At 38.9% G+C, this 72,089-nt stretch overlaps 4 protein-coding genes across 6 annotated transcripts in view; 3 read left to right on the top strand and 1 right to left on the bottom strand.

Moving 5' to 3' along the window:
• The first annotated feature begins 4,926 nt into the window (after positions 1-4,926).
• Positions 4,927-9,351, top strand: LOC121728198. The gene is made up of 3 exons (XM_042116336.1): positions 4,927-5,078; positions 5,771-5,896; positions 8,273-9,351. Exons 1-3 carry the CDS (start codon positions 5,037-5,039, stop codon positions 8,435-8,437), a joined length of 333 nt encoding a protein of 110 aa, XP_041972270.1. The 5' UTR covers positions 4,927-5,036; the 3' UTR covers positions 8,438-9,351.
• A 665-nt stretch (positions 9,352-10,016) lies between these two features.
• LOC121728176 (protein strawberry notch) lies at positions 10,017-31,094 on the bottom strand. Of its 3 annotated transcripts, XR_006035762.1 has the most exons (11): positions 30,925-31,094; positions 29,711-29,813; positions 26,414-26,563; positions 26,164-26,274; positions 25,815-25,931; positions 22,266-23,745; positions 21,873-22,183; positions 20,522-21,498; positions 15,785-16,544; positions 14,976-15,524; positions 10,017-10,028 (listed from the first exon to the last, which is right to left on the bottom strand). XR_006035762.1 is itself a non-coding variant. In XM_042116304.1 (10 exons), exons 1-10 carry the CDS (start codon positions 30,925-30,927, stop codon positions 15,421-15,423), a joined length of 4,116 nt encoding a protein of 1,371 aa, XP_041972238.1. In that variant the 5' UTR covers positions 30,928-31,094; the 3' UTR covers positions 14,942-15,420. The 3 variants fall into 3 exon arrangements, 2 of the variants coding, with proteins under 2 accessions (XP_041972238.1, XP_041972239.1); XM_042116304.1 differs by lacking the exon at positions 10,017-10,028 and having other exon boundaries at positions 14,942-15,524; XM_042116305.1 differs by lacking the exons at positions 10,017-10,028; positions 25,815-25,931; positions 26,164-26,274; ... (1 more) ...; positions 29,711-29,813; positions 30,925-31,094 and adding an exon at positions 25,504-25,526 and having other exon boundaries at positions 14,942-15,524.
• Positions 31,095-46,605: 15,511 nt separating this feature from the next.
• LOC121728186 (arginine/serine-rich coiled-coil protein 2) lies at positions 46,606-60,193 on the top strand. Its single transcript, XM_042116322.1, has 10 exons — positions 46,606-46,854; positions 49,472-49,543; positions 50,924-51,002; positions 51,258-51,414; positions 51,644-51,737; positions 52,409-52,458; positions 53,335-53,493; positions 58,895-59,046; positions 59,219-59,488; positions 59,658-60,193. The coding sequence occupies exons 1-10, from the start codon at positions 46,789-46,791 to the stop codon at positions 59,837-59,839; spliced, it is 1,281 nt and encodes a 426-aa protein (XP_041972256.1). The 5' UTR covers positions 46,606-46,788; the 3' UTR covers positions 59,840-60,193.
• Positions 60,194-66,595: 6,402 nt separating this feature from the next.
• The window catches only part of LOC121728187 (zinc finger protein 668-like), a 19,662-nt gene continuing 14,168 nt past the window's right edge, over positions 66,596-72,089 (top strand). The window contains exons 1-3 of the mRNA XM_042116323.1: positions 66,596-66,879; positions 67,034-67,378; positions 67,649-67,816. Of these exons, the coding sequence (XP_041972257.1) occupies positions 66,724-66,879; positions 67,034-67,378; positions 67,649-67,816 (669 nt within the window). The 5' untranslated portion in view covers positions 66,596-66,723. The remainder of the gene's footprint in view (positions 66,880-67,033; positions 67,379-67,648; positions 67,817-72,089) is intronic.

A 72,089-nucleotide genomic window follows, 5' to 3' on the forward strand; every position in this document is an offset into this window, starting at 1 on the left:
ATTATATTAATTATAGTTGTAATATATTAATAACATAAAATGTCATTTGTTAATTTACGAAAATGTTTTGCGGGTACCGCCGACACGGAGGGCGGGGCGCCGCGAGTACGCAAGTCGGCGACGCCCCGCCCCTGTATTTGATACGCCGCGGCCCGCGCCACACCGCAACGGTGCGAATTTTTTATTATCTGTGATACATTTCGTTTGTTTGTTGCAATAACAAAGTATTATTTAGGTTTATCGTCCTGACTCCTGTAACGCATTGTGTGACAACGACGTCTCCGTCTCACGCATTCCAAATGCCATATTGTTTTATTTACTTATAAGTACAAAAATAAATAAATTTATTAAATATTTTTTTTATTGTAATATTTCTTTCTTATTCTGTTATTATAAATGTACTTATGTCTATTTATATTAGCATACGTGGGAGAGCTATGCTTCGGCACGAACGGGCCGGCTCGACCGGAGAAATACCACGTTCTCACAAAACCAGCGTGAAACAGCGCTTGCGCTGTGTTTCACCGAGTGAGTGTGTTTACCGGAGACCCAATCCCCTACCCTATTCCCTTCCCTACCCTCCCCTATTACCCTATTCCCTCTTAAAAGGCCGGCAACGCACCTGCAGCTCTTCTGATGCTGCGAGTGTCCATGGGCGAGGCAAGTTGCTTTCCATCAGATGACCCGTTTGCTCGTTTGCCCCCTTATTTCATAAAAAAAAAGTATTTTATAGGAAAAAAATAAATTTGTGGTGGCTCACATATTTTATTAAAGGTCTTGGTCTTAGTCCGTAGATGGATGTATAATGAATAATATATTTTACGTACAGGAAAATAAGCTGTTCTTACTACGACAAGAAAGCTTTTTTCTGCAACTAGTTAACTCATAAAGGCGCGTACTACCTGGCACTAGCTAGAGCAACCCATAATTTAATTCTTATAGTTCAGTAAGTAATAGTCCAATTAGTATAATAAGTTCACCTCGGAATTCGAGATACCCAGCTGTAAGTCTGTAACAGGGTTGTTGCGAATATCCGCATCCTCATAGATTTGGACATCCGCATCCGTATTAAATCAATGCGGATTTTTATGCGGATGCGAATGTCATACGAGTTGCGACAAGAAAAAAAAGCGGCGGAGTCTGTGAATGGCGCGTGCCGTTTGCGCGTGACAAATGACCAATGGGAGCGAAAAAGCCGACCAAGTACGTATCGGCCACGCACAATAGAGGGTTCCATAGTACCGCCAGTTTTTGATGAGTTTTGTATCGTCAATGAATGTACAATTATAATATATTTTATACTACTAACAACATGATCACAGTTACATTCAAAGGAATTTACACGAAAAATTCCTTTGTACTTCTCAATAACTTATGAAGTCTTCTTAGCCGTGATAATTTTCTTTTAAAATTTAGCATATTTCCTACTCCCGTGAATTTTTCCACTTTTTCCACTGACGATTTATTCCTCTTTAAAACTTTGCATATTTCATAAATGGATAGGTATCTAAATCGGAAAACGATCTTGGAATACTCGTAATATTTGTAAAAACCCTATTCAGCGACACCACACTCGGTGGAGTGGACGCGAAATAAAAAGAAACAGACAGACAGATAGACCGAAAATATAAGGGTCCCTTGTTGATTACGGAACCCTGAAAACGGTGACAGGATCCGACGCGTTTATTGTGGTGTATCTATTGAGGTACTTACTCCAAAGTGACCTCAATAGATTTGAAGACTTATTGCTATGGTAATAAACTTCAGTTAAACGTATCAAAATGTTTTTACGTTAGTTATACACGTCAGAAATACACAATCGATTCTAAATATACTGTAGGTAATCAATTTTTAACTAAAGTTAACAGCATTAGGGACCTAGGAGTTATCTTTGATAGTAATCTTCTATTTGACCAGCATATCGACCATATCGTAAAAAGTGCTAATAAAGCACTTGGTTTCATTGATGAAACATGAGACAGTCCGCTAGTTTCCGATCGATTAAGACTATAAAAATCCTATATTGTTCTTTCATTCGTAGCCACCTGGAGTATGCGTCTCAAGTCTGGAACCCCGAATATGAAATTTATCGATCACGTATTGAGGATGTGCAAAGAATTTTTTTGAGATATCTTGATTATAAGATAAATATTGTATTGCAAACAAATGGCAAAAATTCGTTCTTAATTTTTAATTTTTATAGATAAAACTACTACATAATATACTTAGTAGGAACGTCAACATGATCCAGGGGGGGCAGCGGCCCCCCCTCGGTACGCCCATGCCTGGTCCTCTTTTTACCACGAGCTTAAACCTAGTAGTAACGAGCCACTCTTTTTCTCTAATATTAAAATAAATAAGTAATAACTCTTATACTTGTGGCCTAGAGGAAACGGCTAAGGCATACCTTAACATTCTCATTCCAGACGACGAGCCCGCCTTGGATGATAAACACCACCGGTCACCGCGACGTAGGAGTAAAATGTCAGTAGTAGAACACCCCATCCATTCACCGGTCTCTGATTTACCTACTTGTGAGAAGTTTATAAAAATCGTGAATCTTTTACCGATTAAAAAATCAGCGGGTGAGGATAAAATATCAAATATCATGATAAAACAAGCGTGTCTAGCGGCTAATTCCTCGATACTAGATACACGTTTATAATAGATGTATCGCAGAAGGCGTTTTTCCGAAAATTTGGCGTATCGGTTGTTTAAAATTAATTCCTAAAGCGGGTAACAAACCTCCTGACGACCCAAAATCATATCGTCCCATAACGCTACTGCCATGCAGTTTTGAGTAAACTACTAAAACGCCTTATCGTACCTCGCCTGCTACCCGGTGGTCCTAAATGGCAATCGCTTTCTTTACCCCCTCCACCCACTTCGCACGCTCCGAATACCGTACTGTGACCTCGATAAGTGTTCGAGTCAAAAGCTGTTGATTGCTTAGCACAGATTTGCTTAGGCCTTTGGTGGATAGTAATTTAAACTTTGAGTAGATTTTTATTCTTGAAGGTTTTCAAAAAAACTAAAATTCTAGGAAAATTTCATTTTCCTGCAGCTCTAGCCCTGGTGTTTTTTTTTTTAATCGGCCAAGTGCGAGTCGGACTCGCGCACGAAGGGTTCCGTACCGTTATTGAGCGAAAGTTGGCACAAAAATGTGTTTCTTGTATGGGAGCCCCCCTTAAATTAACTATAATGTAATTACATAAGTAATTACATTAGGTATAGTTAATTAAAGTGACGGACAGTACAAACACAGTGACGGATTAACCCCTAAAGGCCTAAACAAATTAAGCAATTGCCTAGGGCATCATGTCTGAGGGGGCACCAGAGGAAGCACAAAAAAATCTGCCCTTAGGGTATCACTCTCTTACGTCACCAAAAAGTTTCTAGGAAAAAAAACTATTTTTTTAGGCGTTCGGCAAAAATCTGTCAAAAATAGGGATCAAAATTAAAAAAAAATGGCGCCGGCCCCACCCCTTTTTTAACCCCCGACAAAAAAGAGGGGTGTTATAAGTTTGACGTGTCTGTCTGTCGGTCTGTCTGTCTGTCTGTCTGTCTGTGGCATCGTAGCATCCAAACGGGTGGACCGATTTTGATCTAGTTTTTTTTTTGAAAGCTGACTTAATTGAGAGTGTTTTTAGCTATAGTTCATCGTTATCAGCCTGCTCCGAGCTGAAAAATCGCGGTTCATCTGGTTCGTGAAGGGCCGATTAGCAACTTGCAGTCGTTTGGTGGGCTTTATTGCATTCTAGTTCATAAATGTCACGCATTTTGAATATTTACACATTAATGGAAAGTTGACCTGGTGCTGCAGCATCACCTGGTAATCAATAGGATACCCAGCTCCTCACCAACTAAGAGCAATGGTTTCGTGTTTGGGCTCATTTTAATTGCGACAACTAGTAAGACGTAGATAACCAATAAATTTTTGCGTGCGGCTGCTGCAGCATCACCTGGATTATATAGGAGCCGAGCTCCATATGAACCCAAAGTGGAGGTTTCATGTTTGGACTCATATTGACGGCCTCATCCAAAAGGACATTCCTAGATGGTATTCATTGGGATATAATATTATGATCCTGCTCTATCAACAGAAACGAATTATTCTGCACTATAATTATCCACTGACCTCTATTATAGAGGTCAGTGTAATTATCGCATATTTCATTGAGATACTATAGACTGGAGAGAGCCTTATATTATCGGTGTTTAGCGTCAAAAGCGTGTAATGTTATGTCCTACCTACTAGGACATAACAAAGGAGTCGGTCTGCATATTTCATATAATAAAAGTGTTATAATAAAGATTTTTAGCGAACATTTAATGCTAGATATTGTTGAGTTTTGTGGTTCCGCTAAATAAAAAACCATAAGAATAGCCAATGAATGCCTCAAACACGTGGATTTAACATTAAATAAGTAAGTTTTGAACAACGTTTTTTGGGCTTTTCAATCGGTATTTTTGTAAGATAATTTATAAGTTTATTAATCCCTTATTCGTGCTATATAAGGCATTAGTGCTAAAAATGTCACATCAATTAATAATGGCTATAAAAATTGCATAGCTTTTTACGTGTGTTTACGGATTCTCATCACTTGGACTATAGTTAATCGATATCATGAACTGATTGACTTTCTTTCCTGTATCATAATGTGCTTCGAAGTAATCGACAAATAGAAATATTCAATAAAATAAACGCATTACGCACACTACTTGTATGAAAATAAGCACAAAATGGCCACGCGATGACTACATGTTCTATACTATAATACTTTATCTATGGTATATTTAGTCTGATTTTAAATAAATAATATTTTATCTTATCTATTAACATGTCATCTTTGATCTATGGTTGACACCAAAGTTGACAGTTGACACTTGACAGCTCACACAGCGTTTATTTGATAATGTCATTTGTCAATTTCTATTTTCTAGTAAAAAATTTAAAATGGATTTTGCAGGTCTCTGTACCTTTTTATAGGTTTTTATTGCTTTAACGTTTTATACTTGTGTTTAAACACGATATCATGACTGAACAAGAACTTGCAATGGAGAAACTGGAGGAGACGGTAAGGTTGTTTCTGTATTGATGGTGTTTATTCGGTAGCTCCAAAATTAGGTCAAGCGGCCGCTTCTAGATCTGTTAATAATGGATTTGTTTTGTGCTCTAAAAAGCCCTTTTACAGTATTAATAGACGCTTTCATACGCGAGTGGAGCCTAAAACTAGAGCTTGTCATACTGCGTTAACATTCTATTTCTAAATTATTTTCTTACCAATTACAGCTGAATGGCGCTTGAGCCCTACGACCTACGACCTTTAAGAGCTGAAGATCTCATACACATTCTTTGCTATAGCCGATAGCGTATTGACGTAGCATATAAAGGATATTCAGGATTTTTATTCCATATAAACAAGAGCTTTGACAACCTCTGTTGCTCAGTTGGTGGGCTGTTGCTAGCTCAAGCCGAGGATCGCGGGTTCGAATCCCGCCGACGGAACAAAAAGTTTTCATAGTTCCTGGGTCATGGATGTGTATTAAATATGTGTATCATATAATAAAAATCTTAAATATATGTATTGTATAACTAAAAGTATTAAATATATTTCCGTTGTCTGGTACTTGTAACACAAGTCCTTCTGGTACTTAGCACAGGGCCAGACTGACGTGGTGTGAAGCGTCCATAGATATTATTATTAAGAGACAAGAGAGTTTCTATAATGCCAGTCAAACAAAAACGGAAACTGAGTATCATGTACAGGTGAAGCACGCGGACCAACAACTGGACCTCATGGAGTGGAAGATGGACAATGTGGAGCGAGAGATGGCATGCCCCGTCGACAACCAGGACGTCTGCATTATAAACCTGTTGAAGTCCGTGTCCGAGGTAACAAGCGACTCACACATGAAACACTATGATTCCTGATACCATTCACATGTGGTTCCAACTAATATTATGAGTCATGACTAATTTTACATGTAGTCTGATAAGCATACCCCAACAATATTATTATACAGTGTGTTAGTGTAGACACCATTATCCTTGAAACAAATTGTCCAGATCGGCAATTTGTATAAGTATGAAGATGGAATTTTTTGAGTTCCCAGCATTGTTCTCATAGAAAAAGTTGTTCATTTTGATGGGCTCATTTGGTGGTTTCAAGGATAATGGTGTTTACACTAACACACTGTATTATATGTATATTAGAGATGTTCCGATCATGACTTTGGCCGACTAGCTGATTAGTCGGTTGCAAAGAAGCCGACTAATCGGCCAACCGATCATGGTTTCAGATGTTTTCGTAACGCTTTGTTTACTGCTGATTCGCGGGTAAGTCGCATACGCCGCCTGCGAACGTGTCGGATCGTGTTTTGGTTATGTTAACGTCATGATACGTCCTCGAGTGCCACACGTATTTTTTATTATAAACTAGACGTTCCGCACCGCTTCTAAATTAGTTATTTCACAGACAAATTATTATAAGGCCACAAAAAATAGCCTATGATCCTTCACGTGGTCGACTTGTTATCTGTGCCAAATAACAGAAAAATTGCTCCAGTTCGTGAGATAAGCCTTTTCAAAAAATTCCCCCGTTTTTTTTCACATTTTCCTCTATTTCTTCGCTCCTATTACCTAGTCTTAGCATGATAAATTATAGCCTATAGCCTTCCTCGATAAATGGGCTATCTAAAGCATGATAAATTATAGCCTATAGCCTTCCTCGATAAATGGGCTATCTAACACTGAAATAATTTTTCAAATCGGATCAGATTCCTGAGAGCGCGTTCAAACAAACAAACTCTTCCGCTTTATAATATTATTATTAGTATAGATGTTTATAATGAAGAAGATATTATGTTGTATAGATATTTATTTACAAGCAAGTAATTTCAGAAATAATTCACTTAATTTCAAAATAATTAAAGGTTTCCTTAAATGTAATATCAATAATAGTAAAATAATAAGAAGCCGGATAGTCGACGCGTTTTGCCGACTATTCGCCGACTACAAAAGTGGCCGGATAGTCGGATACGGATAGGCTTTACCGACTAGTCGGCACATCTCTAATGTATGTATATATTTTATCAATTGATCATTGTAAGAATTTTAAGTAGAGAATTCAGGGCCTCCTAAAATAGATTTAATATATTATACTGAGTCTACTCGTTTATTATTGATCAGAATCACTTGCCAACAAACATGACTCTGTAGCTGTCTCTAGTCTCTACTAACTCAAGTTACTAAGTATATAACATAATATTTATTTTTCAGCCTGTTGCATATTAATATTGGGAAAGGTCAGAAAGTACTTAGTGTAACATTGTCTTTTGCTGAGAGCCTGCCTTTTCTTCAATATCTAATTGCTAAAACATATTATAAAATTACTGTTTAGTGATCAAACTCGGCAATAAGTAAAAAAAATTAATGATACCACACATTTAAAGTGTTTATATGAGTACAAGAAATTTTAAGCTAATGCTCTGTTTCGAAGCTCAAGAGTTGAGAAATGGCAGGTCGGGGCTATCATGCTTGTGTTTAGTGCGGGGGCTCGGCTGTGGTACGAGGCCGGAGCCCTAAACCCTACTGGACAGGTCTCGCCGCTTCGGTAACGCCAGCGTACACGGTGCAGACTCGCTAGGGTTGGATCTATACGACTTACACTATGTCACACTACTGAAGTCCAAAATGCTAAATAATCAAAGCTGTAACCTAACATTATCTATTTGAACTGGTCATAAAGAAATCATAACATGAAAAATAAAATATGCAAAACTAAAACATTGTCAATTTGTCGCTTATTCGATACTCGATAGTGTGACCTGCAGTGTATGTCTGTAGTCTGTATAATGCATTCTGGAATGCGGATGTTTTACAGTACTTTGTATTTTATTAAATCCCCCCCCCCCCCCTGACTGTTTGACTTAGCAGTGAATGAATGCAAAATCTTTAGTTTTCCGCACTCCAGAATCATTCTTAGATTCTGAAGTTGTTAATACATAAGCTTCATCGTTATTCAATGTTTCGACCGTCGCCGGGGGCGTGGCCGCGGTCGCCCGCACGCAGCGCCGCTCCCGCGCCCCTCGCCCTCATACTCACGAGCTACTTCCAATGGGAGACCATTGCCATGTTCTATGTTACGAGATTCTCCAGTATCGTCGTTTTTTCTATGTTTTATTGGAAGTAGAGGGCCGCGGCCGCCCCCGCACACTCGGCGGGCGGAGTGCGCGAGGGCGGGGCGTGACGCGAGCGGGGCGTGTGCAGGTGCGGTCGGAGTACGCATCGCTGCGGCGCGAGCTCGGCGAGGTGCAGGCGCTGCAGCGCGAGCTGTCGGCGCGCCTGCGCTCGCAGCTGCGCCAGGTTCACGGCCGCTTCGCCCGCCTGCGCGACCGCCTCGCCGCCGCCGCCGCCCGCCCCGCGCCGCCTTAGGCGCCCTAGGCGCCCGCCCCGCCCGATCGCTCTCGTCTGGAACGCATCGATCGAATATTTGAAGCAGTGATTACTAATCTAAATTGTATAATTTTAAGTAGAAGTGAGTACGTTACGTTTCGTGTTATGTGTAATGGACACGGTACTTCCATTTTAATAACGAATTAAAAGCACCTAGCTAGGATTACGTACCTATACCCGGTGCCAAACGTATTACGTAGGTTTACTGATAGCACGTAGTCGGTAGTGAGACGATGCTCAATTATATAGTACAAGCTCGCTAGCCTGCGGGCAGCGGGCGCACGTGTCTCTCCCTGGCACATTTATTGCATTTACCTGCATTTACGAAGATCTCTAATGTAGTTGTGAGAATATTGAACGTAATGTATAAGATACGGCGTAACCGCGTTAGACGATTCGTGCGCACCGAGCGCACCGAGTCGCAAGTCGCAACTAGTCCCCTAGACCGCCTAGACGCTAGGTATTGTGCGTTCGCGATAGATATACGATATCTTTGGTGCTACACGCGCGGGGCTCCGGTCCCGGGCTGTATTCAATAATCTCATGTCGATGTTTTAAATGTTTTTAGAAAAGTTAATCGTCGCAGTTCACTTAATTTTAACGGTAGGTAAATCACAAATTTAATAATTTCTATGATTGCAAGTGTTAAATCATTATATTATGTGCATTTAATATTTATACTTTTTTTAAACAGTCGTATCACAACGTTCGGTCGGTACTCGGTAGTTAAGATGTTTCGTGAATACAAGGCGTGCACAATTATACTCCTCGCTCGAATTAGTGTACTGTAGGTTGTGTAACAACATATTACATAGTCGTTAATGTTAATATATCACGTAGCTGTAGGAGGACGGCGACCTGTTGCGGGGGCGGGGCGGGGGAGGAGCCGCCACCCCGACCCCGATGGGGGTGAGGGGTGGAGCAGCTCGTGCCTCGCGCCGCGTCGTGACCGCGCCGTCGCAACACACGTCTGAACTGTGTCTAGTGCCTAAGTTTGTCTACATACACGTTATACTCGTACCTGACCTTATACTAGCTAGTAGACTAGTAGATGTATAGTACGGTCGCGGGCCACGTCGAGATTCTAACATTGACCTAGCGCAACTCGTCTCTTTCGCTCGCTTAACATTCGACTGTTAGAGGGAGACACGTCGGCATAGGTCGATGTACTAATCTACGTGCCCCTCGACCGGGCCAGTGTCCCCGGCCTCCCCGCTCACCGGAGTGGAATATTGCATTTATTGTGTACTAAAGTAAGCGTTTCATTCTGTACTGATTTAAATAATATAGAAAAAAAACTTGTGACTGCGCACAAAATACATAATATTATTATGTTATGAATTATGATACATTCAAATCAAATTTTAAGTAAACTTAAAAACAACAACAACAATACGCAATGCATATTAATATCTTTTTGCAAAGATTTATAAGTAAATAGTAATTATTAGCTGCAAGTTTATTTTGTATTATTTCTGGTTTGTACTACTAGTGTATTATATTATTATTTACCGGCTAGTGTAGTGTGCTCCCGGATATGTTCGATCTGAATTCTGAGGTCTGTCATCACCTCGGTCATCAACTCATCACTCATCACATTGAAGTAATATCCTGCAAAATTTGTAGAGGCTCCTTTTTAATGTTTAGGTTATAATATGTATTTTAAAATTATCAAAATCAAACTCCTTTTGGTACTTTGATTTGCGATACTGATCTAATGTTCTTTTTTCGAAAGAAGTTTAAACGTCGATATCGAATAACTAGATTGAGTATTGCCGGCGACGCGTTCATCGAAGGCACAGTATAGCAATATGACATCCCTACAGTAGTGAAACGAATGTAATTGCGCAGAGCAACGGAGGGGTACCCGCGGGGAAGCGGGCGGCGCGGGCCCGCGTACACAAACTCGCGGAGTTTATGTACCTGAGCCCACAGGGGTGACGTTGCCGCGTTGTCTACGAATTTTGTGTTGTAAAACGATAACTTATCTTATAAACAATGGGATAAGTATTATAATAAATATTCAGTGTACGGATGTAAATTTGATTCAAAAAACAAAAAGGATTTAAATTTTCATAAATATCGGCTCACAGTTTACACTAATATTGTGTTGGCCTTGGCGGCATGTATTTGCATCTCTGTTTTATTGTTTACGTTGTAAGAAGTGTAACAAGGAGAGAAACAATATAGAATAAATTAAAAATCAGTCAAATACCCTGTTACATACTAATTAGTACCTACCTACCCAGGTACACAAATCAAGTGTAACAAACCGCGCCCTTACCGCGCACGTAATAAGAGTTTTGAAGTGCTTCTGTTACACCTGATGTGTGATTAATTATTGGATATTTTATATATTCGAAATTTCGAATGCGTCTTCATTATTTTTGTTATTCTATTGTGTCTCGCTCACCGGTGAGCTTATGGGGCTTGATGGGTTAATTAATTTTTTAAATAGAGAACTAAAATCATCTAAAAATAAAGTTTCATGTAAATATCTGGCAGTACGACATATTATGTACGATTCATCTACCGGCTCAAAAATTTCCTTTCCATTCCGGTCAAGAGTCAAGACCTTGCTGGTCCAGTCCCTTATCTTTCCTATAATTAACTGTGTGCTGTTTAGATCTTAATGCCGACAAACTCGATAAACTCGACCGATTGTTTAATAATTGCCTCCGATTCTTAATCAACCTTCGAAAATACGACCATCTTTCTTCGTATCGCTCCAAGCTACACTGGTTACCAGTACGTCAGCGCCGCTCTGTGCAGGCACTGTGTGTGCTATATTCACTGCTGCATCATCCCCATACTCCCGAATATCTCGCCCCTCACTTTCAATACCGTTGCAGCAGGCACGATAAAAACCTCCGATCCACTTCAAATCAGCTTTTAAGTTGCCCTTCTTACAAGTCAAGTTCCGTCCACTCTTCTTTTAATATCCAGGCTGTTCTCCTCTGGAACGCTCTTCCTCCGGAAATCAGGATGTCAAAAACCAGAGATACTTTTAAGCGCAGGGTACGTGAGTTTTACCTATAACAGTTGGCAGACTCTTAGTTTTCATAATTTATGGCATAAATTAATATTTATAATATTTTAGCATCCATCATTGATCAACTATATATTATTATAATATAGTTATTATATAATAATATATTACGTATGGTTATTGGTTTTATTTATATATAATTTTATGTGTGATAATATGTATATTATAAGTATAGTATAATATTATACAATATATATTTTATAAGTATAATATATATTTATTATTTTTTTCTGTCTTTGCCTCTTTCAACTCGACTGGCACCTATACAACTTTGTCCTTGTATCGCCCAAAGGTTGACTGGTAGATAATGCCATACGGCATTAAGTCCACCTTTGTACCTATATGTGCATAAAGTTTTTAAAATAAATAAATATGTAAATATAACACGCTGATTAAACAGATTAAATGATAACATTTGCATTACAGGCACAATATTTTATTTTATTTCCCGTTTCGTGGCATCCCTGGCATATCTGCTCGGTACCTGTCATCGGTGGCGGCATCGTGCGACATCAAAGGCGTTTCGTTACTGTAGGGACCAGGGTTGTTGCGAATATTCGCATCCGCATCCGCAAATGCGGAGCATCCGCGCCAATCTGGACATCTGCATCTGCATCCGCATTAAATCAATGCGGATTTTCATGCGGATGCGGATGTCATACGAGTTGCGACAAGAAAGAAAAGGGGCAGGTTTGATTTACGAACCGCCTTGACTCGGAAAAAACGGCAATTTTACTATTTATTAAATATAATGCTCCTATTTTTACCTTGGAGTATTAATAAAAAAATTCGTGAAGTAAAAAATAGGGGAATTCATTTCATTTAATATTCATATTATACAAATAATTATTTCTGTATCACAAAAGTATGATAAAACAAATTAGTAACACACATAAATAAAAATAGTATTCATACTTTTTCATTGTATTAATTCTTTATTTATCTTCTTATATATAAAATTCTCGTGTCACAACGTTAGTTACCATACTCCTCTGAAACGGCTTTACTGATTTTTACCAAATTTTATATGCATATTCAGTAGGCCTGAGTATCGGCTACTGGCTACTTTTTATATTGCTAAGTGCATTTGTTGAATAAATAATAGTGAATTATTACAACTTGAAACTGACATCGACCATTGTTGCGACGGGATAGCGATGGACGTTGCCATGGTGACATACTTATTTAGTCACTTCAATAAAATAATATGGCGAAATACTTTATATGCCGAAACAACGTTTGCCGGGACAGCTAGTAATATATTATATAAAAAGCTAGTAATATATTATATAAAAATCTGTGCGTGTGTTTGTAATTGAACTCTTCCTAAACGGCTGGACCGATTCTGATGATTTTTTTTGTGTTTTATTTAATAGGTTCGAGAATGTTTTAGATTCCCAATACGGTTAAAAAAAACCGTGGATAATTAGGAAAATTAAGAATTCCTTACCACCGTATAGAATTACGTCATTACGCTATTGACAATTTAAACTTCATAGATATGAGTTATGATTATGACGGGACGTCGTCCATCGGGCCCGCTAGTATAGTACATTTATATAGCATACGAAACATCTGCATCCGCATCCGCGGATGTGAGCCCCTTAAAATCCGCATCCGCATTCACATCTGCGGATGTGAAAAAATCGGGATCCGCAACAACCCTGGTAGGGACTAATATTGCTATACTGTGTCGAAGGAATCGTCGTTCGTATAGCGACTTGGCGAGTGGCGGTGAATCAGACACGAGGTCGCCGCTGTAGATCAGGCGATCCGTTTGCCCCTTGTTTAATAAAAATGTGTGTTTCTCTCGACGCTAATAAACTTCTCTCGAAAATAAGCATTAGCGTGTTTACACACGTGCCGCAGCGGCAGGCGGCAGCGGCACCCCACTGCATACTCAATACTCATCCTTGTATTTCTATGGGCCCTTGTCACACGGCACGGACTCTTTGGGTTGATTCAGACCGCAACGCGACGCGTAGATGTATTTTTAAATTTATATGGATTTGACAGATTCGCAAGACGTCTCACGCAATTGAAATCTGTCAAATCCATACAAATGTATGCCGCGCCGCGCCGCGCCTCGCCTCGTCGCGTTGCGGTCTGAATTGACCCTTTGCCGCAGCGGTGCCGCAATTTCACCAAACAGACGAGACTAGGCGCCGTGTGTGAACACGCTTAGGAGTCGTGCTCGTCCGACGTGAGCCCGTGTCGACCGTCGGGCGAGCACAGTCCACTCCGCCGGTTGACAATATTCTTATATTCCTATTGACTGTGTACTTGTGACTTGTGTAGTCGGGTTCATTCCCGCGGAGTCCGTCTCCACTCTCCTCAGAGTCGGCATCCTCGAAGTCGGCGAGATACTTCACGTTTAAACTTTTGACGACTTACTGTTGTACTATTTATTTTGATGTACTTTATCGATTGAAATAAATATATTTTCTCGAGAATGGTCTTTTACTATTAGACACACCCGCACAAAGTCGGGTCTCCTTTTTAACGTTGTCGTATTTAGTAGTAAAACAAACTCATGATTAGATATATATACAATTTATTGTTTTTTTATTTTTATACAGCGACGAGCGTCCCTCGCTCGTCCCGCTAAGTCCGATACATACTCAAACATTATAAACATGTACAATCTGTAATATCTGAACACTATACAATCTGTCGCATGATATTTTCATTTGTGTCGACGACATCACAACTATACGACTAGTCCGCCGAACGAAAACGATTTCATTCTCGTTGCAAATATACATTTTTCAATCGCCGCTAACATTTTAAAATATAACAATATGCACAGTAGTACACGAATCGCGCTTGAACGTATCTGAGTAGCTTTGGAAATTAATTACAATATTTTTAAAACTTACGATTTAACATTGAAGTCTCTTTCTCCAAACATACACAGGACAAAAAAAAGAACATTTATGGGGCGATTTGGTCTCAGGGTCTAAAGATGTCTCGACCTAGAAGAACAATGAAGGCCCCTAGCGCCTCAATGTTACAATATTTACAGAGAACACACGAGTTAGTCACAGTCAGCTGAGACGGCGATCTGCCGCCACGACACGACTTCAGCTCGACGTCTAGGTGACGATAGTAATGTTAAAATAGAAGGAGTCACCTCAGTCGTAGTCATGTCATTAGGCTCCCTTGCGCTGACGTGCGTTAGGTTAGTGCGCCCCTCGGTTACGAAGGTTCAACACGGATCTGCGCAAGTGGACTTGAGTAGTTTGTAGAATAAATTGTTAAAAGTGCAGTGAACTCCTTTACAAGGAAGTTAGGAACATCGACGTCGCGACAATCTCGCGCCCGGCAGACCACAACGTTCAGTCTTGTACTGATTAACATTAACACACGTATAACACTACGTCTTTACAGTTAACACAGTATTTACATCGTCCCCCCCCCCCCCCCCCCCCCCCGTCCCCCCTTCCTGCGCATGCCGTCCGTAACTACATCCGCCTTCACCTATTCGAGATGAAATAAAGAAGTTTGCAATAATCTGTATAAGTAGGATCGTACATACATTTACAGTACACACGCGTCACTCGCGGAGCGGCCGTTCAGACTTCGTCCGCTACAATATAAACATGTAATTTGGTACATCTGATATCTGTAATGTACGACATCTAACTACAATAATTATTATTAAAGTTATCGTTCGTGACATTTAGTACTACGAAATGAAATAAATAGTTTTGCGTTTAGGAACGCTACTCGCTACACGAGGACATCGTCAGCAGGGGACCGCCGCCCCGCCCCGCCCCGCCCCGCCCCGCCCGGCTCTATACGCTATATTTACATCGGCCGACGTGACGTGACGTCCGTATCGCACTACTCTATCAGTCTCGGCGCGGGAGCCCGCCGTAGTATTTGGTTTAATCTCCGGCGCTGCGCGTGTTCACTTGGCGGCGTCGGCGTCGAACTCCTGCTCCGTCACCGACACGGCGTCCGACGACAGCGTCTCCTTCAGGATCTCCACGCAGTTCTTGGGGATGAGCGTGCCTGCGAACACAGTGGACAGTGGTGTTGAGTGACGGTCGACTTTTATTTTTCGTCGTTTTTTATAATAAACGAGATAACGCCCGCAACTTCGTTGGGCCAAAATTCGTTTATAGCGCCGGAATCGCAAAATTTTTTGTCGAATAAAAAGTATCCTATGTCCTTCAAAGTATCTCTAAATTTCATCAAAATCGGTTCAGCAGTTTGGGCGTGAAGAGGTAACAGACAGACACACTTTCGCATTTATAATATACAAAACTCACCGACGATCTTGAGGCCGTCGTCGGTCTTGATGCGCACGACCTGCATGCGGGGCGTGTGCGCGCGCGCCGCCAGCGCCGCCTCCACGCGCGCCCACACCGCCAGCACGGAGCCCGCCAGCACGTGGTGCGTGCGCCGCCGCAGGCCGAGCTCGCAGTGCGGCAGCCGGCACGCGCCGCCCCAGTAGGCGTGCGAGCACGTGGCCCGCGCCGCCGCCCAGTGCGCGCGCCACGCCTCCTCCGCCTCCCCCTCGCTGGCGCGCCTGTACTTCTTCTGGATGTCGGCGAGCGACTCGACGCGCAGCTGCAGGCCGGTGTTGGGGCGGTACACGCGGTATGCGTCGTCGGCGGCGCGGCGCGGCGCGGGGCGCTGGGCGGGGCGCGCGGCCAGCAGACACAGCACGGCGGTGCGGCGGCCGTTGCGCGGCGCGGCGCTCACGTAGAAGCCCTCCGCCTGCGTGCTCGCCTCGGCGCTCTTGTCGACGGCGGCGTCCCACTCGAGGCCGCGCTCGCTGGTGACGGTGTGCAGCTCGACGGGCGCCTGGCCGGTGGCATGGCGGCGCAGGAAGCGCACGCAGCGCACGCGGCGCACGCACTCGCCCGCGCTGCCCAGGTCGAGGATGCCGAGGTCGAAGCGGCCGCTGCGCTTGGCCTGCTCCATGATGGCGGCGAGCGTGTCCGTGAAGTACTTGAACAGCCTGTTCTGCAGCTCTACCGGCATGCCCAGGATCCTGTTCAGGAACTTGGACATGTTGTTGTAGTCCTGGAAGTTAACCCAGCTCAAATTAGTCGCTTTACATAAAATAAACAAAAAATTTACAAATCAAACGAAAATTTTATGATTAACAATTTTTGTAATGGCCTATATTAGACTGAGATCGCCAGATGTAAATAAATAATCAGCCAAGTGCGAGTCGGACTCGCGAACGAAGGGTTCCGTACCGTTATAAAGGAAAAAAAAAAAGGCGAAAAATAGTGTTTTTGTATGGGAGCCCCCTGTTCGGGGTTGGGATAGATAAACAAGAGATCAAGAAAGGATAGTCCTGTATTGCATAGATCTATTACTATAACTAAAATGGGATATGAGATCGAGCCACGCACTCGGTGAGATGTCGCGACGTGAACTGGATATGAGATCGAGCCACGCGCTCGGTGAGATGTCGCGTCGTGAACTAAACTTTATTACATTATTCAAAAGTAATAATTAATCAAAGATGCAGAGTTGCATTATTATCTAAGTTGCATAGTAGGTAATAAGGCAACACACGCTGTACGGGCGTTATTTTTTTTTATTTTAATATTATTCTTAAATATTGAAGTAGACGGGCATTTTCAAAAAAATGTGTACCCCTGGTTTTTACCTTGTCCCTTGACTTCGCTACAGATTATTTGTAAAAAATTACATACTAACATTTTGTAATTTTAATGTAGGAGCAAAAACAAGTTTTCTTTTATGTAAGGCTTATTAAATAAATAAGATTAAAAAAAACAAGTTTTCTTTTATTAAAATACTATCACGTTTGTATAAAATTTTATTTAGTACTAGCTGTTGCCCGCGACTTTGTCCGCGTTAATATAGTAGATCACGTCCCAAGTATTATTTATTGTACAAAAATATTCAATGTACAGCATTGACTTTCCTACGATTTTATTATATAAGTATAGATGTTCCGCGCGGCTTTACTTGCGTAATTTAGGAATTTCACGCAACCGTACATTTTTCCGCAAAAAAATAGCCTTTGTTCCTTCACGTGGTCTATTCTTCATATTTGCCAATTAACATAAAAATTGCTCCAGTAGTTCTTAAGATTATAAGCAATTTCAAATAATTTTCCTCCGTTTTTTCCACATTTTCCTCTATTTCTTTGCTCCTATTAGTCTTAGCGTGATAAAATGTAGCCTATAGCCTTCCTCGATAAATGGGCTACTAACACTGAAAGAATTTTTCAAATCGGACCAATAGTCCCTGAGATTTGCGCATTCAAATAAGCCCTTTCATATAATTTTCCCCGTTTTTTCCACATTTTCCTCTATTTATTCGCTACCATTAGTCTTAGCGTAATAAAACATAGCCTATAGCCTTTCTCAATCAATGGGATATCTAACACTGAAATAATTTTTCAAATCGGACCAGTAGTTCCCGAGATTAGCGCGTTCAAATAAGGCCTTTCATGCAATTTCCCCCGTTTTTTCTACATTTTCCTCTATTTCTTCGCTCCTATTAGTCCTAGCGTGATAAAATGTAGCCTATAGCCTTCCTCAATAAAAGGGCTATCCAACAGTAAAATAATTATTCAAATCGGACCAGTAGTTCCTGAGATAAGCGCGTTCAAACAAACAAACAAACTGCAGAATTATAATATTATAGTATAGATTTAGTATGAGATTTATAAGGGGTTTTTTTTTTCTTTTTCTGAGGTTTTTAAGTAGGTACCGAAAACTATTAAATTCACCTGTCCCCTTCCCAGAAGTTGTAACAAAATCTTTAATAACTATTTTTTTTTTCTTAAAGTAAGTTGCTTAAAAACATATTTTAGATTCCTAAATATTTAATGTATCAATTGAATGTCTTGTTATTGAAAAATCTAACATAATTTAACTACAAATTAATTAAGATTATAATAAAAAAAAACAACCCGACCGGAATGTTCTGTTTAGTGACCGTTTTTTTTTAGTTTTATAAACATACTACAAAAATATTTTCGGCACTAAATGATAGCAGTATATTTCATTGTACATCGAGAAACTCCAATTTCAATTTAGTAGTTAAAAATCTGCTACAAGACGCGGACGCAGGTTGGACGGTTCTTCAGGAACTGTTTCTTTGTTCAGATAAGTGACCATATTTTGTAAGCATTATTATACTTTCTCCAACTATTAATACTGTTGACACGTTGCAAAATTAGCTTAGTATTTAGTATAAAAAATGAAATTGTAATAACTATTATCGGTTATTTACAAACACTACACAAGTAAAAGAAACTAATATTATGTGACTTCCGATTTGTGACTTTTCGTATGGTCACATATAATGGAACGGACAAGACACAACAGGCGGAAAGCATAAGGCTCTATTTTTTATTTTTTTATTCACAGATTTTATTAAGAAAATTGGAGATTTTTAAACTGGTACGATTAACCTACAAATATATTTTTTATTACTTATGTGTCAACAAACAGCCATACTTGATAATTTATCAAGGCGTCGCCTTTACTTAACAATAACAAATATACTATTTAAAATTTAAGTACCTAAAAGTTTAATTTTTTTAATTATACTGATTTCATTTCCACTACTTTTCTATCAGTAAAGTTGAAAATCATTTTGTGTCATTGATATTTGCAGATTTATAATAACTAGACATCGGATTATATGCATTTGCATACTTGCATATGCAAATGCATAATATAATGTCACTTTTTAGGCGATAGTGCATATTTTGGCAATTTTTCGTTGATAGTGCATATTTCGGTAGTTTAACTGCCATGGGCATTAAGATTGCAATCGTAAAATGTTGGTAGAAAATTATTATTGGCGTATAATAAAGAAATAATAAGTCTTTATTTCAAGAAATTAAAAATCCTGGATTTTATGAAATTATAAAAATTGGCGCTTTTATTAACAATGAGTTTCTAAAATACTAGAGTAGCAATGTCTTACAAAAGATTCTCAGAAATGCGTAACCACTTTTTTGTTCAAAAGACAATGTCAAGTCATATATTCGTTATGTCATTATGTATGTGAGATATGCCTGCAGGCATCTTCGAAGTGGCAACGCGTTGCTACCGTAAACTTCCAATCTAGTTACGTTAGTAACATAGAATATCATTGTTTATTAATGTCACTACCGGAAAAGTCTTCAAAAAAATAAAAAAAATTAATGTTAAGTGACTTTTGATCTACTTACTCATGTAAAAAAATGAAAAATAACCTAGTGGGTAGGTCACACTATGGGTTAAAAATAATTGCTACTCTTGTTGATCCTTGAAATTATCTATATATTTTTTTTAATAAACAATTAAATATGCATTTCACTAGATTAAATAAATGAAGAAATCCATTTATTTCTGTATTTTTTGTATTAAATTATATTTTACATTAAGTCACACAATGGAATCTGTATCGTCGAAAATTCGATTTTGTGTCAATAATATCAGAATAATATAACGTTTTCGGCGTTCTTTTTAACTTATTCCATTAGTTCAATATTTTTCCTTGTATATGACATTCAAATAAAGGTAAATAAATGACCTTAAAAAATAAAGACATATTTTTGCAAGGGTACACGTTTTTTTGAAAATGCCCAGAAATATAATTAAGGCTTTTGTGAAAATATCAAGTGCCTACCTATTACCATTATTGATATCGAGCAAAAAAGGCCAAAAAAATCACGTTTGTTGTATGGGAGCCCACTTTAAATATTAATTTTATTTTGTTTTTAGTATATTTTGTTGTTATAGCGGCAACAGATATACACAATCTGTGAAAATTTCAGAACTGTAGCTATAGCGGTTCTTGAGATACAGCCTGGAGACAGACAGACTGACAGGCAGACATCGAAGTCTCATGAATAGGGTCCCGTTTTCACCCTTTGGGTACGGAACCCTAAAAACCATTTTCGCAACTCTCGACTTGTAGGAATTTGTTTGTGTTTAGGTCGAATGCAATTTAACAGATTCTTAAACATAATAACCGCTTGTAAACATGTTCTCCCTAAACCAAATAAAAGCGCTCCTTACCTTGTCGAGGGTGAGGTGTCCAGGCGACGCGTCGCTGTTGACGATGAGGCCGACGCCGACGAGCGCGGCGGCCACGTCCTGGAAGAAGTCGCCGGCGTAGTCAGCGGGCGGCGGCACCAGCGGCGCCTCGTACTTCATGATTGCCTTCATGACGGCCTCGAGCGCCGCGCGCCCGTATTTGTTGTCGATGTTGAACTGGCTGAGGTCCCGCGTCTCCGTGGCGCGCCGGTCGCCGTGCGTCAGCGCGCCCAGCGACTCCAGCCGCTTGGCCACGGTGCTCGCGAACCGCCGCTCGCCCGCCAGGTCCGAGATGAGGAACACGTACTCGGGCGCGTTCACCTGGTTAGAGCGGTGCGTGCGCCCGAACTGCTGGACGGCGCGGTCGGCGGACCACGGCAGCTCCAGCGTGATGTGCACGCGGCGGCGCTGGTTGCGCGCGCGCCGGTCGCTCTGCAGCGAGATGCCGCTCGACGCCGCCTCCGAGATGATGGCCACGTCCTTCTCGCCGTCCATGAAGCGCCGCTTCTCGGTAAGGTTGAGCGTCTCGAGCGGCGCGTCGGCCTCCGAGCGGCTCTCGTAGTGCACGGTGCCGTCGTCGGACTGCACGACGCGGCCCTTGCGGCCCGTCATCTCGGCGACGTTGTCGGGCCCGCCGAGCTCGTCCACCAGCTGGTCGAGCGTGTTGGGCGGCAGGCGACGGCCGAGGCGTTCGATGGCGGCCAGCAGTTGCTCCTTCATGGCGCAGGCTCGCTCGATGGCGGAGCGCGCGGGCGGCGCGCGGGGAGCGGCGAGCTGCAGTCCGTTGGCGCCGACGCGCACGCCGGTGAGTCCGCCCACGGTGACGGGGGGCGGAGCGGCGGCCTTGCGCTCGAACATGTTCTCGATCTTGTCTTGCGTGCTCGCCGCCGCCTTCTTCTTCGCCGCGGGCTTCTTCTTCTTAGTCGCTTTTTTCTTCCGCTCCCACGGCGCCACGTATCCTGCACGCGATACGACATTAATACGTTGGATACGTTTGTATTACGCACTATGTACTCGAAATTGAACAGCGTTAGGAGTATGCTGTAGTGTGTATTATTGTAAACTATACATCGAAGAGATTCCACTGTCCATTTAATCGTGTTTTGAGGTATATGGGAGCCCCCTTAAATATTTATTTTATTTTGTTTTTAGTGTTTGTTGTTATAGCAGCAACAGAAATACGGTCTGTAAAGAAAGCAGAAGTCTAGCTATAGCAGTTCTTGAAATACAGCCTGGGGACAGACCGACAACGAAGTCTCAGTAATAGGGTCCCGTTTTTACTCTTTGTGTACGGAAACCTAAAAAGTGTGTAACAAATAAATAAAGGTCATACCGCCGTCGCTGTCGCTGCCGGCGCCGAAGGGGTTGGAGTCGCTGCAGTCAGAGTCGTCGGGGCGCGCGTCCGAGTCGTCGTCGTCTCGCGCCCACTCATCCGATGACGATCCGGCGCGCGCGCGCTTGGCGGGCGGGCCGGCGGCGGCGGCGGCGGGGGCGGCGGCGGGGGCGGCGGCGGGGGCGGGCGCGCGCTTGGCGGGCGGCGCGGCGGCGGCGGGAGGGGGTGCGCGTTCCAGCCCCAGCAGCCGGTTGATGCGCTCGCGGTCCGGCGCCGGGAAGTGCTTCTCCACAAGCGACTGGAACACGCCCCTGTAACACGCGCGGGTCAGTGTGCTGTGTGGGGGGCGGAGGGCGGCGGGGGACGGGGTAGTATGCGGTACGTGACACTCACTTGGCGGTGGAGACAAAGTCGGTGAGCTCGCCGTCGTCGCGCTCGAGCTGGTCGAGCGTGCGCGCCTCGCCGGTGGACTGCAGCCCGATGACGACGCACTTGCCGCACTTGACCGCCTCGCGCGCCAGCACAACCGCCTGGTTGGCTTTGGAGGCGATGCACAGGTACTTGAAGAAGCGCTGGTGCGCGGACCAGAACTGGCCCCACATGGTCTTCCGCATGCGCGGCTCGGCGTCGATGAGCTCGGCGGCCTCGGTGAAGCGCTGCATGGCCTCCACCCACAGCGCCACGCTGCGGTCGTACGTCTCGCGGAACGCCGGCGCCAGCGGCACCTCCTCGATCTTGAACGACACGCCGTGGAAGGAGAGCTGGCGCGCGATGTACATGCCACGCAGCTTCATGTCCATGGCCACGATCTCCATGGCGCCGACGCCGCGCTTCTCCACCGCGTTGATGAAGTCGACGAAGGTGGGGAAGGGCGTGCCCTCGCCCCAGATGCCGAGCCGCACCATGTACGCCATGTTGCGCGGCTCCGACGCGCCCGTGGCGGACGCGTACACGACGCGCGCCCGCGGCAGCCGCGTCTGCAGCTCGAGCGCCGTGAGCCCGGTCTTGGTGGCCTTGCCGGAGCCCACGGGGCACAGGTTCTTGGCCTTGTGGCACTCGTCGAACACGATGCAGCCGTCGAAGTCCTCGCCGCACCACTGCAGCAGCTGGCGCAAGCGCGAGCGGTACTTGGTGTCCGCCTGCGTCTCGCCGATGAGCGCCGAGTACGTGCTGAAGATGACGCCCCGCTTGACGTTGCCGTTGACGGCGGAGGAGATCTTGGCGTACTTGAACTTGCTGAGCGAGTGCACCTCGATGCGGTCGGCGCCGATGTCGCGCAGGTCGCGCTCGGCGTCGTACTTGAGGTCGTTGCTGACGGACACCCACAGCGCGCGCTTGCGGCCGCGCAGGTAGTTCTCGAAGATGATGCCGGCGATGGTGCGGCCCTTGCCGACGCCGGCGCCGTCGCCGACGAGGAAGCCGGCGCGCGAGCCGTCCGGCAGCAGGTGCTCGTGCGCCTGCGCCGCGTACACGACGGCCTCCAGCTGCAGCGCGGACAGGCGGCCGGTGCGCACCGTGTCGTCGGGCAGCGCGGGCGTGTACGTCACGTCGGCCGGCTCGACGGACGACAGCGACGCCGTCTCGACGACGGGGTCGGGATGCTTGCGGCCCATCTTGAGCTTGCGCGGCATGTAGTCGGCGTACGTCTCCGCCACGCCCATGTCGTCGTCCTCCACGTCGTCGTCGTCGGGCTTGTCGACCGGCCCACCCCCGGCGCCCGCCGCCCAGCCGCCCTTGCCCGCCCAGCCGGCGGCGAAGCTCTGCAGCAGGTGCGCGAACTGGCCCGGCGCGCCGCCCGCCGCCACCAGGTTCTGCAGCAGCTGCAGGTTCATCCCCGGCAGGCCGGGCAGGCCGGGCAGGTTCGCCAGCTCCACTGCGGACACATGCGAGGCGGGGGTTAGTCGCGCCCGTTCACGGCGGCCTTCTCACGTACCTACTGATACCGACGGCCGATAAATATAACGACAAACAAATGCTTCATTGGTGTCATTACTTTTATTGTGATTGATATGTGAGCGCTCACTAGTAACCTCGCATCATGAACCCCATCTAGATTGTTTCCCGATACAGACTTAACTTCGTGCATATAATCTATACTAATATTATATTATAATATTATAATTGGGAAGAGTTTGTTTGTTTGAACGCGCTAATCTCAGGAACTACTGGTCCGATTTGAAAAATTGTTTCAGTGTTAGATAGCCCATTTATCGAGGAAGGCTATAGGCTATATTTTATCGCACTGAGACTAATAGGAGCGAAGAAATAGAAGAAAGTGTGGAAAAAACGGGAGAAATTATTTGAAATGGCTTATTTGAACGCGCTAATCTCAGGAACTATTGGTCCGATTACAAAAATTCTTTCAGTGTTAGATGGCCCATTTATCGAGAAAGGCTTTTAGGCTATATTTTATCACACTAAAACTAATGGGAACGAAGAAATAGAGGAAAATGTGGAAAAAAAATGGGGGAAAATATTTGAAAGGGCTTATCTCACGAACTACTGGAGCAATTTTGCTGTTATTTGGCAGAGATGAGAAATAGTGGTCTATTTCTCATTTCTGCCTAATAACGTAATGTGAAGGATCATAGGCTATTTTTCGTGGACAAATTTTTCTGTGAAATATCTAATTTAGGCGGGCGAATCTGCGCGGAATGTTATATTTCGCGTGGTCACGACATCACGCCTAAACGGCTGGACCCATTTTGCTGAAATTTGGCATAAAGATATGTAGTTTGAGTCCCGAAGGAGAACATAGGATACATTTGGTCCCGGAAAAATGTACGGTTACTGCACAATATACTTTTATGATTGGCGCGTAAACTATTTAATCTATTTTGATGGAATTTGGTACGGTAATACTTTCAGTCTCGGGAAATGACAAGGGATACTTTTTATCCCGGAAAATATACGATTCCCGCACAATAAACTTTTATGATTCGCGCCTAAGCTATTTAATCTATTTTGATGAAATGTGGCATGAAGATTGGAGATACTAATTTGAATCTGGGACAAGGAATGTTTTTTGTCCCGGAAAAATGTGCGGTTCCCACAAAATATGCCTACTTTTCTGATTTGCGCGTAAACGACTCAATCGATGTACGTGTACAATTATACTAATATAATATAATAATTATAAACTAAAGTCCACGCGGACGAACTCGCGGGCTACAGCTAGTATTCTAATATTATATTACTGACACTCGAAACAACAAATAACAAGAAAGATGAATGCAGTGAAGAGTGATCGAAGAGTGTAACGTTGACATGTAACTCTACTGGCAGATTAATATTTTTATTAATATACTTTACGGTAGTTATGGAAAAACATGGAATAAAAGCTTTAAGCCAAAGATAGAATTATTATACTCTCATGCAGAAAAATGTAGAAACAACGCTTGGAAAATCATAACTAGCTAGAGCTCACCACAACAAATAAAAAATGCAAACACACTCAAACTTTAAATAACGTTTTTGAATGACATTTCGTCATCAACTTAAATAAAAATCGCAACATTTTCTTCAAAATAGCACCATGGCATTGTTCACTTATTATTAGTTCTCATGGTATTCACATGATGTGGTCGAGACTAGTCGTACAAGCGATATGCAGCTGGGAGTTGGGACTCACTGAGCGCGGAGCTGAGGCCGGCGGGGGCGGGGGCGGCGGCAGCGGCGGGCGCGGCTGCGGCGCCCGCACCTTACACACACAATACTACATCGCACCACCTCCAATATTCCACTACTATAACTATATTAAAATAAAACCTACATAGATCAAATTATATTTAGTATATTATTTGTTTATTGAAAACTCGTTAACATTAACCGAAGTGTTTCCATATTTGTATCAAAGTTGTGAGTGTCCATGGGCGACTCTACATGCTTTGTTTGTTTGCACCCTAATTTTATAAAAAAAAAGTAAGCTGCTAATAAACCAACCTGGTTGTCGAATGCTCTTGTCCGGGGCCATGTTCATGGTCTGCGGCAGCTTCGTGTTGCCGAGCTGCTTCATGTTGGCCATCGCCGCCAGCTGACTGAACGGCAATCTCGGTGCAACTGCAACATGTGCACACTAGTCTAACAAACTTTTGGAATTTCAAGTGACAATTTCTTTGGGACAACTGTTTATGATATGAAAAAAAATCTGACACGTTTACACAGCGACGCCGTTAAGTAGGGTGAGGTGAGCTGCGCCTGTGTGATTTGTAGTCAATTAAATATGGGTTTTGTTTCGATTTGAGTGTGACTGTGAGTTTGTTTAAATCATATTTTTATAACATTTTCTTACCTCCGACTCCTCCTACACCCATATTTAAATTGATAGGTTTCTTTAGGGAGCTGGCTTGAATTCTTATTGGTTTCCAGTTGGATGCTTGTCCGAATGCAGTGCCCGATGGAGCTGCAAACATTTTGTACACTTTGTGAAACATAACAGCATTTAAAACTTTTCTTTTTAAATGTATACTATAATGTATGTACTATTTCTAAAATAAAATAACCCTTATTTGTAGCAACATAGCTGTAACAAACATTGTTACCTGCGAGTGGGTTAGTGGTGGGTTTGACAGTGACGGAGACAGGCGCCGGGGAGCCCTTCAGCTTCGCGGTGACGCCTCCCCCGCCTCCCCCGCCACCCCCGCCGCCCCCGCCGCCGAGCCGCGCCGCCGCCGCCAGCGTCTTGCCCCCACCTACATTTAAAACATTACCTCTTATTTGGATGTCAAACAAAAAACATAAGTACTACAAATATTCAAAGGTTTTAAACTACAGTAACCCTGTTTTACAAGTAATATGTAAGTATACTATATAGATATTAGATACATAGATATAGATTGTAATGTTGTGCTATCTATATAGCTATGTATACTATTATAGATAGATGTCCCGCGCGGCTTCGCCCGCGTAAATTAGGAATTTTACAGAAACCGTACATTTTCCCATGAAAAATAGCTATACTCTCTTCACGTGGTCTACTCCATACATATATGTACATATTATGTGCCAAATATTGCCATAAAAATTGCTCCAGTAGTTCGTGAGATAAACCCTTTCCCCCGTTATTGTCACATTTTCCTGAGTTTCTTCGGTCGTATTAGTCGTAGCGTGATAATAATATAGCCCATAGCCTTACTCGATAAATGAGCTATGTAACACTGAAATTAGAAATAAGATTTTAAATTAGATCTGTAGTTCCTGAGATAAGCGCGTTCAAGCAAACATACTCTTCAGGTTTATAATATTTTAAGTATAGATTTTTTTAAATGATCGCTTGACAAACTCGAGTTTTGATCTAAAAGACTATGAAAAGTACCAATAACAGGCTCATAATCATGGGACGATGCATGGTATAATATGGTAGTGATGATGATGATGATGAATGTAATTTGCATAGTAGCATATGCTTTCCGTTCTTAAAACAACGCCGAAACTCCCAAACTTGTATCTATAAAGAATCAGGAGTTCTCTCAGCACCTTCCGAACCACGGTATACCAGGTATACCTCGGTGCAAAATCTTACTTGTTGGTAGCATATGCTTAGAATACTTTTCACGAAACCGAAGTCACCACATGTTTCCCTATAAATTTTGAGGAGTTCCCTCGATTACTTATGGATCCTTCATCAGATCACCACTTTTGTGAATATAATACCAAATTGGGATGATACCCTACATACCAAAAGAAAAATTTTGAAAATCGGTTAACAAACGGCGGAGTAATCGTTGAACATAAGAAAACGAACATAAAACCTCCCCCATTTTGAAAGTCGGTTAAAATTGTAGCCTATGTGTTATTCTGATGTATAAGCTATATTATTGTAAAGTTTCATTAAAATCCATTCAGTAGTTTTTGCGTGAAAGAGTAACAAACATTCATACATCCACACATCCACACATCCATACATCTATACATCCAAACAAACTTTCGCCTTTATAAAATTAGTAGGAAGTAGGATATTACAATGAATATACTAACTGAGCCCTGTGGTGTAACCCAGTTTTTAGGGTTCCGTACCCAAAGGGTAAAAACGGGACCCGATTGCTAAGACTTTGTTGTCTGTCCCTCTGTCTGTCTGTCTGTCTCCAGGCTGTATCTCAAGAACCGTTATAGCTAGAGTTCTGAAATTGTCACAGTTTATGTATATCTGTTACCGCTATAACAACAAATAATAATAATAATAAAGCCTCATTTATTCCTTTACAACTACAATATTAACATTTACACTTTTAACATTTTTACATATTTTAATATTAATTTATATATGTATCACATTTTTATCATAGCATGCTAATTTAATACCTTGAATTACCTTTTAATTTTTACAATTTCATTTTTCATATCAAATATTAGTATTTAAATGTATAATATTAAGTATTTATCAATTTAATTAAACTTTTTAGTTTAATAATTGAACAATTATAATTTTTAAAGAAACAATTTAAAATTAATTGATTACACCATTTAGAATTAAATTATATAGTAAATTTTAAATTATATAGTATTGCTTAAAATTAAAAGTCGATTTTCTCCCAGTTTCCAGTGATTGAAAATTCTAAAAAAATTCATGCTAGTATACTTATAGATCGTTCATATGATGGTAATATTTGCAACTTGCGGACTCACCCCTAAAACTAACCCTTAAAATTAAAAGCCGATTTTCTCCCAGTTTCCAGTGATTGAAAATTCTAAAAAAATTCATGCTAGTATACTTATAGATCGTACATATGATGGTAATATTTGCAACTTGCGGACTCACCCCTAAAACTAACCCTTAAAATTAAAAGTCGATTTTCTCCCAGTTTCCAGTGATTGAAAATTCTAAAAAAATTCATGCTAGTATACTTATAGATCCTACATACGATGGTAATATTTTCAACTTGCGGACTCATCCCTTAAACTTACCCTTAAAATTAAAAATCGATTTTCTCCCAGTTTCCAGTGATTGAAAATTCTAAAAAAATTCATGCTAGTATACTTATAGATCCTAAATTCTAAAAAAATTCATGCTAGCTCCTTAATCCCCATAAGGCCCACTTGGGCCGCGCTAAATGTCAAGCGCCATTCCGTCAAGCGCCATAAGGCCCAAGTGGGCCGCGCTCTTAATTCGATTATATTTCGTATTTCGCTGATTTAGAGACTACTTTTGTATGAAGAAGTTTGGTTAGTTACGATCTATGATACATTTTCCACATTCTGAATGCAAAATATTATACAATCTGTGGTCGACGAATATTTTTCAGTCATTTGAAAATCGTGAAATTTTTCGTGTGTGTTCTGCAGTGTTGTGTAATTTGTTTGAAATAATGGATTGATTTAACAAATGTAAGTAGTAAAATATCTAAATTTACTAATAATTAATTATTTTAGATAATCATTTGAAAGAAATACATCGTAAAAACTTCTAGGTTACACTCGAAAATTTGCAAACAAATGGCAAAAATTCGTTTCATTATTTTTAATTTATAGATGAAAGTACTAGATAATATACTTTAGTAGGGACGTCAACATGATCCAGGCGGGGGGGTGCAGGGCAGCTGCCCCCCTAAGGTACGCCCATGCCTCTTTTATTTAGTTGTAAGTGATTTGTAAAACATATCACATAACCCAAAGGCAAAATAAGAGAACTGTTTACCTGACTAACATCATAATATAGTACCTTGTTTTAAGCAAATAAACAAATTCTATTCTATTTTACAAATTTTATGCAATTTGACATTAAAACTTCCAAAGTCTGATTTCTTATTAAACTATTTAAATTGAGAAAGCTATATGTAAGTAGTGAGTCAGCAAAGAAACAGTTTGACAGAACAAACAACGATAAGGCAACTGATACACACCTGGCACTTCCAAATTATCAGGATCTTCGTCATCATCAAAATCGGAATCATCATCGGAGGGTGCTGGGGAATTGTCCAGGTCGCCAAATGCTTGCCGTTTAGACTGAAAAATTGTTAAATTATGAGTCAAAAAGCCAGGTGCCTGATTCACATTCACAACACATAATTTTACTTAAATTTGACATACTCTTGAAATTAAAGCATGCCACCCCTAACTTTGAGGTTATTATTAGTCAAGAACCTCACCATATTCATCATTAGAGATTCAACTGCCTACAATCAGTAATGTATAATGTCAGAATATAAATTGATACACCATATACCGTATACGAGCAGATTAATCTGAAGATAAGAAACTCTTATATTGTCTTGGCAAATTATTATTTATTACAAAAAAAAACTAATTTATACTAGAGCATGGCTTCTGAATTCTATGTTGAAATGTTAAATGATATACAAGATAGGGGTAAGGTCAATGTATGTAGTAGGCTGTAACACCAACACATGAGTGGAAATCTCAATTGGTTTTATATGTATTGGCAATTTCACAAATCGGCATTTATATAACCGATAACAGACTTTTACAACACGATTTTATTAGTGTAAGTTATCAAACCAACGTTTGTAATGAAATTTACGACTTGAAATTTTATAGTTGGATTTCACACTGCTGAAAACGAAATTTCGATTTTCTCGAAAACCTAATTCCGTCGAATTGTCCTTAGTACGCATAAAACTAGAGCCATTTACCATACAGACAGATTACAACTGCGGGGAAATGCCAATTAAACGAGGAAACAGTCTCTGTAGTGCGTAAGTCTAATGTAGCATGCACTAGGTAAAGTGCAGTTATACAGACGTATCTGACGCTAGACCTAGAACCTTCTAAGAAAATCAATAATGCCACACCCTACTTGCATAATTATAATCGAAGATCCAACACTTCAATGCAAAATTTTCGTTAAAACAATGAAATGATTTTACATGTGAAACAGACATCACCGTATGACAGTTTTTTTTTTGGTTATAAAAGTTGAAAACAAAGAAAAATTAAGCAAAAAATTAATCAAAGGTTAATAAATATCATACGTTGTGAATGTATTGCCACGTTTATTGTAATTACAATAGTAACTTATTATTTTAAGACCAATAAAAAACATTTTTTTCCGAAGTAAAGTTCGTAAAAAAGTATCAAAACAAAAAACTATCATTACCATTTTTTCGAGCCAATTCTTCGTGTGATTGCAGCGAAATCTTGAGTTTTCTTTATTTTTATTGAAAATATACACAACAATAGGATTAAGACATCACAAGAAATAATTTATTGCAAAATCTTAACAACACCACTTTTATAACACAAACGTCGTGACGGCGCGGCGGTCAATGCTTCTGCCATATTTAAAAAAAAATTGGAAAGAAAAAAGAAATCGTAATGTAACGTTCGGATACACGCAAATGTAAAATGTTACATAAATTTGAAATTTCGATTGGGAATTTGGGAATACGTTTCTGAAAAATATACTTTACCATCATTGCTCATTGGGTTATAACAAATAACTTATTAGCATCCTAGGATAAAATACGAGTCATTAGAATTTTTCAGTAGAGGGATACTTTAAAGGGCCCCCGAGTCGATCAAACGGTTTTATTTAAACCTTACTGCCGATCCACACTCGCGCGCGACAGCGCGCCGCGGATCGCGCATGCTGCCAAATCTACACTAATCTACACTCGCAAAGTTCGCGGCATGTCCGCAGTTGTATTTTGCGCTCTTGAGTCGTTTTTAGGAATTGCTAAATGTGACAATTTTAGCCCCGCAGATACATTTCGAACATTCGGGGCACTCGAGAACACTTATTTTATTAAAATATTTTTTTTACGTCCGTGATTAAAAGCTTTTATTTAACTTGCTCTGTATGTATGTAAGTCGAAGCTAACTTTTTTGTAGCTATTTGATTAACGGTGTCCAGCTATGCCGGTGAGACAGCGACAGCGGACAGCCATCGGCTATATGATACCTACATTTACTTCTATTTCCTTTGAACAAAGTGCAAAATGCAAGTTTCATAGATTCGGGTGTTTTCGTGATTTCCATGCGCATTATTAATTTGGGAGCAATTATTGGTAAGAATTTTAATTTTTTGAAGACGTCATTTTTTGTTAAATATTCTACTAATATTATAAAGGCGAAAGTTTGTTTGGATGTATGGATGTATAGATGTGTGGATGTGTGGATGTATGGATGTTTGTTACTCTTTCACGCAAAAACTACTAGACGGATTTTAATGAAACTTTACAATAATATAGCCTATACATCAGAATAACACATAGGCTACAATTTTAACCGACTTTCAAAATGGAGGAGGTATTATGTTCGTTTTCTTATGTTCAACGATTACTCCGCCGTTTGTTTACCGATTTTCAAAATTTTTCTTTTGGTATGTAGGGTATCATCCCAATTTGGTATTATATTCACAAAAGTGGTGATCTGATGAAGGATTCATAAGTAATCGAGGGAACTCCTCAAAATTTATGGGGAAACATGTGGTGACTTAGGTTTCGTAAGAAGTATTCTAAGCATATGCTACAAACAAGTAAGATTTTGCACCGAGGTATGCCTGGTATACCGTGGTTCGGAAGGTGCTGAGAGAACTCCTGATTCTTTATAGATACGAGTTTGGCAGTTTCGGCGTTGTTTTAAGAACGGAAAGCATATGCTACTATGCAAATTACATTCAACATCATCATCATCACTATAGTTGCAAAACTTCTGAAAAATTCCGAATAATTCCGGAATACTTCTGGGAAAGTTTCTTTAAATTTGAATTATTCAAAATGAATTTAATAAAAAAAAATATGAATTTTTATTTATGCTGAAAAATCGTATTTTGCATCAATCATCGATCGCCGCCGCGCATAGAGCGTCGCCCGCCGGCCGGTATCACCGCTTCGCACGCGCCGACTGCCACGGCGAAATATTCGACGGAAACATTCGAATGCGGGGTATATAATATACGTGTTTGTTTGTGGTTTGTGGTGGTTGAGTGAATTATTTGTTCAGTGGCACATTACGTACTTAAGTAAAATATAAATTGTTTATCTATACCTACTTCTAGGTTTAATATTATAAATGCGAAAGTGCGTCTGTTTGCCTGTCTGTCTGTTACCTCTTCACGCTCGAACCGCTGAACCGATTTGGCTGAAAATTAACATGGAAATACTTTGAGTTCCGAGAAAGGACATAGGATAGTTTTTATCCCGGAAAAAATGTACGGTTCCGGCGCGATAAACGAATTTTGGCGCAACGGAGTTGCGGGCGTCATCTAGTTTTATCATAAATTAGTAATGGCCAATGGGATTGATTAATCTATACTTACCTACTTATTACTTACTTATATCCATACTATCCATACTAATATATCCTATTGTAAGTAAATCAGAATAAAAACCATAAAAAATAAACGAACTCATATGATTAGGTATTATCAAAGAAAAGTAACAAGCCGTTACCAGCCGCTATTTATCGCTAGTAATGATAATAAGCCAAAAAAGCCGTTTCTCGCCGCTTGGCTAATAATGTTAGTAACCGGCATCACATATTCTTAGATACACAACTAAAGATAAATAGTTTACAGCTTCCAAGCGCAATTTTCCTCGTTTTTTTTTGACAGTTGAAATATTCCTAAAGTTTCGGAATATTTCGGAATACTTCCGAAGTATTCGACAAGAATAATTCGGAATCTTTCCCGCCAGCATCTATAATCATCACTACCATAATATTATACCATACATCATCCCATGATTATAAGCCTTTTCATAGTCTTTTAGATCGAGGTTCTAGATTGTCAAGCGATAATTTAAAAAAATCTATACTTAATATTATAAACCTGAAGATTATGTTTGCTTGAATGCGCTAATCTCAGGAACTACAGGTTCGATTTTAAAACTTATTTCAGTGTTAGATATCTCATTTATCGAGTAAGGCTATAGGCTATACTATATTATATTATCACGCTAAGACTAATACGACCGAAGAAACTCAGGAAAATGTGGTAAAAACGGTGAAAATATTATAAAGGGTTTATCTCACGAACTACTGGAGCAATATTTGGCACTTATATAGAGTAGACCACGTGAAAAGAGTATTTATAGCTATTTTTATTCGAAAATGTACAGTTTCTGTAAAATACCTAATTTACGCGCGCGGGACATCTAGTTTAATTATAAATACCTTATTTTGCAATAAATAATAAAAATATATGTGTAAACAACAATTATGTATGATGTTTCCAACTCACAATACCAATTTTAAGGGCATTTCTCCGGATTTGGATTATTTAGTTGATGGTACATTTTTATTTCTGCATATTTTTTAAAATCAATAATCGCATATTATTCTTAAGTGAATTATAAAAATAATTATCTATTTGGGCCTTTTTCACTTGACAATTTTAGAAGATATTTTAATTTAAATTTTTATAACCTAGGGAATCAACAAAGCTAATAGAGAAAAGCTTTTTCAGCTAAATAAACATGTTCAATTTAAATATAAACATGTATAAAATAGTCTACAAACTAAACTTGTTCGTTAAAATCAAATATAATGAATGGAAAACGAATTTATTTGAAATATTTTGACTTAAAGAAAAAATTTTTTAAATATATTTTACTTATTGGTGTCATTTTTACGACCTCTGTGGCTCAGTGGTGAGCGCGTCGGTAGCTCAAGCCGGGGGTCGCGGGTTCGAATCCCGCCGACGGAACAAAGAGTTTTCAAAGTTCCCGGGTCTGGATGTGTATTAAATATGTGTACCTATGTTATAATAAAAATCTTAAATATATATATGGTATAAAAGTATTAAATATATTTCCGTTGTCTGGTACCTGTAACACAAGTCCTTTAGGTACTTAGCACGGGGCCAGACTGACGTGGTGTGAAGCGTCCATAGATATTATTATTATTATTTACTTGTATCAGCATATGAAGATAATGTAATTTATTTTATTAAAAATAAACAGATGTACCAATTAGATAAATAAATGTAAATATTTTGATTTCCTACTTAAAATACCCAGGGAATCATCAAAATGTATGTAGAGGGAATCAATAAAAAGTTAGTTTTTCCTGAGGTGTACAAAAACTGTGCATGTAGGTTAAACAATAAATAGTCTAACTAAAAACCATACTCATTATCGTCGTTTACATCGTGTCTAAGCAAACTTAACTTTGGAAATTACATTATAATTAGCGAATAGGGAATCAATTGTGTAAAGAACCAAGGTTGAGGAAATCAGATATTTTCCTTTGTAACTTGGAAACGGAGCAATGAATTGTGTGACCTCCTTCCATGATGTTTAGAGGGCTACCGAACCTCCCGCCCTGCGCACCCTCAACCACGTACTTCTTATAACTAGGGAGGTACGAGCCTCCTAGTGAAGCGTATAGGGAATCGTATACTATGTGAGCCAGGACAAATCTTAAAATGAATTTTTCTATTTATATAACGATATATACGTTTATATACAATTGTTTTATAAATATTTTGTTTATACTCTTACGATTTATTTACTTTGAAATTAGAATTTCATCGTATTTGTGGGATTTTTTTGGGAATTTATAGTGATTTCTCGGACACGTCCAGGGAATCAATTTTTCGACCTTTAAATTAATTTTAATTATATTTACAATTAAGTTTTTCTACAGAACCTAAGTGGCCCAGTTAGATCACACCTTATATTACAAAAAAAAAATACCTATAAACTACCCGCAGAGTTACATATATAGATATGTAACTCTGCGGGTAGTTTATAGGTCCGGTCTCCGGACAACTAAATTTTGCGGTTTGAAGAATCAGCCTTAACCAAATTTCAATCAAACTTTGCTTGTCCAACTACTGGTTTTGGATGTCTCAACTCTCAACTACTGTAATTCCGTCCCATGACTGTGTTTTACCTACAATTTTTACCACTCAGTTTTTACCAAAAAATCAATATAAACTGAAAAACCATCGCATTTTATGTTTGTATATCATAAGATAGATATTTTATGAACACAAAAATTAAATTAAGAAATTTAAAAAATCCCCGCCAAACAACTTTAAAAAGTAATGAAATAATATATTTTACTGACTTGAAGTTTAAATAATTCCTAAGTGTAAAGTGATATTTTAGTCCATAAATGTTGTCACGATGTGTCGGGGGACCGCCAACAGGGTCTTTTGCATTTTGTATCGCCATGTCAATGATTATATCGATTCGGTTCACTGTGAACTGACCCTTAAACTATAATCTATACTAATATTATAAATGCGAAAGTATCTCTGTCTGTCTGTCTGTCTCGCTTTCACGCCAAAACTACCGAACCGATTGTAATTAAATTTTGTATACAGATAGTCTAAAGCCTGAGAAAGGACATAGGCTACTTTTTTACTGGAACAAAGGGTTGTAAGGGGGTGAAATTACGAAAATTTGTTCAAATTAAGTTAGTTCCAAAAATTCATACTAGATGGCGCCGTGCGTCTTTTACATCGCGCTAAAGCTTGACTAACATCTTTCTATAAGAGGTGGTATCATCATACATTCGAGTTTCGATTGTTATTTCTTTTTTACGTCATTTAATAAGTCAGTACTTAATATTATATACATTATACAGTGACGTAACCTTAAACCTATCAATGAAAAATAGTTTATGGGTAAAGTTAAGGGGGCTAAATAAGCTTTAAAATTTGGCATAATATATAAAGTTTAATTTAAAAAAAATGAAATATTATGTGCACACTGCACAGCTGTTTTGATTTAAGGGGTTTTTTTTATAAAAGCTTTTAACACAAATTTTGTTGACATCGCGCGCTATAAACTGAAGTCCACGCGGACGAAGTCGCGGGCAACAGCTAGTGTTATATGAAATCAAACATATACATGTTTAGCGGTCCCCGACACACCTTTAATACGTGGGAGAGCCATGCTTCGGCACGAATGGGCCGGCTCGACCGGAGAAATACCACGTTCTCACAGAAAACCGGCGTGAAACAGCGCTAGCGCTGTGTTTCGCCGAGTGAGTGAGTTTACCGGAGGCCAAATTCCCTTCCCTATACTCCCCTATTCCCTTCCTTTCCCATCCCTACCCTCCCCTATTACCCTATTCCCTCTTAAAAGGCCGGCAACGCACCTGCAGCTCTTCTGATGCTGCGAGTGTCCATGGGCGACGGAAGTTGCTTTCCATCAGGTGACCCGTTTGCTCGTCTGCCCCCTTCATTCATAAAAAAAAAAAAAAAAAAAAAAAAAAACCTTGACAACAATTATGGACTAAAATATCACTTTACACTTAGGAATTATATAAACTTCAAGTCAGTAAAATATATTATTTCATTACTTTTTAAAGTTGTTTGGCGGGGGTTTTTTAAATTTCTTAATTTTATTTTATTTCATGCTTTTTAAACTTGTGTTGGTTATAGTGCAGACTGCAGAATAATTCCTATCAATAGGATCAAAATATTATATCCCAAAGAATACCATCTAGGAGTGTCATAATTTGGAGCTCGGCTCCTATAGAATTCAGGTGATGCTGCAGCAACAGCATGCAAAAATTTATTGGTTATCTACGTCTTACTAGTTGTCGCAATTAAAATGAGCCCAAACACGAAATCATTGCTCTAAGTTGGTGAGGAGTTGGGTATCCTATTGATTACCAGGTGATGCTGCAGCACCAGGTCAACTTTCCGATAATGTGCAAATATTCATAAATGTCACGAACTAGAATGCAATAAAGCCCACCAACCGACTGCACGTTGCTAATCGGCCCTTCACGAACCAGATGAACCGTGATTTTTCAGCACGGAGCAGGCTGATGATGATGAACTATGGCTAAGAACACTCTCAGTTAAGTCAGCTCTCAAACAAAAAAAACTAGATCAAAATCGGTCCACCCGTTTCGATGCTACGATGCCACAGACAGACAGACAGACAGACAGACAGACCGACAGACAGACACGTCAAACTTAAAACACCCCTCTTTTTTGTAAGGGGTTAAAAATATATAATATCTATTTCTATTTCATGCGAAGTATTTAATGTTTTACAGCCATTTCTGTAAAAAAATCCTTAGCTGTCCAATGACTGGTAGTTTACGGTATAGCGCTTATTCCACTTGTCCTATTTAGAAGTCCTAGCTAGGATCCTACATGGGAGACTAATTAGTTCGCTTCGTATTCCACTTGTCCTATTTAGAAGTCCTAGCTAGGATCCTACATAGGAGACTAATTAGTTCGCTTCTTATTCCACTTGTCCTAATTTAGTGACTAAATCAGTTGTCATTTTGGTCAGACGTCTTCTTAATGGCTCCAGCTCTAGGGGCGTCTTTCCCTTATGTGCAGGGTGTGCGTTGCACACGGGCGCCGCGATCCTTTTTTATAGTCCATCAGAAAAGTGAAGAAATTTAAAAAAGTTTGTCCTTGGATCGGTACGTTTATATTTTTACTAAAATTTTTGTTATTTTACCGATGGCTTGACTTCGTATGTGCTAATTTAGTTAATAATTAGACAATAAATAAGATTTGTGATAGAAAAGAATATAACATGGCTTGATTTTCGATATTTAATCAACATAGAAATTAGTAGATTTGACTTTTAGTGATGTACCTTTTTATCGAATTTAAAAAATATAAGGTGAAGAATCTGATCATTTATTTAAAAGATTTAAACCTTAATAGCTCACTTATAACATATTACTTATCGATATCCTCGACAAATATCAACCGAGTGTCCCATCACTATAGACCGCCATGTTTAGTTCTTGGCAATATGGCGCCGGCCACACTTTTTTGTAGTTATGTCGCTTCCTTCTGTTTCCTTATTCATTGGTTCCCAGCTTCAGAGTGACGAACACGGAATATATAACACTAAAGGAAGGGCCATAGCAAGTAAGTTTCATTGAAACTGCTGTCGCCAAACTCACACAGTAACATTTTACGCACACAAAAGAAATAACCAATCACAAAGAGATTTCTTTTTTAATTACAATGTCGTAAAAACAACCCTAACCCATTTGAAATAAAGAAGAATTTAAATTTAGCAATACCGGCTCTGACTACCGATTTCAGTTATTCAACGTTAGATGGCGCTTGACAGCTAAATATGATAAGACTTGAAGTTGTACGCAATTTTACACCTTACGTCAACTAACGTAAGGTTTAAATCCGTACTCACGAATTTCATTTTGCGTGCGAGTTAAGTTATGTCCAGCTGGACATAACTATGGCACGCGGGCCACGCCCATATGCCCTTTCCTGTAGTGTTATATATTCCGTGGTGTCGAATCATTCACTGACGGCTGACGCAGTGTTGCCATATATACAGTTTTCTCCGTATTTATACCATAGATTAAGGATATAGGTAGATGGCTTCTTAGCTCGCCAGCGCGTGGCCATTTTTATACTTTAAATACTTTTATATAAATAAAATATTTAAGTATATAATTACACAAATAGTTTAAAATATACATATTAATTATGTATACTCTATAAGCCACGAAGGCTTGTCCGGAGTGTAATCAATAAAATCAACAGTTTTTTTAAAAAAAAACAACAGAAAAACAAAAATACTTTATTATACTATACATAATTACTATTAAACAACAATTTTGTAAAATTAAATTAAATTAAGAAATTTAAAAAAACCCCCGCCAAACAACTTTAAAAAGTAATGAAATAATATTTACTGCCTTTAAGTTCAAATAATTCCTAACTTGTGTAAAGTAATAATATTTTAGTCCATAATTGTTGTCACTGTGTGTCGGGGGACCGCCAAGTAAACACCAACCTACAACCGCCAAGTCGCTGATTATCTCCATTCGGTTCGCTGTGAACTGATCCTTAAACTATAATGTTATGTTAAATCTCAAATCAAACATCTACATTAGCGGTCCCCCGACACACCTTGGGAGAGCCATGCTTCGGCACGAATGGGCCGGCTCGACCGGATAAATACCACGTTCTCACAGAAAAGCGGCGTGAAACAGCGCTTGCGCTGTGTTTCGCCGAGTGAGTGAGTTTACCGGAGGCCGAATCCCCTAACCCCTACCCTATTCCCTTCCCTACCCTCAACTATTCCCTTCCCTACCCTCCCCTATTACTCTATTCCCTCTTAAAAGGTCGGCAACCCACTTGCAGCTCTTCTGATGCTGCAAGTGTCCATGGGCGATGGAAGTTGCTTTCCATCAGGTGACCCGTTTGCTCGTTTGCCCCCTTATTTCATAAAAAAAAAAAAAGTTGCTAACGGTCTTTCATGAACCAGAAAACCATGATTGTCCAGCACTGAGCAGGCTGACGATGATGAATTATAGCTAAGAACACTCTCGATCATGTCAGCTTTCAAACAAAAAAAACTAGACCAAAATCGGTCCAGCCGTTTGGATGCTACGATGCCACGGACAGATACACACACAGACAAACAGACAGACAGACAGACACGTCAAACTTATAACACCCCTCTTTTTTGTCGGGGGTTAAAAATTAGAAATTAAATGAAAATGAAAAATATTCAAACATATGGTTTTATTGAATATTATGTTCTTAGTCGCAGCTAATGAAGTAAAATATATAATATTAACTTCCTTAAAGGTTCTCAATTGTCTTCATCATCACATTGACCTCTTCTCTAGGAAGCCCCTCGTCTGTCGGACGCCATCTAATGGCGTATTTAAAAACAGGCGTATCGGTCGGACGCCAGTGTCTACTGGCGTCCGACCGATACGCCTGTTTACGGGGGAAAAAAACGCCGTCTGGCGTTTTTTTCCCCCGTATTTTAACGTCATGATTTTGCGATATGAACATATTCTATCCTGCTCAAACTTATACAAAGTACTGGAGATACGACAAGGAAGGAACATAATACTACGTATAACAACACGTGATACAAAAATGTTAAATTCCAACTCAGTATCAAAGAGAATATAATCACTACTCAGTATTTGCAACGCAGTGCAAAGTGCAAAGCTGTGCGGGTTTTTTACCTTTAAATTATTATAATTACCGTGTGTTTAAGGTGAAAATTGTGTTTTTATAATGAACGGGTATGTAATAAATAGTTTTTAATTCATATCTTACGTTATAGACGATGAATAATTTTGAATGAATGGTTTATTTTTTAAATAACATACGAAATATTGGCGTGTATTGACTTTCACCTACTTACACCTTAGGATTAACAAAATATTGTAGGGTAAAATAATATTAAATTATATAAATTATGTTAGTGTATATCATACAGATTCTAACAACATAAACTGTATATATATATTTCATACAAAATTAGGGAGTTTTCGTCATTTTAATGCGACGGGGCGCTATTTCCAGTCCTAGGCCGAAATCTGTCTGACAGTTACGCCCGAAGATGTCATTTTAAATTTTGACGTAAGAGCGGCTAGGAGAATTTCGATAACCTAAAAAATATTTTGTTTAGTATTTAAGTATTCCATTTTTTGCACATTACAAAATTTGGACATGTCAAGATTTAAATGAAAAAATATGAAATTAGCAATTTTTAAATATGGTTTACGGGGAAGGTTGTCTGCTTTATAATTATTGGACTTTGTTTAACATCGAACACATAACCCAATAGACGCCTAATGTTTTGATTTCTCTTAACAAATTATTGTGTCAATGTGCTGAGGTAAGCGACGCGGGGGGAGAGAGAAGAAATGCTTTACGATTGGCCAATTCAAATTCACGGCATGTCATAAATCAGAACTAGTGATGGGAACATAGACTTAATATATGATGGGAAGTATGAGAAGCGCTTGTCAAAAGAAATAAAAAAAACAGTACAATTTACATATTTATTTTTTATTTTAAAGTATAGAATGAAGAAAAGACTTTTATCCTCTCGTCTGTCAAGCGCCCAAAATCGGCGTCTTAATACGACCTAATATAAATAAACAATATAAGCCAGCTTATATTGTTTCTCTCCTTGTTACACTTCTTACAACGTAAACAATAAAACAGAGATGCAAATAAAAGCTGCCAACCTTTGTTTAGCATAAAAAAGGTTATTAACTGTGGCAAGCTTCTTAAGATATACAAAAACCTCTTCTAAAAATTTATATTAAAAACGAGCTTTTGCCCGCGGCTTCGCTCGCGTTAAGAAGTATTATTATATACAAACTTTCATCCCCTATTTGAACCCCTTGGGGTTGGAATTTATCAAAATCCTTTCTAAGCGGATGCCTACGTCATAACATCTACCTGCATGCCAAATTTCAGCCCGATCCGTCCAGTGGTTTGGGCTGTGCGTTGATAGATCACTATGTAAATCAGTCAGTCACCTTTGAGTTTTATATATATAGATTAGTATAGATTATTTGACTTGCTATTTCCGCCACATGATTTCTAAGTCACAATGAAATTGATGGAAATATATTTCTAAAAATAGTTGTTTGCCAATAAAACTGCTTGAAGTTTTAGGGACTAAAAATCTTTACTTGGTTACTTTTTTACGCTTTCAAGATAAGATTTCATGATTACTTCGTAACGCCGACAAAAAATTACGCTTTGTGATGGGTAGATAGTAGTAGTAGACAGGGCCCTCCCTACCATATGTACAATGTGTGCAATGCACACGGGCACCATCCTCTAGGGGCGCCAAATCGCCATCTTTAGGGGCGCCAAAATCAAGGACCGAAAAAATTTGCCTAAGGGGCGCCAAAATCCTTTTTTTGCATACAGGCGCCAGAAGCCCTTACGGGGGCCTTGGTAGTGGATGGATGGTTTATCCATATTTCTCTTACTAAATTTGACAAAACAGTGTTGGTACTGCAGAGCTCAGTAATCGTCGACAATTTTTATTGCTATTAATTATAATCATTAATCAGTTGTTTAACAACAGTCCAACTCAAAATGACTTGAGCATATCACGCTTTGTTTCGATTTTCGATAAAAAAAATATTACTAGTGATGTGATACCAACTATCTTTCAGAGGGAAAGATAGTTGGTATCACATCACTAGTGACGCGTGACGATAACGGAGGAAAGGATAAGCATTACTAATTTGTATTTGATAGAAAGGGATATGACTTATATCAAATGCTTTCGTCATGGATTCAGACCAGTGTAATTTGAGCTCCGAATAAATTTATTCTTGACAGTAAAAAAAATATTTTGTATGAAACACACGAGATGTACACATGTGGTCGATACTAAGACAGATTTCGCTGTCATTATCTAAAGTAAGACCTATAAGTCCTACATTGTCTGAAAGTATTCGCCTTGCATTAGGCGTCTAGAGGCTATGTGGTCGCTGCTGTTTAATGACTGCATTTGTGTATCATGCTACAAAAAATTACGTATTGAGATATGAATGCAGTGTTCATGTTCTTTAGATCATTTCAAATGGCATCCATAACTTAAAAAAAATTAATGCTTAACTGCGAGTATACGAGTCCTACTTACTAGGACATAACAAAGGAGTCGGTCGGCATATTTCATGTAATAAAAGTGTTAATAAAGGTTTTTAGACTGGGTTGCACCAACTAACTTTGACTTTAACCTTAACTTTAACCGGAAAAATTGACAGATGTCGTATGAGAATATGGGGTGTTTGGACGCCATATTTAACTTTAACTATAACCACGCCTCTGGTGCAACCCAACCTAAGTGAACATTTAATGCTAGATATTGTTGAGTTTTGTGGTTCCGCTAAATAATAAACCATAAGAATGGCCAAAGAATGCCTCAAACACGTGGATTTAACATTAAATACGTAAGTTTTGAACAAGGTTTTTTGGGGTTTTCAATCGGTATTTTTGTAAGCGAAAAAGATAATATAAAAGTTTATTAATCCCTTATTCGTGCTATATAAGGCATTAGTGCTAAAAATGTCACATCAATTAATAATTTAGCTATAAAAGTTGCATAGCTTTTTACGTGTGTTTACGGATTCTCATCACTTGAACTATAGTTAATCGATGTCATGAACTAATTGACTTTCTTTCCTGTATCATAAAGTGCTTCGAAATAATTGACAAATAGAAATATTCAAGAAAATAAACGCACACTACTTGTATGAAAATAAGCACAAAATGGCCACGCGATGACGGGCTAAGACTACATCTATACTTACATAATCTATGCAATATGACATACAGATTTAATACAGATTTTCAGCAGTTCCCACTACAGATAAAAGATCGAAGCCATCTGGCAACCATAGCTGGCAACACTGGGCTGACATATATTCCGAGACTTTAAACTAGTAATCATCTAGTAATCATAGAGAGCGTTTTCACACGAGACACGACACGAGTCACGACACGAGTCACGACACGACAAAATGCGGTGACTATTCCGGGCGCCATACATTTCTATGTACCGTTTTCACACGGCACCGCACGACACACGATTTTGAGACGACAATCCGCTATGTCGTCACGTTTTTTGTCTACACATAATATATAAATATTTTTTTTATTGAAAAATTGTTAAATAAATCATAATTAACAGCCCGCCAAACTGCATAGCGGTTTTCTGGCGAGCATTACGCCGCCATATTACATTTAAATCATACCTAGTATTACAATATGGTAATAATTAACATTTAACATGGGCGTAGCGAGGTTTTTTTTTTTATGAAATAAGGGGGCAAACGAGCAAACGGGTCACCTGATGGAAAGCAACTTCCGTCGCCCATGGACACTCGCAGCATCAGAAGAGCTGCAGGTGCGTTGCCGGCCTTTGAAGAGGGAATAGGGTAATAGGGGAGGGTAGGGATGGGAAGGGAAGGGAATAGGGGAGGGTAGGAAAGGGAATAGGGTAGGGGATTGGGCCTCCGGTAAACTCACTCACTCGGCGAAACTCAGCGCAAGCGCTGTTTCACGCCGGTTTTCTGTGAGAACGTGGTATTTCTCCGGTCGAGCCGGCCCATTCGTGCCGAAGCATGGCTCTCCCACGTTAAACTGGGAGGTTCTTTATACTATACATAAATAATATTATATAACTATGACTACGTTTTATAATAAGCTTAACTATATACCCCAACAATACATAACATATTTTTAAGAAGTAATGGCTGGTTTACACGTATAAATTGCTTATCGAGGTAACAGCTAAATTTTAACTTAATTTTAAGTTATTAATTGCATGTTAACACAAAATTTAGTAGCAAGTATCAAGTTAAAATTTAGTTAAGTAAGTATAAAGTCATTTAAGTTAAAATCTTGTTGACTACTTATTTTTTTTAATTAAAAACTTTATGCACATAGTACAAGACGTACAAAGGTGGACTTAATGCCTTAAGGCATTATCTGCCAGTCAACCTTTGGGCGATACAGAAACAAAATTGTATAGGTGCCAGTCAAATTACAACTTTACTTATCTACTTAATACGTGTAAACCAGCCATAAGTGAATACGGTGTCGTCGCAGAAATCGTCGCTCGTGTGAAAACGTTCAAACGACAGACTGTGTGACGTTTGTCGTGTAATTTATATTTGTCTATGAATCGTGTCGTGTCGTGTCTCGTGTGAAAACGTCGTAAGGATAAGTAGTCTGTGGGGCTGACGCCATATTCAGGGTGACCATATGTGGCAGGTTCCTGCCATTTTGGCAGGATTGGCGTCTTATTTTGGCCTGTGGCATGATCGGTTGACGTATGAAAAATAAATGTTATTTTTGCATCAAAGAAGTCAGTGATTTATTAGAATCTGGTGGTAGTAATTCAATATTCAATAATATTACCAAATAAATTTATTTTCTTTATTTCTTTCTTTCTTTCAAATTCTGCTTTAAGTGTAGATAATTTTTGGGCTGCAATAGGCAGAATGCGAAATTCTAATAGACAGTATAATTTTAAACGTTTCAAAGGGATTGTTATGCTTACCAACGCTTCATGCGAAAGAATGTTCTCCCAGATCAATACAAAAACTCGGAACCGTTTTTAGGGTTCCGTACCCAAAGGGTAAAAACGGGACCTTGTTCATGAGGCTTCGATGTCTGTCTGTCCGTCTGTCTGTCTCCAGGCTGTATCTCAAGAACCGCTATAGCTAGAGATCTGAAATTTTCACAGATTGTGTATTTCCGGTGCCGCTAAACTAAGCAGTCGGAGCAACAAATACTAAAATCAATATAAAAGTAATATTCAAGGGGGGCTCCCATACAACAAACGTGATTTTTTTGCTTGTAATCAATAATGGCAACAGCTAAACACATACCCCCTTACTAATAAATATAAGCTATGAATAGTTATACAGTGTTTTGTTCCTGTCACACAAGTGACATTTTTAATTGGATTGAAGAAGACAAAATACTTTATAACTATTCAAAGCTTATACAGCGTATATTAGTAAGAGGGTTTAAATTTTCACAAAATCCTTAAATATATATTTTGTAATTTAATTATTAATAGGTAATAATTAAATTTTAATAAAATAAATATTTGATCCCATAAAAAACACAATTTTTTGCCTAAGTACTTTCTGATTTCTCTCTGTAACGGTACGGGGTACCCTGTACGGAACCCTTTGTGAGCGAGCCCGACTCGCACTTGCCGGATTTTATAAACAAACATGTTGCATCTATGTTGCATGAATGGTGAGCATAGTGATTGCAAATTTGCCTTAAACCTACAAAATAAATTTTGAATCGCAAGAACAAATCTATGTATAAAGATGAAGAAATGCAAGATGACGATGCGAATGTTTAATCTTATAAAAAATGCAATATATTATATTATGTGTATTTTTACTTTTCTTACTTTAAAACAACAGTAAATAAAGATGGCAGTATTTAGGCATTTTTTACTACAGGCTTTGGCAGTTTTTTGACCAAAGTTTGGCAGGATCTGTAATTTAAATATGGTCACCCTGGCCATATAATATATACCTACTAGTAATCTGTGGTTCCCAATTTTTGTGAATGGAGTCACGAATTTATGATCATTGATTAATGAATTCTGATTTCTGTTTAAAATCTAAATATTCCCAGCCTTTTTCATTTCAAGGCATAGAATAATACCACTTGAATAAAATAGATTGTTGTTAAGTAAGAAATATATTGAATATCATAAAAATCTGTGATCAGTAACAACATAATATGGATTCGCTGGTTGGCTACGGAAGCGACGACGAAGTTGAGTCTGATCGCTATGGCCAACAAACGGTAAGTTGTTAGTCTTTCCATTACTAATTCCATTATTAAGAGGTACATTTTAAAAAATCTGCCCAAGGACCAATTTTATCATGTACGAGCTTTTTCCCGCGGCTTCGCTCGCGTTAAGAAGTATTATTATATAAAAACTCATCCCCTATATGGGGTTGGAATTTATCAAAATCCTTTCTTAGCGGATGCCTACGTCATACCATCTACCTGCATGCCAAATTTCAGCCCGATCCGTCCAGTGGTTTGGGCTGGGCGTTGATAGATCACTATGTCAATCAGTCAGTCACCTTTGAGTTTTATATATATAGATAGATAACTAATAATACTATACTACTTTTAAGTTGAAGATGGTGTATAGAGTCTTAAGAGGATACCACAGCGGCTAGAGAAATGAAAAAAAAGTACGTGTAATATCTATAGCTGTCTCCCTTACCTCAAGCCTATACCGTAGAACGCGATAGAGACAACTGCAGAAAATCCAGAAAATCAACGATTCGTTGTCCCCTGATTCCTTCTCCAAAACTTAACCGATTTAAGTACTTTTTTCATTAAAGATTAAAAAAAGGCTTGAGCTGTGTTCCTATGTTTTGCTTTTTTTGTATAATCTATCCAAATCTGTTTTCTGGACGTTTGAACACAGTGGAAAATCTGGCCATTTTTTTGGGTTTTTGAACGTTCATATCTTATTTAATAATTAAATTATGAAAAAAATTAAAACATAGGGACATTGTATTAGTGGCCGTAGATATTCAGGAAAAAAATTATAACTCTACTAGCATTATCCAGGGAGGAAACAGGGGACAACGTTTGTATGGAAAAAATGGCGGTGTGGAATCCTCTTAATACCATTATGGAGATGACAACTTGTAAGTTAACATACAATGTTATCAATTATTTTGAAACATTACTTTTAACAGTATGTACGAATCACTTTAAATCTACATTTTAAATATATAAATATGTCCTGACACCCGTGTCAGATCCTTTAATTAATGTCATGATCTATGGCATATTGTATCAACTCTGCAGTATATAGAATCTACATTTTAAATCTTATATATAAAATTCTCGTGTCACAATGTTAGGCAGCATACTCCTCCGAAACGGCTTTACTGATTTTAACCTTTAAGTACACGCATTCTTTTGGGTAACGTTCCGTCACGCGTGGGGTATAGAAGTACCCCAATATAAATATACGTATAAATTCAGAATAGTTTGATAATTTTTAAAACCTGTTATGAGAAAAGATATTATTTTATTTATAAAAAGCATTTATAAATAATAAACTAACCATTATTGAGACAGTAAAGAATATTTTTATGAACTAACCAATCTCGTACATAGAATTTTTAGGGCACATGTTTAATGTACTTAAATTCAATAAAAATGTCTACCTCTGACTAACTTATTATTTTTTTCTAATAAAATAGGACTTATAAATAAGTAATCAAAATAAAACTTAACACTAAACATTACAGAAAAAAAAATTGACAATCCTTCAAAAGTACTACCCTAAACTAAAATTATTCCTTGAGTAGGCTAGGTAAGTAATAAATATTTTACTAAATGAGGCTTGCAAATAGTTTTATAGCAAGGCTCTTGTTCGTAACAATAATAATTAGTTCTGGAACAATAATAGCATCTTCGCTTCATTTTTGGTGCACTAGGTCCACCTACCTCTAACTCTTCCAAAATGTTTCCAAAAACTCGAGACTGACGGCGACTATTGTTTGAGTGACGGGATCTATGAATAATAAAAACTAAGGAATCGTAACTCCATACAGAGGTCAGTGCTCCCATACTATTACCGTTTTAAATTTGGTTCCTTTTGATCTGTCATGTAACGTCAGCCTAGTACCGCTCAAGGTCACCTAAATATTGCAAATGTATTGAAATGTGTACCTAAGGTACACTTTTTTGACAAGTATTGTGGAGCATGTTTTTTGACGGAGTTACTTTTCCTTAGTTTTTATTATTCGTAGATCCCGTCACACAAACAATAGTCGCCGTCAGTCTCGAGTTGTAATAATTTACTATTATTTATTCAACAAATGCACTTATCAATATAAAAAGTACCCACAGGCACAGTATAGCAATATTATGTCATATTGCTATACTGTGGGCTGTGGCACGGGATAGCGATGGATGTTGCCATGGTGACATACTTATTTAGTCACTTCAATAAATTAATACGGGCGAACTACCTTATATGGCAAAGAAACGTTTGCCGGGAAAGCTGGTCTTTATATAAAAATTTATTTCCAATTGTGTTAGAACGCTATAACTCAATAAAGGCTAAACCGATCAATGTTGGTGTCAAAACAATCCTGGAAGTACAGGGGAGGTTTTTAAGTGACACGAAGTTCACAGGGACAGCTGGTAATAAAATTATAAGCAATTGATATTTCTTATTATGTCCATTATCATTATTATGGCTAACTACTGTTATATGGTTAAATCATTTTCAAAACATAATAATAATAATGATATTTAACAAATATTCTCTTAATATTATAAGCCATCTGTCTGTAAATATTTTATACAAGCCTATAAAAATTTAACTAAAGAAATGGATATTAATCTGCTTTCTCTGCTTGACAATAGACTGATATTTTAGGTGGGAGGAGCAGGGATGCGCCGCCGAGAAGACGACACCAACTACGACAGTGTCAACATGGACATGAGTGAGGTGGGTTCTCTGCTACTGTATTCCTTCTCTCTGAGTAGTCGGCTAGAGCTTTACAGTTCAAATATCAGGCAGTCTGCACACTCGTAGAGAACTGTTTTGTATTGTATATTTACTACTTATTATTGCCTATTTGTAGGTATTTCATTCTGTATTTAATATAGTTCACAAAATTAAACTGCCTTCTAAATTTTAAAAATTCATAACTCTAGCAAAAAAAAAAATTAATAAAAAATAAATATAAAAAAAGTTCATTCAACGATGATATTAACACTTTTGTTATTTTATATGTTGTCCATTTGTAAATTGACACAAAACAAAAGTCAAAAGACACGTCCATGGTGGCCACAACACGCACTGCCGGGTTCCGCACGTCTGACCCATGTGAGTACATAGCCTTAAGTCCCACAATCCATCGGCAATATGGTTTTAAATGTTAAGTACATATTTCAAATCAGTATAACATAAGACAAATTGTACTATGATAGAATGGTGTCCAATTGTAAAATTGTTTCTAGTATATAATATGTTATGTATACAAGTCTCGTAAGTGTTATGTATATGGTTATTGTGGAGCAGAGCACCAGACTACTGCTTCTATACTTTCCGAGTTACATAATGTGTATAACTGTTGCCTCAACTGTCATGTTGAGCAGCCAGCACCAGCAAGTGCTTTGACAGAAGTGGCTACAAGCTGAGGTGAGGGTCATAGCCACCACTTTACAGTAGTCATTTCTCCAGAGCGTTGACTATGATGCTCAGATGCCTCCTGGCTCCTGCCGCTCTTGTCACTGTGCCACTACCGCCCTGCTCGCGTATTTTGAGATAGCATCGTTGAGGATGGACCGTATTGATTGATCCCATTGATCTGCCATGAACTGGTTTTTTAGAAAACAAATATTAAAATCAGATCATACCTACTATGTATAGATTTTTTGGGAACGGCTGCCTTAACACTGCATTCAAACTGGTACAAGTTTGTTTGAGTTCAGTGTATGTATGTTGTACACAATATCAGTGGTTGTAGAGTTGTAGCAAATATCCACTCAGCATCAACAATTTTCCTTTGATGTAATCATTAATAAATGTCTCTATTTTTTATTAATCAAATCAAGAAAATTATATGTACTATTTAAGAATAGGGGACGGGGATTCATTATTTTATTTTTAAATCCTATATCAGAAGTTTATTGAACTTTAAAATAATTAAAGATTTAAAAATAATGTTTCTTGTGTTGTAATATATGTATACTAAACTGATCTTGTTAATTATTTTTTAAATATTATATCTTATATTAATAATCCAATACAGCATTGTAAATGTTGACCACCCCCAAAACGAGAGAGTTGAGCACGAGTGATAAGATCAGTGACGTTCTACAGGACTCACAGGCGGAGTCCGAGCCCGAGCTGCCCCCGGCCGACGGCGGGCCTCCGCCCCATCACGACATCCATCAAACGAGTCAGTATTTTTATTGTTATATAATCTTGTTGTTATAGGGCGTTCACTGCGTTAAGCGTGCGCCCGGCGCGGCCACCCGCGAGCCGTGCTTGTTTCATATTGTCATCTCAAGGCAGCGAACGCCCATAATAGTTATTACTATTCTACTAAACTAAAGTTTTTATTTTTTAAGGCAGAAAAGAATAATTATATTCCTGCTTCTAAATCGCTACAGTAATTCTGTTAAAAAAACAAATAAATTGTATATTTTTGCAGACGATGGCGGTGATAGCGACAGGTCGCGCGACCGTGACGGCGACCGAGCGCGCGACGACGACCGACCGCGCGACCGCGACGGTGACCGACTGCGCGACCGCGACCGCGACCGCGACTGGCGGCGGGACGTATCTCGTCGCGATGACCGCCCCTACAGGTACACTTCGTGTTGCGAGACTTCAAAACGCAATACATAAAATAATTTTATACCATATATATCTGTTTATACCATATATGTCTTATGTTAAATAAACGTTATTATTATTATTATTATATAACTCATCTTCGGTCACACGTCCTTAATACCACAATCCAAATTTCCGGTATCGATATATTTTATCTCTTTCTAAAGATTTTGTGTCAAATGAATACGGCGTACTTGGCAGATCTGACCGGTCGGAGCGGCGCTCGCATGACGGTCCGCGCCGCGGCCTGCTCGGCGACCGTCCTGACGACCGACCCGCGCGACTGAACACCAAGGTATATGTTGCAATAATGAGATTATTATAAATTTGTAAACTTATTATTATAGTTTGTGCGTTTTAAGATGATATGGGTGACAGTTCTCATATTCCTTGCTACAGATTTATTTTACAAGAAAACAAAAAAAAAATCAAAATATAATAAATTATATTCCATCTACAAAAAAAAAATGTTTCCTATAATTGTAAATGAATAAAAATGAAAAGTTTCTAAATGCTAACTTATTAATATAAAATTTTAAATATTAACTGTGAAAACAGGAGTATAAAATTATTGTTACGAAAATATTTTAAAAATGTCATGATGCATGAAACGGAAATTATGCCAATAAAGATTGACACTGTTGAATCGAAGTCAAATCGATAAAAAGGGCGGCCATTTTAAATCGCCGGCGCCACTCTGAAACGTCAGTACGAAATCGATAATTTCGATTGCAATTCCTTTACGAAGTGATTCGATATTTTTAAACTATCGATTAATTTTTGTTAGGTAACTTCCCTACTATTGTCAATTATAATGTGTCACGCATATCATCATAAAACGCACAAACTATAAAATGAGATTATTATAAATATATTATGTATAACATACAGTGTTCATTGCTACTCTAGAAATACAACGATCGTCGTGACCATTATTAACTTACGTTTTCTGTACTGTGTGTCCAGTACGGGGAGGCAGCGCGCTCGCACGACGCTCGTGACGCGGTATCACCCAGGTGCGTACAACCTCTTACAAGTTCTAAGAATTCACTTTTTTTTAAAAGTGAAACTTCTTTAGGCGCGTCGAGAGTAAAGTTTCAAGGTCGCGTCACGGCGATACCGTCACGGAGTAAGGCGACGATTTTGACATTTCACTTCTGACACGTGTGCTCGTGAGCGCATGGACCAATCAACGCGTCGAAAATTTTTCATTTATAGCTACAGCTCCACATATTTTTTAATTTTGTGGTTCCACATAATTAACTTAAGGAAAATAAGATTCTAAGGGCCTGTTTCACCACTTCCTTATAAGGCTATCTACCCATTAACTTGACAGATCAAGTATGGAGAATCTGTCAAAAAAGTTGTGAATAGCCTATTAGTATTAGGCACTTTATCAGAAAGTGGTGAAACAGGCCCTTAGTTTATAGTTATAATTTTATTTTAATGTTCTTTTATACATTATTGTTTGGATTAATCGTATGAAATAACTTTACTATTTAATAATAAAAATATATTATTTTGAGTACAAAATGATGTAAAATCTAATAACTTTTAGATTATTTTAAATGAGAAATCAAATATGATAAATGTGTTACACTTTTTAAACTAACGTAATAATGCAAAATAATATATCTCGTTAGTGAACCCTAATTCCCGGATCACCTGATCGAGGTCATTGCGCTCGCGCAGCGCGCTTGTACTAGGGTTGACAATTTTTTTTACGATGCGGTATTTAATTAAAAATGTATGGAAGAAAAAAAATTGTCTTTCAGCGCTGCTACTTTTGCAGGAACTCTATGCAAGGGAAACATGTAAGTTGTAACACACCCTAAAGTATTATCACTTATTTTTGTTACACCCTGTATAATATGTACTTTGTAACTTAACAGATTCGTGGATCGCGAGCGCGGTGACCGGCGCGAGAGAGACAAAGAGCGCGACAGGTCTCGCGACCGTGACAGCGATAGAGCGCGCGACCGCGACGGTGACCGACACCGCGACCGGGACCGCGACCGCGACAGTCGCTCGCGCCATTCCGAGGACAGAAGGTCAGTGCTCACCTACGATTTATAAAAATTAAGGAAGAGTAAGCCCCAATTTCACCAACGTCTGTTAGTGTTAACAGCTTGTTAAAATGTAATGTCTTCTCTTTCATTCATATGAAAATCGAAAGAGGTAACGTCATATTAATTCCGGCTTTAACTTTAACAGTCGTTGGTGAAATTGGGGCTAACTGTGTCAAAAAATATTTTGTCGACGAGTCTACAAAATGTGACCCGAATACATGCATTAATTTATGTGTAAATATAGAAGTGACAATTAATTTCAAAGGCTTTGTTTCGTAAAGAGCAAGGAACCTAATTGGTGTAAGTACCTAAAGTTGGAAATTTTGGAAAAAAACTTCATTTCGGCGGCGAGAGATGAAACATGTGCCAATCGATAGTACATCAAAATACAACTAGGATAAATTTCTCTGGTAAAATGTCGTAACTGATACGGTTTCGGAATAAATAAGAGTTAAAAAAATATTAAAGCATATAAAACTTCTAAATTGTAATTTTTTTTTTTTAAATAAGGTTGACGGCCCTTACTTTTTTAGGGTTCCGTACCCAAAGGGTAAAAACGGGACCCTATTACTAAGACTTCGTTGTCTGCCCGTCTGTCTGTCCGTCTGTCTATCCGTCTGTCTGTCTCCAGGCTGTATCTAAAGAACCGCTATAGCTAGACTTCTGATTTTTTTACAGATTGTGTATATCTGTTGCCGCTATAACAACAAATACTGAAAACAAAATAAAATTAATATTTATGGGGGGCTCCCATGCAACAAACGTGATTTTTTCGGCCTTTTTCGCTCCATATCAATAATGGCAAGAGTAGGGACTTGGATTTTTCACAAATTGGGTATTTCAACAATTTTTTTTTTTTTGATAAATGGAAAGATCATATCCTCCTTTATATAATATGATCCTCCACCTCGAAGATGGATAAAACTTGAGTCGGCACTCTCACCACAAAGGAATTGAAATTCACTTTGTGGCGAGAGTGCAGACGCTCCACCCTCAAGGTGTAGGTGATCTTCTCGCGGATGTAGTTTACGACGTCTTCGACCGTCATGGACCAGTGCAGGCGCGACACGTAGAATAAAAACAGTAGTACTAACATACCAACAGAGAGAGTCGCCTATGCAAGCCCCGGGAGGGCCTCTGTTCGGTGACAGGAGCATAGCGACAGTGCTTCGTGCTTCAAAGAGGACGGGCCCGCCATTGATACGCGGGCGGACGATTGTCGAGCCACGGAGTACAGCTCACGCGTTCTCGCGACTCGGCAACGGGCAGACGAAGAGTACCGACGGGTTTTAGTGGGTAGGGCTGCGGCCACAGTACTAACATACCACGAATTGTTTAACAAACCAATGTTTTTAATGAATGCGTACTTCTAAACCCAAAGCCTTACATTTATTAAAACTGAAAACCAAAACACACCTTCAGTACTTAAAATAGAGTTTGTTTTACTACAATCAAAACGGGCACTTAAGACATTAATTTTATTATTTCGAGTCATAGGGGCATCAGTTTATTGTGGATTTACTAAAAAGTTTAGCTACATACATGGCATATTATGAAATTGAAATTTAATTGAAAAAACATTTTTTAAGGTTTTTGCATTAAATATCAATATTATTAATAATAAGGTTGTAAAATAAGTACATTAAAAAATCAACAATTTTTTTTTCAAAACACCCGATTCTTTTATAAAATGTGTACTATAATATTAAAATAAAATGAAAATTTAAGGGGGGCTCCCATACAAAAAATCCAATTTTTTGTCGGTACGGAACCCTTCGTGCGCGAGTCCGACTCGCATTTGACCGATTATTTCAATTCACAGAATATTCAGAGGCGAAGCCTGTAGGCTTGTCCTACGTGGAAAATTAAGATGATTTTGTTCGGAGTAGAACCTTCTAAAGTGTAATTTGAGGGAGATACAATCGCTTTTTAAATGACACTGCTCCCGTGTCATCCGCACTGAATCGGTTAATTGCATAATATACTTATGCAATTAACTATGTATACGTATAGGTTATTTTGTTATACATTGTATAATATGTATTACGAGCTTTTGAACGCGGCTTCGCTCGCGTTAAGAAGTATTATTATATAAAAACTTTCATCCCCTATTTGAACCCCTTGGGGTTGGAATTTATCAAAATCCTTTCTTAGCGGATGCCTACGTCATACCATCTACCTGCATGCCAAATTTCAGACCGATCCGTCCAGTGGTTTGGGCTGTGCGTTGATAAATCACTATGTCAATCAGTCAGTCACCTTTGAGTTTTATATATATAGATTACTAGCGATCCGCCCCGGGTATAAAATATATAGCTACTGAAAAAAAGATTAAAATCGATAGCCTATGATTCACGTGGTCTACTTCTTATCTGTGCCAAATAACATAAAAATTGCTCCAGTAGTTCGCGAAATAAGCCCTTTCAAATAATTTCCCCTGTTATTTCCACATTCTCCTATTCGTCTTAGGAGATTCGTCGTCGTTCCTTCCTCAATAAATGGACTATCTAACACTGAAATAATTTTTCTAATCGGACCAGTAGTTCCTGAGATTAGCTCGTTCAAGTTAGCCCTTTCAAATAATTTTCCCCGTTTTTTTCCACATTTTCCTCTATTTATTCGCTCCTATTAGTCTTAGCTGGATAAAATATAGCCTATAGCCTTCCTCGATAAATGGGCTATCTAACACTGAAAGAATCATCAAAATTCGTTGCGTAGTTTTAAAGATTAAAGGGAACAAAGGGACATGAGGGAAAAAAAGCGACTTTTTGTTTTACAATAAGTATAGATGAGGAAATACTTTTTTATGTTCGTGAGTACAGAAACATCATATTATTTAAATACCTAATACATCATTTTATTATAATACAAAATTCATTAAAGATTTCGTTTATCAAGTTTAGAACATGGCCTTTCTGTTAATCATTAATTTCTGAAAATAATTAAATCGACGACTTGATAAGTAAATATGTACTTATCGAGCGCCATCTTAGTTATCATAGTTTGCTTCAAAATCTAAAATGTCAGTGGCCTGTAATCCCGCCTTAAGGGGGGCTCCTATACAATAAACGTGACGTTTTTCGGCCTTTTTTGCTTTCAACGGGTTAGATTTCAACAGGTAGGCATTTGATTTTTTCACTAAGGTCTTTATTGTATGTGTACTTTAGACCCAGTTTCATCAAGCAATGTTAAATAAATAATGGTTTGTTAAATCAGATAATGGCCTGTTAGAGCTATCGAGCGTTCCACCATGCCCTAATGTCATGTAAAATCACCTAACACGGTGTTAAATTTAATTCTTGCTATGGAGGTCCGTTAAATATTTAACAGGCTGTTATATGAGTCAAAATAACAACTTTCAAAGACAATAATATGCAATATCAATAAAATAATCTGTTTTGACTTTTGAGTATTTCCGCCATGTTTCCGCTACGTCCTTATTATTAATTATTTTCATAGTTATGAATAATTAATTATTTTCACTTTGCCAAAAATTCAGCCTTGGGATTTTCCTTGACATTGCAAATATACTAACTTGTATCAAAATTACCAAACCGAAATATGTAAATAAAAGTTTGTATTATGATTCATGTTTTCAGCTTTGAGTTTTGACTGATAATAATTATTAACCTGGTAAATTAAGAAGAACTATTATAGCGTAACAAATGTATGCGATCGGTGATATTTTAATTTGGTCGCATTATCTACTATTATGCTACTGTAGCGGCCTTGGGTAGAGCTCAGAGTAAAACACACGGTGAAGGTGGTAATGACAATGAACAATTTATTCACGATTCTCACGCCTTATATACAAAATTGTGAAAATTAATTCCAACGGCGAACGTCAGGGAGCGCTGCAGTCGTCGTCCGGTTTGCGCATGCGCCGACCGAGGATATAAATATTCCCGGCGCACGCGCTGCACCTCAGTTCGATGCTGGCAGGTCGACGGACGGGTTCTACGTCACGGCTGCTCCGTAGAGTAGGACAGCACGATACTCAACGCGCATGCGCGGTCCCCACATAATATGAATATGCGGCGACGCACGCGCGGAGCCTCAGTGCAGCGCTCGCTGAGTAGCGGAGTGGTCTTGCGGCGCGTCGCTTCGCCATGCGGGAACGAGATAGCGCTATGCGCGGCTCTGCGTTCTTATAAGAATGGTAGCGCGCGCGCGGCGCTCAGTGTAGCGCTCGCAGGCCGGCGCGCTGGTCATGTGGGACGCCTCCATACTACTATGGAAGAAAGTGACACATTGCAGCAAACATGTCGTATTAATCTTGTACATTGCAATTTCGTCGCCTTATAACAAGAATGAACGAATTGATAGTTGTTCACTCGTTGTTCACTTAACATTGCATTTATTAATCCGCTGTTAAATTTTTACTGTGGGACATAAGTATTTTAACAGTCTGTTTAATTTTATAAGCTCCGTTAAGTAATGCCTTGTTAGGATTTAACAAACACAGGTTGGTGAAAATGGGTCTTAATATTTAACAATAATATTAAAACAAAATATAAATTTGAGGGGGCCTCTCATACAAAAAACACATTTTTGCTCTATAACGGTACGGAACCCTTCGTGCGCGAGTCCGACTCGCACTTGGCTAATTTTTATTATTCGTATGTACTCACTGATAAACGTTACTAAACACGCGTGTGTGAATTAACCCTAGACACTTGAACCATCAACCAACGAACCAACCCTTCGAAACTTAGCTCTAATACTTCTTTAATCCTTTCATGGTCTTTCGAACCGGAGCTTTCGTCAAATCTCAGAAATCATGTGTTATTCTTTTGTTTTGTTAGTTTAAATATCACACGTATATCTTTATGTTTATTAAGGTCACAGCACACATATCAACTCGGAAAGGGATGGGCACCGTATCGCCTCGAGCTGTTCAATATTGTTTGTATGAAACTCCCTACTGCAACGCACACTAAGCGGAACCGTAACGTAAACGCTTCGCCTCGGAATTCGGAACAGGCTCCGAACCGGGTGCGACGCGTGGTCAACTAGTCGTCCACCCGTTTACGGCTCTTCGTCCACCCGCTTACGGCTCTTCGTCCACCCGCTTACGGCTCGTCGTCCCCGTGCTTACGTCTCTCCGTATTCAAGCTTACGTTTCTTCGTCCACCCTTGCCCCTTCCCCGAGCCGTAAGCGAGGCGTCGCCAAGCCGTAGCCGAGTTGACGAGCAGGCGCTACTGATACGCTTCGGTTACGTGCATACGTTAGGTTGACGCCTGGTTGACAGTGAGGCGAAAGGCGATACGGTGACGATCCCTTTCCGAGTTGATATGTGTGCTGTGACCTTCACCCTGTTTTAACTGAGTGATCCTAAATCACGAGCGGTGTATGCGATTATTGAACGAGTATGTGTGTCAGGTCCGGGCGCGTGGGTCGCTCGGAGCGATCGCGGTCGCGGTCGCGCGGCGCCGCCTTCCCGCCGCCGCCGTCGAGCGACCGCCACTCCCCCGGCGGCGACTACCGACCCTCCTACAAGGTCAACAGGAAGCTCGAGGTCATGGAGAAGATGGGTGAGTGTGCACACGTCAAATGGTTCTGTCAGAGTATATACGACACACGTGACTACTAAACTATCGTATTCGCGTGTATCGTACCTCCCAGCAAAAATAGATTATCTCACTAGATTTTAGGGTCCGAAACGGGAGGTGCTCGTAATTATAGTTGTTGTGATATCATCCGCAGGTCTGCAGATCAAGACGCCGGACGGGTCGATGGCGACGGCGCGGGAGTTGCGCGCGGCGGCGGGGGGCGGGGCGAGCGGCGCGGCGGGGGGCGGGGCGCTCGGCGCGAGCGGCGCGCGCGTGCTGCAGCAGGTGCAGCGCCGCAAGCTGCTGTGGGCGCACAAGGGCGGCGCCGACGAGGCCGCCAAGTGGTCCGGCACCAGGTTCGCGCAGGACTCAGACGGCCGCCAGGTCTCCAAGTTCATGCGACTCATGGGCATCAAGGACCCCGGTGAGTGATACGAGCTTCGACACCCCGTGTTTGTTGATACACGGGGTATCGAAAACTAAGCCAAGTAGTTAGCAGCAGATAATATTTTTTTAAATCGTTAACGATAAATTTTACGTAAAGTATTAAAAATAAGATTAAACGACGCTTTACGATAGTATGGTTTGTTCAGCGGCGCTGGAGGGTGCGGGCGGGGCGAGCGGGGCGGAGGGTGGCGCGGGGGCGGCTGGTGCGGATCCCACCAGGAAGCAGGAGGAGCTGTTCCAGGCGATGCAGGCGCAGTACGACGTGGCGCGCGCCACCACGCACACCATGCGCGGCGTCGGCCTCGGCTTCACGCGCAACCACTTCTAATTCAAATCCCTTTAAAGGCGCTAATCTCAAAATTAAAAACTTTACCGGTTCGATCCTTCCTCGCACGCGTGGTGTGGCCACCGTGGAACTCAACATTCTATAAACAAAATAACAGACTGAATATCTTTTGCCTGTTCTTTCGTGTACGAAACCCCGTTCCATGGTGCCGTTTCGCCTGTTGGAATACTTATGGTTTAGGCTGTTTTGTGTAATCAATTTACCATATGAAAATGAAGTCATGAGAACCGACTAGAGTTATAAAATTCAATATGCAGACGGGAACACTTATTTGTTGCCCTGACCTGTTCGAATCCTGCAATTGTAATGTTTTTGTTATATCGAGTCACTCGTAGTGTTAAGTATATTTAAGAGTGTGATATAGTTTTGTTATGTAAGTATCTACATAAGTATGTATTTTCTTTTATAAGAGTAGTGAGCGTTGTTATGTGTATATGTGTATATTTTCCTTTTAGTTTGTAAGTTTATGTTAAGTCGCCAATCAGTGTTGGCAACAATCACTACTGTTATGAAAATATTATAATAATAGATACCAATATAAGTATTTTATTAATCTGTGTAATAAAAATTAAATACTATTTATAACATTAACACGATTTCCTTTCTTTTTTAGGTAGATGCCTCCATTTCCTTGCCTTTCCTCGATTATGACCTATTTATTCAAAATAGCCAATAGGTACTATACAGGTGTCCAAAACTATGTGATAACTGATAAATGATAATACTTTAGGGTGTGTATGGGGCCACTTAGAGTTCGCTGTGAAAGTAGTAGTGCTGAACTCATACACACCCTAAAGTATTATCACTTAGTTTTGTTACACCTTATTTCCAAGTAATTATAGACCAGTGCCGATACCTTTAAAAATAATAAAAAGTGAAAAAAAAATAATAGTAGGATGAAACCACTGACCTCCGTTATACAAGTACGCTGGACTTATGATACCCACCTGCTTTTTTGTACCTATTTAAAGCGGAATCAGCGCCCCCCCAATGCGGGGGAAGTGAACTAAATCTGACGTCAATTGCAAATGGCCGCTTAAGGGTAAAAAACGGTTTATCTCGATTTCCGGCAAAACTAAAAGTCTTATGGAATTAACCCTTTACTGCATATGAAGCCATTTCTGGCTCTTCAGATTAAACATTTTTTTTCTGCCTTTCTTATAAAGAGAATGGATTATATATTTTCACTCCTAAATCAACTACTTCTCCGTGGATCGAAACGTATTTTTTGCTGATGTCAAAATGTCATCTGCGAATGTAATTTCACTTTTTAGCGGCGCAGGCGCATGAAACTGACGAAGTAAATTTTTATGCGACTTTGACGATGTATAATATTGAAAAAAGTACGATATTCGTGTGTTAAAAATCTGATTATAATGTTCAAAGGTTCTTTTTACGAGGGCTGCTATTTATGTATCCGGAATTAAAAAAAGAAACAAACATATATCATTTAATATGGTTTTATTGCTTTTCAAAATATTCGCCGCGATGATCGACACACTTTTGCATACGCTGGAACCAATTTTCATAGCACTTTTTCCATTCTGATTGAGGTATCCCCAAAACGTGCATTTTGAACGCATCAACAGCCTCTTCGCGGCTCGAAAAACGTTGACCACGTTATTTGTTCTTCGCGTATGGAAATAAAAAGAAATCGTTAGGTGCCAAATCAGGGCTGTACGGCGGATGACCAGTCAATTCGATCTTTTGACCCTCCAAAAACTGAGTTGTTTCAGCTGAGGTGTGACAGCTAGCATTGTCGAGATGTAATATGATTCTGCGTTGTCGGTTGTCCTTTCTTATTTCTTCAAGACTTCTGGTAAACAAATGGTCGTATACCATTCAGAATTAACCGTTTTACGATTCTCTAATGGCACTGTAGCCACATGTCCATTAATTCCAAAAAAACAGGCGACCATTTGCTTCAAAGTACTTTTTGCACGAGTAACTTTTGTTGGTTTCGGCTCATCTTGGAACACCCACACCGTTGACTGTTGTTTAGTTTCGGGGTCATATGCATAGATCCAAGATTCATCACCTGTGTAGATATTATAAACGGCTTTTGACGTACCACGGTTGTATTTTTTATCATTTTTTTTGCACCAATCGACACGAGCCCGTTTTTGATCGATTGTCAAGTTGTGCGGAATCCAACGCGAACATATTTTTTTTACAGCCAAATGTTCGTGTAATATCTTATGTATGCTCGTCATACTTATGCCTAAGGACGCCTCTATCTCGCGATATGTAACATGACGATCACGCATTATTAGTTCCCGCACAGCATCTATATTTTGTGGGACAACAGCTGTTTTTGGGCGACCTTCTTTATTTTCATCCGTGAGCATAGACCGCCCACGATTAAACTCACTGTACCAGTGATAAACAGTGGTTTTTGATGGTGCTTCATCTCCAAAAGTTGCGGTGAGTTGAATAAAGCACTGTTGTTGATTTAGCCCACGCCGAAAATCGTAGTAAATCATTGCACGAAAATGTTCACGCGTTAAATCCATGGCAAATGAAGACACGCAATTTTCAAAATGACGCCACAATGGAAAAATAATTGACAGTCACATGAAACAAAATGTATTCTTCAACCAAAGAGTTCTATTTTCAAATGTTGTAATTACTTTTTAAATATTGTTCTTGTAAGTGGCCAGTTCCGGATACATAAATAGCAGCCCTCGTACTTTCCGTAATATTTGTTTTACTATAGATTTGGTTTTTCTGCTATATTTTCCGAATTTTCCGCGGGAGCCACTTCTGGCTTCGTATGCATTCACTTATTTTATACGTGGGAGAGCCATGCTTCGGCACGAATGGGCCGGCTCGACCGGAGAAATACCACGTTCTCACAGAAAACCGGCGTGAAACAGCGCTTGCGCTGTGTTTCGCCGAGTGAGTGAGTTTACCGGAGACCCAATCCCCTACCCTATTCCCTTCCCTACTATCCCACACGAGTCACGACACTGGCCATGGTTATAGCCGAAGTGCCATTATAAGAAAAAAAAAAGAAGAAGAACACGGCTGCGACCATAGATAAAGTATTATAGTATAGATGTAGTCCAACGGCCGTTCCCAATATTTGATCTATCTCTGGTTTTGCCCTACTAGAGATAGGAATAGCTCACAATTGACATAAAATATATGTCTCTAATGTCTAATGTGAGCTATTCCTATCTCTAGTAGGGCAAAACCAGGCATAGATCAAATATTGGGAACGGCTGGCCGTTAGCCCGTCATCGTGGGGCCATTTTGTGCTTATTTTCATACAAGTAGTGTGTGTAATATACACTTGTTCTTGAATATTTCTATTTGTCGATTATTTCGAAGCACATTATGATACAGAAAAGAAAGTCAATTAGTTCATGATATCGATTATATCATGAACTAATTGACTTTATATACGACGATATAGTTCAAGTGATGAGAATCCGTAAACACACGTAAAAAGCTATGCAATTTTTATAGCCAAATAATTAATTGATGTGACATTTTTAGCACTAATGCCTTATATAGCACGAATAAGGGATTAATAAACTTATAAATTATCTTTTTAGCTTACAAAAATACCGATTGAAAAGCCCAAAAAACGTTGTTCAAAACTTACGTATTTAATGTTAGTTATTCAAAACTTACGTATTTAATGTTAGTTATTCAAAACTTACGTATTTAATGTTAAATCCACGTATTTGAGGCATTCTTTGACCATTCTTATGGTTTATTATTTAGCGGAACCACAAAACTCAACAATATCTAGCATTAAATGTTCACTAAAAACCTTTATTAACACTTTTATTACATGAAATATGCAGACCGACTCCTTTGTTATGTCCTAGTAAGTAGGACATAACATTACACGCTTTTGACGCTTATACACCGATATATAAAGTCTGGCTAGCGAAAGATGAGACTGGAAAAAGGCGGCAAATTCAAAAAATCAACGTATAACAACCATGTCTATAGCCGGAATTATAGTTTTGATCTAAGAACTACGAATAATAAGGTTTCTTAGTTTTATTTTTCGTAGTTCGTAGAACAAAACTATAATGCCTTCTATAGACAGGGTTGTTATGCGTCGATTTTTTTAATTTGCCGCCTTTTTCCAGTCTCATCTTACGCTAGCCAGACTCTAGTGCGTCAAGAATGTCTAGGAGGCGAAACTTTTTTTTTAAGCAATAGCAACACTCTTTTGACATTTGTCTCTTTGTTGTATCAATACTCTATGACATAAAATTTACAAAACAAAGATTTTCAATTTGCTTAAATTTAGTTTTACAATGTTAAAACTACATGTTACTGTGATTAATATGAATAATTAAAGTGAAAGACGTGTCATAAGTGCTGAAAATTTGAAGATTTTCATTGAAGAAAAATAGTAAAATGCGAAAATATTACTGAAATTCTCGCGTCCATATTTCCGATTCTGATCGCTCAATCACCATAGTAGCAGGTAATTAAGCGTTTGTTTTATAAATTTTGTTAGTTAATTTTATTGTTTATTGCAATTTTAAGTAGCCTATGTAAGTAATATGTAGTTTATTAAAGCAATAATTTTACATAAACCCTATGTTTACGTAAACAATGAACTGTCAAAGAAATCTATCATATAACGCGCCTAACAATGATTGATACTTTGACTTAGGTGCTTTGCGTAATTATATATCTTAGATGTATATATAATTCTCGCGTCACAGTATATGTGCTTAACTCCTTTAATACTTTGATGCAGCGTAATATAATATTAGAATTTTTACGTTTTATGTTTACAGGTAGCAGAAAAAGCGTTTAACGAAATAACCGAAATGACTGGGGGAATTTATGCTATCATTCTGAAAAAAAAACACTGAAAATAAATACAAGAAGTGGGAATTAACCCTTTATTAGGATATTGAAGAGCTGCTTATTGAAGATGAAAGTGCCTCTTCACTGTGACACCACTGCTGTAACTATATGGACCTAGAAAGTGGCGATGATTCTGTTTCCGGCTGCATTGTAGAATATTTGGATGATCATATTTTATTAAAATAACAAAACCGTGTTTTTAATTTATTTATGTTTTGTATTTTCTTAAATAAGTAGTTCCTTAATAAAAAAGGAGTGAGCTTCTCTCAGCTTTCACTGGCAGTCATCAAAGTAGCTCTGCAGCTCTCATCCCTGAGAGGGTATTTAAATAACAGGTGCTATAAATTCATAATATGTCTCACTAGTGACTGGATGTCCCGGTGAACTTCGTGTCACTTATAAACCTTCCCTGGACTTCCAGGAATATTTTAAGACTAAAATTAGCCACATCGGTTCAACCGTTTAATCGAGTTATTGCATTTTTATATAGTCCATCAAGAAAGTGAAGAAATTAAAAGTGGAAACATCGTAATGTCATCCCTTTTTTCTTAGATTGATTTGAAAGGGATGACACTATGATGTTGCCACTTTTTAATTTCTTCACTTTCTTGACAGAGATAGACTATGACATATACAAAGATTATGATACTTTACATAGATTAGATTGTTTCTTGTAATGTCGTAAATTAAACACACTATAACTACATCATAGTTATTTCAAATTTTCTTAACTATATAATATAGTATATAAATCATAATAATATTTACGTGTTTTTTACACTGTACTTAATATAAAGTATCAAAATCTTTTATAGTGTCTGGATACAGTGTGGCCATAAGAGGCCACACCGGAAACAAGTGGCGACTCTATTAATGTCGTGACTTTTTTGACGGGCTGTACAGTCTGTCAAAAAAGTCATGAAATTAAAAAGTGGCAACATCGCAGTGTCATCCCTCTTTTCTTAGATTGATTTGAAAGGGATGACACTACAATGTTGCCACTTTTTAAATTCATGACTTTTTTGACAGACTGTAAGGCTCTCTCCAGTCTATAGTACCTCAATGGCTGCATTGACTTTTATAAGTGGACTCCATAGACATAAAATATACTGTCGGTGGACTCAGCATAATGATCTCTACCAAATCAAAATACTGTGGCCGGTCCGCCATTTTATGTTCCGGTTCTCCGAGGTACATAAACTGTCAAAGTGTCGTATTATAGGGATGTCGAAATTGAAAGAAAATATCGATATATCGATACATCGATATTTGAAAAAATATCAATATCGGTCTCGATCTATCGCGAAAAAAATAGGCACTTGAAATGTTCACAAAATACTCAGTTGTATACATACTTTAATAATAATAATAATTGATGGTAAAATTAAAATAAACTGTAAACAGTAAACACTTCGTGCGCGAGTACAACTAGTATTTGTCCGATTTTTTGGTAATTTTGCCCGATATCAATAATGGCAACTTAAATAATAATTAATAAACTTAAAATAAATTAAATAGTTTTATTAAAATTAAAGAGGCTCCTATATTAAAAAAAAAAAACCATATTTGCCTATTTTGTCTCTATGTACTATAATACATAGAGACAAAATAGACAAAATTGATATATTTTTTATATAATATAAAAAAAAAACATTTTTGATATCAATATAATATAATATATAACAGGACGCTCACTTATATCATGTTAGTTTATCGATGTCCTCGACAAATATCAACCGTGTGTCCCATCACCATAGACCGCCATGTTTAGTTCTTGGCAATATGGCGCCGGCCACACTTTTTTGTAGTTATGTCGCCTCCATCTGTTTCCTTATTCATTGAATGGCTGCGACATTGCCTTTCAAGTGTCAAGTTGACAAAAGAAAGGAGAAGAAGAAGTCAGTTCATCTATGGTTCTGGGTTCATCTTGTGGTTCATCTGTAATAGTACCTATTATTTTAATTTATAACACACTGTTTCAGTGAGAATTTATTAAAGTTTATATTGTGATTCATATTATTATGTCCAGTACGATGATTAAACAAGAAGGGATAGGTGAAAGTTGTTGCATTTGTACGGGAGGCGGCGATCTCCTCACCCCTGAGGAGCACGACGCCGGGGCGCCGCCGCTGCAGGTCCCGCTTAGGACGATGCTGCTGCACCTCAACAATAACAAGGTCTAAAATACTTACTGTGCACATTCCCGATGTACTCGCTCACACAAGAAGCATTCTGAGTATTCTATAAGTGAAGTGTAATTTAAATCGAGTTTCAGTGCTTATTTTCATTGATGTACTTATATTATTTTATGTAATTTCTAATAAATTGTAGGTCCTTCCTGAGGGTAAATTGTGTGCCGGATGCATCCGGCGAGCGATAGAATCGTATGAATTCAGCACCGCCTTGGGTCAAACGCATCAACCTCTGAGTGAGAAAATAAGAGCCTTACGAAAAAAATTGTATGAGCTTACACAAAAAATAGATGTTTTTATTGTGGTCGGTGGACCGGGAACGGGTTCCAACTCGAGAGGGTCGTACAATGAGGATGACATCATAGTGGTCAACAAAGATGCTCTGGCTGCTGCTACTGCTGCTGACGATGAGGAAAGTGAACGCGCCAGAAATGCTAGAGGAGACGCTGTCTTCCAATGTTCAGTCTGTCCCCAATCATTTGCGGTAATACAATTTATTTTCATACATCTTGTGCCATAAGTTCAAGTTCATAACTCATAAGTTATTTTAAAATATAATATGTAGGAATGCATGAATAGTTAGTATATTATTAAATTATTATCTATAATTTTTTTTATATGGCTATTGTAATAATAAAATATAATATAAACAATAATTATGGTATTGTTGAATGGGTAAGATGATATTGTTTTAATTATAAAACTATAAGAAATTGTGTTTGATTATATTATTTTGAAGGAAAAAATATTACAGCTAGCCAGCGAGTACCGGGAACACTTGGCGAGCCACCCCGAGGACGCTAAGCACTCCTGCTGGACGTGTGGAGCCCAGTTCGCTAGCAAGGATGCCCTGCAAGATCACTCCATCAATCACATGACACCAATGGACCTCATTTGCCAGCTCTGCAGCATTGAGTTCCAGGTTTTATTTTTATTTTTTCTAATTCATTATGTTAAGTCTTTTTTGTATAAGACCTTAATTTACGAAGTTTAGTATTACCCTGCTTAATTCAGTCATAATCAGATTCAGAGACAAATTGTTAAACAATTTTTGGGTAAAAATCGGCAAACAATGCTGTTCAGAAGATTATAATCAAAATACAAAATACAGTTGGATCTAGATAAACCTGATCAATAGGGAATATGCAAAAAAAATAATTCCATCTCAAGTATATTTTTCCTCCTCCTCCTCCATCCTCACATTATAATCAAAAGGTATTTTTTTTAATTTGTTATCATTTAAACCCATAAAATGTTTTAAAAATGAAAATTAATGGAGGGAAATTCAAACTTACTAAACGCGCCACCATTGGTCGAAACGAAATGTGACGTAAGATGTTACATATCGGCGTTGATATTCATATTGTGGTTATAGTATTTGTTAGAAAAATAGTTTAAAACTGGTGATTTCTAGTGAATCTATATTTATAGTGAATCTATATGAGTATATTATGTTTTATAAATGAGTATATTAGTTTTTATCAAAGCACAATCGGACTATCTACCGAAAATAAATGCATTTATGATGTTAGAATATTTTGCATCAAATCTTGATTTTATGATTTTATTTAATTAGACTAGCTGACCCGGCAAATGTTGTTTTGCCATATAAATTTCTAGTATAAATTTAAAAAGTGAATAAGAACCTATCCTCAGACCTAACAAATGTATAAGTAAGTTTACAAAATTTCAACAAAATCGGCTTAGCCGTTTTGGAGGAGTTCGCGCACAAACAGGGACACGAGAATTTTTATATTTTTATATAATATTAAATATTCTAATTATTATGAACAATTTACGTTGAGTACCTACTTAAGCAGCTACTTGTTTGTTTCAGATCTTCTATTGCAAAATTAATTTACTTTTGACTAAATCGCATGAAGATGTATAACAGTAACATAAGTATGCTATATACACAGCATACTTACGTTGAAATGATAATCACAAGAGTAATAAACACGATAATGGAGATAGAGAATTTATACGTGGGAGAGCCATGCTTCGGCACGAATGGGCCGGCTCGACCGGAGAAATACCACGCTCTTACAGAAAACCGGCGTGAAACAGCGCTAGCGCTGTGTTTCGCCGAGTGAGTGAGTTTACCGGAGGCCCAATCCCCTACCCTGTTCCCTTCCCTACCCTCCCCTATTCCCTTCCCTTTCCATCCCTACCCTCCCCTATTCCCTTCCCTTCCCTACCCTCCCCTATTACCCTATTCCCTCTTATAAGGCCGGCAACGCACCTGCAGTTCTTCTGATGTTGCGAGTGTCCATGGGCGACGAGAGTTGTTATCCCAGGTGACCCGTTTGCTCGTTTGCCCCCTTTTTCATAAAAAAAATATATTATCGCTTTTCATCATCTTACACCATGGTTCTCGTATTTTTACATCGTTTGGAATACGAAAAATACTTTGTCAGGTGTGTTTCTAGTAATGCTTTTGCACCAGTATCACACAATACTTGTAAGAAGGTTTTTTAGCCTCTTCCATGATCTCAATAGCAAATAAACCCGAAAATAAGTACGAAGTAACTGAATCACTAAAGGAAACAAACCTGGGACATAACATCTGACGTCATCAACATGGCGCGCTAAATGCCGGCGTTTGAACGGTACAAATTTATTCAATGTTTTAAATTTCAATTTAAAGAATAATTTGAATATTTTGAAGCCTATTTATGTTTTATTCTCATTTATAAAGATATAAAGGACTAATTAAAGTCATAAAAAAATCATGCATATTCCCTATTGTCGTTGTTAGGCATTTGGATAAGACCGCGTCCCCATCGAACGCCCTGACGCAAATGGGGGAATTTGTACATGTTATAACTTTCTAGCTGTTGCCCGCGACTTCGTCCGCGTGGACTTCAGTTTATAGCGCGCGATGTCAACAAAATTGGTGTCAAAAGCTTTTATAAAAAAAACCCTGGTACCCTTTAAATCAAAACAATTGTGCAGTGTGCACATAATATTTCACTTTTTTAAATTAAACTTTATATTTTATGCCAAATTTTAAAGCTTTTTTAACACCCCAAGTACACAACTTAACCCATAAACTATTTATCATTGATAGGCTTAAGGTTATATGTCACTGCATAGATAAAGTACTGAGTTATAAAAGAAATAACAATCGAAATAAATCGAAACTGAAATGTACGATGAACCACCTCTTAAAGAAAGCATTGAGATACTTGGCGTCAACATATCGAGCGAAGTCCAGTTCCGATATCATCTTGAGGGTGAGGCCAAATAAGCCTCGAAGAAGCTTGGCGTTTTTAACAGAGCGAGACAGTACTTCAGTCCGGACCAACGCCTACAACTCTACAAGGTGCAGATTCGGCCTCATATGGAATATTGTTCTCATCTCTGGGCAGGGGCGCCAAAATACCAACTGCTCCCTCTGGATCGTATCCAACGAAGGGCTGCTCGAATTGTTGACTGCCATAGTGTTTCAAACAGCTTGGACCCCCTGGAATTACGCCGAGATATAGCTTCACTCTGCATCCTCTATCGGTTGTATCACGGGGAGTGCTCTGAGGAATTGTTCGGAATCATACCATCTGCAACTTTTCGCTATCGTCCCACGCGAAAAACATACCATCCTCATCACCTTGATGAGTGGCAGTCTTCCACAGTGCGTTTTTCGCGTAACTTTCTGCCGCGCTCTGTAAAACTCTGGAATGAACTGTCACCAGCAGTATTTCCGGACCGATACGACCTGCAAACCTTCAAGAAAAGAGATTCGTGTCACGTATCAGCCAAAAAAATACGATTGCAATCGATCACTATACATGACACCATTGTTTGTGACATTCATGACACCCAGCAATCGCTGGCGCGATTATTGCTAGTGGATTGCTGCTAGGCTATTCTCTAAGGAACACGTTAAGGCTGTGCTCTCCGCTGTTATCACGGATGTCGCAGCCGTGACATCGTTCGCTGTTACCACGGCTGTAGAATTCGTATTCTCTAAGCTCTATTAGCTCGTCGACGATGTCTCGGCTGCGGCTGTCGGCGAGGCTGCGGCTTAGATAGTGGACTCGACTATAGATACATTTTTGTCTTAGGAATTTTAGTTATTTTGTCCCGATAAACTCTATAGTATTAGAACTTTTATAGTAATAATCATTTGTAATACATACTTGAACAAATTCAAATAGACAAAATTATTAATGCATCGAAAAAATATCCAAAAAGTTGAAAGTACCAAGATATGAACCTCGTATCCATTGAGTTACTCGTTGCATAAAAAAAAACTAGCTTGGCCTTCTGCACTTACGTATGTAAACAAAATATAAAGAATGTAAACAAAAGTGCAAACCAAGGGACATGAAATAGATTAAACTTCATTTAAATATAGCTTTAGTTTTACAAAAATAATTTCTACTACGCGATAAGAGGAGTGTACCTCGGCTCGAGTGACCCGCGCCAACCACTTGAAATATTTCGTGGAACATATTTCTTATTAAGAATTGAATAGTCTTTGTCTGAGATTCGTGAAAGTTGGATTCTTGTTTAGTAAATCAATGTGGTTTTGTATAAGTGAATAAGTAATTAATATAAAAATCTAAATGTGCTGCGTAAAAATTTACTAATATTGAATACTTGGTATGTAACTATGTACCCGCGTATGTTTAATGTTTTGTACTCAGTGTTCATACAAGCTCTAAGTTAAGTGTAAAAACTAGATAAAAACGCCGTTTAGTATGTAGAAGAAAGTTAGAGACTAGAAAGATTTATACAAAACGTGAATTTCAAGATTTTTGTGTGGAGTTACAATTTTGTCATTGTCGGGTGTCGGGACTCGGGGCTCTAGCGACTTTTTGAGGTAAGCCGTAAGAATTATTTTTATAGTGACTTAGCATTTGACTTTCGGTTTATATACTTACGTAAAAAAAATTAAAACAATACATTAATTATTAGGGTGTACATTTCAGTAAATAAGTACAAAATCATACAAAATCTTTGGCGACAGCCACGAAATAGTAGCTTTTCGTTTGACATTAAAAGTTGTAGGCGTTCGCCGAGGCTGTAATCGAAGCTGTAGGCTGTTGAGCTTAGAGAATACGAATTTCTTACATGAAATGTCAAAAAGTGATTCCATATCACCCCGCTTACAGCCGCGCGGCGCTAGTATCGAACAGCCTAGAAAACATAAACAAGTGAATACCAATCTCGATCTCACGGCTGTAACAGCC

This window comes from Aricia agestis, chromosome 6 (assembly GCF_905147365.1).
Source record: "Aricia agestis chromosome 6, ilAriAges1.1, whole genome shotgun sequence".
NCBI classification, from domain to species: Eukaryota; Metazoa; Arthropoda; class Insecta; order Lepidoptera; family Lycaenidae; genus Aricia; species Aricia agestis.

Coding starts and splice junctions, on each gene's coding strand:
- LOC121728198 (XM_042116336.1), top strand. CDS start 5,037: ATGACTGAACAAGAACTTGCAATGGAGAAACTGGAGGAGACG. Junction 5,079..5,770: donor TGGAGAAACTGGAGGAGACG/GTAAGGTTGTTT, acceptor TATCATGTACAG/GTGAAGCACGCGGACCAACA. Junction 5,897..8,272: donor TGTTGAAGTCCGTGTCCGAG/GTAACAAGCGAC, acceptor GGGCGTGTGCAG/GTGCGGTCGGAGTACGCATC.
- LOC121728176 (XM_042116304.1), bottom strand. Junction 26,564..29,710: donor TGATAATTTGGAAGTGCCAG/GTGTGTATCAGT, acceptor TTTTAAATGTAG/GTGGGGGCAAGACGCTGGCG. Junction 16,545..20,521: donor GACACCTCACCCTCGACAAG/GTAAGGAGCGCT, acceptor GTTAACTTCCAG/GACTACAACAACATGTCCAA.
- LOC121728186 (XM_042116322.1), top strand. CDS start 46,789: ATGGATTCGCTGGTTGGCTACGGAAGCGACGACGAAGTTGAGTCTGAT. Junction 51,003..51,257: donor TCACGACATCCATCAAACGA/GTCAGTATTTTT, acceptor ATATTTTTGCAG/ACGATGGCGGTGATAGCGAC. Junction 52,459..53,334: donor CGTGACGCGGTATCACCCAG/GTGCGTACAACC, acceptor GTAACTTAACAG/ATTCGTGGATCGCGAGCGCG.